At 40.9% G+C, this 72,089-nt stretch overlaps 1 protein-coding gene and 1 long non-coding RNA gene across 2 annotated transcripts; both read left to right on the top strand.

Annotated features, from left to right (window-relative positions):
* The first annotated feature begins 45,193 nt into the window (after nt 1-45,193).
* LOC131251585 (alpha,alpha-trehalose-phosphate synthase [UDP-forming] 6-like) lies at nt 45,194-49,065 on the top strand. The gene is made up of 3 exons (XM_058252360.1): nt 45,194-48,075; nt 48,153-48,426; nt 48,518-49,065. Exons 1-3 carry the CDS (start codon nt 46,082-46,084, stop codon nt 48,818-48,820), a joined length of 2,571 nt encoding a protein of 856 aa, XP_058108343.1. The 5' UTR covers nt 45,194-46,081; the 3' UTR covers nt 48,821-49,065.
* Nucleotides 49,066-49,662: 597 nt separating this feature from the next.
* Nucleotides 49,663-53,183, top strand: LOC131251586 (uncharacterized). The gene is made up of 2 exons (XR_009173974.1): nt 49,663-50,455; nt 52,881-53,183. It is a non-coding gene; the product is annotated as an uncharacterized LOC131251586 (long non-coding RNA).
* The last annotated feature ends 18,906 nt before the right edge of the window (nt 53,184-72,089 follow it).

Genomic DNA, 72,089 nt, shown 5'->3' with positions numbered 1-72,089 from the left:
AACCTATTGATAAGGTCCCACAGACCTGGATGAAGGGAAAACACAAATATCAACTTGATCCGGAACTTTTGTGGTCCACAAAAAGTTTTTAAAGGCAGGCGTTCATTCATCACTATTTCATTTGGTGCGGTTCCCTTGAGCTTAGATCTGTTTTATTTTAGAGTTCATGCCCTAAAATGAGCCAGCAAAATAGACAAATGATGTAAATATAAAACACATACATCAAACTGACCACAATGCCCAACACATCACCACACCATGAGATCCGCATCTTCTGATTTCTACTGTATTATCCCATTAAATACCAAAAAAATCATACTTCTAAAAAATCATGATCCAATTTGGAGTTTTTGAAAATCTAAAAGCTAAAACGGAGATGGCGCACATATAAACTTGAACATGACCATTAATTGCACATTATGCATGTGGGTTGTCCAAACCTGATATGTGGGCCCCTAAATCTGATTGTATGACCACTGGAGAGTGTGGGGCCTACCCAAGACTTGACGTGGATGGAGTCTCCCAATGTACGGACCAATGGATCAGCATGGGGGGCCCATAAATTTTGAGAAATCGGGTTCGTATGTATGAATATGTTGCATCATCAACTTACAGATCGATTTGGGTCTAGTTGGAGCTTCCCTTTGGGAGATTTGATCCAATACAGCGGGATGGTGGATGATTTCAGTCTTAACATGGTCACATGATCCAAACCGTCCAATGGTGACCATCGTGGCATTTGATTTAGATAGTCTAATGGTGCATTAAAACTATCTAAATGTAGTAGATAACTTTTTCATATATGTAAATATGTAAAAAGAAAATTTCTCTCATCCATGCAAAGTTCATGATAAAAGCATTATTTCATATGGTCTATAGTCAATTCTCACAATCGATTCTAAAGACTTATTTGAGTACCACTAAAAAAATTAGTTTTTCCACTTACAATGATAATAAGTAACTTATTTGAGATAAGTAAGTTTGGTTAAAGATAAATTATAAGTAACAATTTTTACTTAAAGTTACTTAATCACTTCTACTTAATACGTAAAAATCAAGATAAGTTACTTGAGGCATAAGTAGCTTATTTTAAGTAACTTACTATCCACACGTGGAGGTGTACACGAGTCGAACCAAGTTGAGCTTGGCACAGCTCGACTCGGCTCAGTCCTCGAGCTTGATTGGCCAGCTCGACTCTTTTCGGTCAGCAACTCGGGCCAATTTGAGTCGAGTTCGAGCTGAGTTTGCCCGTGCAGCATTTTGTTGAGACTTAAATATTGCATAATTTTCCCCATTTTCATCTTGGTTTTATGAACATGAATTAACTTAATGTTTTATTTTGCTCATGTATGTGTTGCAAGGTGAATTTAAGAGTTTAGATTGAAAAAGAGTGCTAAAAAGCATGAATTTGATGCTAAATAATCACCAAGGCAAGGGATGGATCTTAGAAGACCAAGATTGAAGAATTCACATGTCAAAGATCCAAGAAAACCAAGTGATGAATGAAAAGAATTGAAGATTTGAAGTGAAGAATCCTGAAATCGTCCTGAAAAGTGTATGCTGAAGCTCTGAATTCTATTTTAAAAAACTGTACAACGAAAAATTTATTTTAAACAAACTGTACAGCGAGAAGTCTATTTTGAAAAACAACATAAATATGATGCAGTTTTTAGAGTTTTCCAACTTTGTAAGAAAATTAGAGTTCCCCATTTATAAATAGGGCTTCCTAGGGCATTCCTAAACATCATTCAAGGCATCCCAAAGAAAAATTTAGGATTTTTAAAGAGTTTTTAATTTTATTAAAGTTTTATAAGTTATTTTTTTATTTTAGACTTTTTCTATTTGCATTTTTTTCTTTCTTGTTACTTTTTATTTATGAAATTTAATTATGAAATTTAATTATGTTTTTCAAAGTTCCTTCTAACCCAAGCTAGAAGGGAAGCACATGGGTTTAATAATTCTTTAAGTTACGATGATTGATTGTTTTAATGATGAGAATAACGGTGTGTGCATGTTATCTATTGTTTAGGTTTTGTTTTTTATCCTCTTGTGAGATCCATATGTTTCCATTATATGAGATCCACATTGATGGATATGCTTACCCTAGATCAATCAGATTTCCTAGATATGAGAGTTTCTCAACATATTATATTTCTTTGATTTTCATTATCTCATTAATATTGAATTCTTAAAATCATTGATGCTTGAGAATATATATCAATGGTGAAAATCCATGATTTTCTAATATTCTATATCACTTATTAAAATATTTAATCTGTTTTATTTTCTGATTAGGCTGACCATAGTGCTCAGATCCTAGTTGTGTTATCCAAGTCATCATGATTTTGGAACATTAACCTATGTGTGAAACTTTGAAGCTTAGGTGTTATTTTATTCAATTGAATTACATCCATTCAAAAATCTCAAAATCAAAACATCAGTTTAGTTTTTATTACTTAGTTTGTTTTACATTTGACTTTTTTCTTCTCACAATTCATCTCCCTATGGGATGGACCCTGTATTCACGGGATACTACTTACGAACCTCCATACATGGAGGCAAGCAATCACATTTTCACAAACATATGGACCGCACCTTGAAATTCTTACTGTGTGTAAAACACTAGCAATGGTTTTACAAATATTTCATTAAACACATTGTAAGCAACATCAAAATTAAGAAAAAAGAATATTTGTTTGATAAAACATACCTTCCTTACCACCAGCCGACACTTCATTGAGTCATTTCATCAAACACTTAGTGAGCAACATCAATATCAAAGTAACAGAGTCACCGAACTAGTTTGATCCGAGTTCAATTCGAGTTGGATTCGATCCAAATTGAGTCGAGTCGAGCTTAGGTAGAGCTAGGCAAGCCTGATCCGATCTAATGGATCCGACCCGATCTAATGGATCTGACCCGATCCGAACCGAACCGGCGACCTGAATCAGTGTAGATCGAGTTGGGTAATTCGGATCTGAATGATTTTCAGATCGAGTTCGGATCGTGGTGGATCTGGACCGATCCGATCCGAAACCCAATCCGAATGGATCCGATCAGACCCGATCCGGAGTCGGGTAGTATATATATATTTTTTAGTTTTTTACCCTAAAAAATTACCTACCCGATCGTTTTTACACCTTTCTTACCCTACCCTCTCCCGCCCAAACAAACCAGCGAGCACTGCTGCCTGCCCGGAATCCTATACGCTTCTTCAAAGGTCAATTCGAAGCCCACCAGCTACTGCCTACCTGGCGGTATTCCTCTCATCAGGCCATCCCTGCATGCACAACTCGAATCGAGTAAGTAATGTTAAACTCTAAACCCTAACCCTCTTCTCTAACAGCCCGGTCGCGCCCAATCCGAACTCCGAAACCACTCACCTACTCATCTGGCCCTTCAAGCTCGATACAGTAAGTTTATAGTTTTTTTAATTTATTTATGGATGTCTGGTGGACCGCACTGGCTCGATGGACGTCGGGCAGTCGTCGGGTGGTGCGACCCTAGCTCGACGCTAGTCCAGCAATGGTCGGGTGATGCGGTCTTGCCTGCCTGACCGTATTTCGCTCGTCCAAGCCCAACCCTAGCTTGCTGGGCTGCCTGCTGGTTGGGTGAACCCTGCAACTGGAAGTTATTTAATTGCAACTGCCCGCTCGGGTGGTGTGGCCATGCCTGCCCAATTGTATTCCGCTCGTTCAGGTCTAACCCTGGCTCACTGGGCTGCCCGCTGGTCAGGTGGACCCTACAACTGCAATGTATTTAATTGCAACTGCCCGCTAGCTGGTAGTGTTATTTAATCATCTGTAAAATCATTTGTGTTGCAACTACCCCTAGCTCGCTGGTGGTGTTATTTAATTGTAATCTATGTCATTGTTCCTGTTGGCCCCACCATAGGATGGGCCATGTGATATTAGCCATATGATATTAGTCATCTGATATTCTATTTAATTTGGACAGTTTATTTTTTTACCCATATGATATTAGCCATATGATATTTCTCATATGATATTAAAGTTGTAAATTCTGAAATAGATTTATTTTTTTAATTGAATTTCTAATGAAATCCATATCCTATGGGCTGGATTTTAAATTTCATAGATTTCTTGATACTGTCCCAATGCTAAGAGTGTGCCCTTGGTCCACTATATTCACTGTTCATCTGATTTTTCGGTTTCAAATTATTTTAGGGTATGAGATAAAAATTGAAAGAGATCCAAATCTCAAGTAGACCACCCAATATGAAACATTGGTTATTGAACATTAAAAGCTTTTTGTGAGCCATAAAAGTTTTTAATTAATGGGGTATTTTTTATTTTTATTTTTTTCTTATTAGCTTCATTTAGATCTACTTAACTTTATAAGCGTCGGCATGGCAAATAAACATTACTGTGAGTTGGGCCCTTGGTCCACTTGAGAATTGGATATGCTTAATTTTTTAGGATCATGTCCTTAAATGAGCCTGAGATACAGATGGACAAAGTAGATATACTATTCATACATAAAGTGGGCCCCATGTTGGGTAAGGCTGTGGCCAACGTTACTAGTACCAAGTGGCTACTGGTTAGTGCTATGTGTGCGCACCATGATGTATGTGTTTCATTTATGCCGATTATTCATTTTTTTGTTTTTCATATCATTTTTTGCGTCTTCGATTTTTTCATTATTGTGCATTGTATATAGTTAGCTTAATATGTATTACATTTTTTTCTTAAATTATTATTGTAACTTGTTAGTTTCTAGTTGTGACTTGTGATTGTGATTTGTACTAAGTTAGATAATTAGTTACCCGTTTGAGGATTTCTATGTGGTCATACATATATATGGTGTGTTTTTGGTGGCATAAAAATCACTCAAATTGTCCCATTTTGGACAGTTCAGGGTTAGATGGATAGTATACTTTTATATAATCTATTTAAATGTTCATGCCTGATCCACAGTCCATCTCCTCATTTTTCTCTAGATATGCTTCTTCCATTTCATATCCAATACCAAATAACTTTACATTGATTTAGATATTTGGCATTGGAATGTAATGAAAGATCAACTTATCTAGAGAGGCACAGGGAGATGTTGTCGGATTTTCGGCGTGGATGTTTAAATGGGAATATGAAAGTATTACAATCTATCCAACCTTAGATGGGTAACTAATTTAGGATTTAGTATAACTCTGTTAGCATTTGATTACTAATGCTAATATGATTTAGTATATTTCAACTATCAGATGGAAAGTGAGGGTCTTTCCAAAACCCTGGGTGGTCGGTCAATTACATCATCGATAATCCTTGAAGATGAAGGATTAGGTCTTGAACATGAAGATGAGGTGCCTGTTGTTGATACTAGTACTACATAGTCACATGTTGCGGGAAAAACAAAAAAGAGGTTGGCAGTGTGGGACGATTTTAAAGAAGTAACCCTAAAGAACGGTTCTATGAAGGTACAATGCAAGTACCACAAGACTCAGTACGCTAAACAATCAGATGGTTCGACCACAACGTTAAAGAAACATATTTCATAATGTTATAAAAAAATGAGAATTGTGGTAGGACAACAAACACTTTCATTTTTGTAATCTGCAGTGGGTCCGTCGGTGTCCATCTACAAGTATGACAAAGAGCTGGTGAATGAGTTGACGGTCAAGTTAATTATTACAAATGAAAGACCATTCTAAATGGTAGAAAGTCCTACTTTTGTTGGACTAGTCAGATACCTTAACCCCAAATACGACAAGGTCTCTCGTACAACAATAAAGAGGGTGTGTATGAACATGTATGAAAGCGAGAAGGTCAAGTTGAAAAGAGAGTTGGAAACAATTTCCCGAGTTAGCCTGAAATCAGATTTATGGACGACATCCAATCAACAAAAGAGGTATATGTTCCTAACTGCTCACTTCGTTGATGTCGAATAGAGGCTTTGCAAGAGAATAATAAACTTTCGTTATCTTGTGCCTCCTCATAATGGTTTGATGATTTCAAACTACATACACAGATATCTTATGGAGTGGGGAATTGAGAAAAAGATCTTCACAATTACTCTAGACAATGCCTCTGCAAATGATAGGGTGTAACGAATTTGCGCAACTAGTTTAGGGCCACCGATGACCTGTATTTTGGTGGAAAGATATTTCATGTTAGATGTTGTGCCCACATCCTAAACTTGATTGTACAAGATGACCTTAAAACAATCGATCTCACAATCGAGAACATAAGATGGAGTGCGAAGTATATGCGGGGGTCACCTTCACGATTATGTGCATGGAATGAGATCGCAAAGCGGTTGAATTTGTCAACTCAGAGAACGATGAAGTTGGATGTCATGACACGTTGGAATTCAACTTTTGAAATGTTGGATTCAGCGCTAAATTTGAGACCTGCATTCTCTTACTATACAGAGTGTGATAATGCATATGTTTGGTTGCCTTTTGAAGATGATTGGTCAAGAGTTGAATCAGTTCGTAAGTTCTTTGCTGTTTTTTACAATAGTACGAAGAAATTTTCGGACAGCAAATATCCAACAACAAATATATTTCTGCCTAAACTTTGGAAGGTAAAAGATGCCTTGCACAAAAGCAGTAGTGGACAAGACTTTTTACACTTAATAACTATGGGTATGCAGGTAAAGTTTGATAAGCATTGGTCTGAGTGTAGTCTGATAATGGTTGTTGCGGTCATTCTTGATCCCTGATATAAGATGATTATGGTTGACTTCATATGTAGAAAGTTGTATAGTATGATGGATGTTGCTAAAGCCGAAAAGATTTCTGATGCAGTCAGTGAATTGTACAATTTTTATGTGTGCGCTACAAAAGAACAATCTCCTCTTGTGGGTTCTGGTTCTGCAGTTGATGAATCGCAAGATAACATGGCAGATGATTTCATATCTTACTATGCACAATGGAAATGGACTTAAATACAGATGCTTAGATCAGAACTTGAAGACTATCTTAATGAGGATCTTTTAGTTGTAAAATTCAAAGGCGATGATTTTGATATTTTGAATTGATGGAGGACGAGATCTGGTAATTTACATTACTTTGTGCTCTCGTTAATGACACGAGACATATTATCAATTTTAATTTCAACTGTGGCTTCAAAATCTGCTTTTAGTACGGGGAGTAGGGTTGTAAGCAAATATAAAATCTCGCTTACACCTGAATCAGTTGAAGTGCTCATTTGTACTCGGGATTGGCTGCATCTGATGTAGGGGAATGAGAACTCTGTTGATGAGGAGTTTGATGAAGAGGAGAGTGACAAGATAGATGAGACAATACCTGCAGCTGTAATATGATTTTGATGCTTTCTATTTATGTTATATCATGTTATTTGTAATTTTGTTTTAACAGTTATATTGTAATATTATGGTTATGGGTGAATGAATATTTCAATTTTTTTATTTGTACTATTATATCATGTTATTAAAAGCTCAACTCCCGAGTTCCAACGCATCACTTATGCAACATAGATAATGATGTTTAAATGTTGTCCATATTAGTGCATTTAACATGAGTGGGATTATACTAAAACAGTATATCATACTCCAGATATAATGTAATTTAGCAAGCGGAAGATTGAAATATATGTATTGAGATAAGTAAGCGATTATCTGCCTCCAGAGTATGATAATGTAACAGGGTTGAATACATACATGTATGATTCCAAAATTTATAAAATATCAAAGTGTAACTGTCCAACTAATCCATGTAACCCTATAATCCCGTCAAATCAGAACAAGATCTATGAAGACCCACCTGATAGCTGGACATACGAGAATTCCTCTTTCTCATCCATGAGGTCCATTTCAGCTGCATAAACTCCGCCATTACCTGCATCTACAATAGAGTCTGGTTGGTGTTTTAAAACACCATCTCAGGTGGGAATGAGTAGCTAATTCAGTGAAACTATAAAGCAAAGGTTAACATGTTATCAATTCAGTCAAGTAGTAATGATAAAGCAATACATCAAACAATCCTAGATACTCTTATTAATGCAGGGATGATATGAGGAAATGATACATGCCCTCTCCTGTACTCCCTTACCGACACCATCTCACGGTCACGCATGGCAACTCCCACTGTACACTTCCTCGCTAAAGCACATGCAGTGCGGTGTATGATAATATTAACCAAGTACTTAGTTAGGCTTATTCATACAAAAGATTCGGGAAGCTAACCTCCCTTTCTATCATTAACCCAAAGGGGATCCATCTAGGGTCGTCAATCCTATTTAATCACATACGATATGAAAGTTGTAAGGCATCACCCCTAATGAAAGCAGTGGATAGACAAGTTCAATTGATTATACTCGAGGTCACTCCACCAACGCCCTACCAACTGGAGCGCTATTTTCGAAGGGGGTCCGGATTAGACGGTACACCCCAACCCACGCTGAGACCGTATCCAGGCTGCGCCGGTGTAGGCCGACAGCTCGAATATAATGTCTCATACCACCGTATTCGGCTCACGAGTTTGGTTTGCTCACTAGTCACTACGGGGAGGCTCGTCACCCTAGTGTAGGTTGACAGTTCGATCACGGTGTCTCATATCACCATGCCCGGCTCATGAGTCTTAGAAGATCATGGTACCATGGTTGAACGGGCTTTGCATTGGTAAGTGGTACCTTAGATTCAAGCAGTAGCATTCATACATGGTAAACACACAATAGGCCAATCGATTTATTAGACAAGTTCGACTCGTACGAGCGCACGCTAAATTAATCGATATAGATCGCATAAGTACTCCACATGGCCTAACCACTGTCGACAATCATCGCACGACTCGGATTCACCGAACGCATCAAATGTAGCGAGACTAATTCGGCCACTCAAACAGGAATTGTTACCGATTACCTGGACTACGTAGTAGTTCCAATCATACTCGAATGCGGCATGTGGAGACATGTGATAATCATATAGGCATTTAATAAATAATCCAAGTACAACACTCATTTGAGCATTTTATCAACATATTAAACATGCTACCGAATATTTCAATTCAACCACAAATTGCATAGTTGAAATTAAGATTATATGAAGAAAATTATACATATAAATAAGGCAATTGAGAATTCTATCTCAACACCCTAATTAAATACAATTTATCAAACAATATCTCATTCAAACATTTTATCAAACACATAAAATATGTTATTATATATATGCATTTTATACATAAATCATGTAGTTGAAATTAAGACTCTATGAAGGAATTTATATATCTAGATAAGGTAGTTGAGAATCCTATCTCAACGCCCCTTAATAAATATAATTCATCGGATAATTTCTCATTCCGACATTTTATCAAACACTTAAACTACACATTACCACATATATGAACTAAATTAGTTACAGCATATATTATGGTAAATTCTTTCACAAAGAAATTGTCATACATACAACAAAAATATATTCTAGGTTAATAGTCATGGCAAGCACAAATCATGATAGCAATTTCATTCAAATATTTCAACAAACACATGGAATGCGTTATATATTCACATAGTTCACACACATGTATTATTTATCGAATACATCATAACTAAGATCATATGGTGGCAAACAAGTAAAATAGAAATCATTAGCTGACATTGAAAGCCTTGAAAACCATAACTTAAACGTTTATAGTCCGCAACTTTCGTCGGATAACTCGTTTCGAACTTGGTTCGAATCCTACGTTCCTGTATACAGAATAACGACACCTAAATCACGAAATGGGTTAGCTATTTCGTCGATTCCTCTATTTGGATTCCTAAAACATGATTAAGGTTAGGATTTCTTACCCAAATTGAAGTTGGAAGTTGGAACAGCTTGTGTAGCGATGGTGGAGAGGCGATTTGATACGTGGAGTAGTGGGAGTCAATCCCAGCAACGATCTCCCAATCTCTCTCTCTCTTCTTCTCACTCTTTCCTCCTCTTTTCTCTCTTCTCTCACCTAGGGTCTGAGAAAATCGTATGGAATGAGAGATGAGTGGTTTAAGGGCATTATATAGGCCCAGAAGTGATGTCAATGGCCCCAGGGCCATGGTATACTTAGGTTATAGCCAAAGGGTGCCTGTTTTTTACAAACAGGGCCCTTAGAAAGGTCCATTTCTCAGCTAAATCATGGAGCACGTTCCCTGATAATGGATCTACGCTAAGACTGTGTTTATGGTGCGATTTGACAACCGGATCGGCCGTGAAAGACCTGTATCAGATCAACGGTCGTCGTTCCTTGATTAGGGCCATAAGTATACTGACATGTGTAGAAAAATTTTCTTGATCTAAGGGTATAGTTTGGTCAAAATCTGACGGTCCGAAGTCTTCAATTTCACCCGTAAGCGAATGATCCAATTCACTTAAGTTTGAGTTCATTTTCTAAGGATATTTGTGTTCCTCACCCTTATTGCTCAGGGCTCAAGTTGTGCGTTTCTGGATACTATTTGGGCTCGATTCCTACGATGCTTGTTAAGCCCAGTATGGCGGTCATAACCTTATAGTTTCGCTGTAATCAGACTTTCAACGGGCGGTCCAGGTCTGATACGGAGTTTCAATGTGCTCCCAAGAGCAACTGGGTTTTGGGATTTGTCCTAAGTTTTTAAGTAATTTTGAGTTAATAATTTTAATAGTTTTGGGTCTTGTAATTTGTATAGAAAGTGGTTTAAGCTAAATATATCGATTGTTTAGTTTAGCACTTAAGTAAATTTCGTCCTAATTACGACAGAATAAGGTTCTCGGGTAGTTCATGCCCCTTTTTGACACTTTTAATTAGTATAATATTTTAATTATTTTTTTAGTAGTTCATCATCAAGTTTAATTAATCTATACTAAATTTCATTAGATTTCGTATCGTAGAAAAATTCTAAGATTTCTAGAAGTAGCACTGTCCACACTAATAATTGTTGGATAGTTGTCACATCAACTTATATTCAACTATATTAAAATTTTTATTATATTTTTCACTTATTTTTATATGAAACTAGATTTATTAAGCTTCAATTTGGTTGTTGAATCACCTGAATCGGAGTTATATTGAGGGAGAGATGACTTTTTGAAATCAGTCGAAAAGTGCAGAAATTTGCGGCGACGATCCATCGAATTTCGGTGCACCGGCGATGCATCGCGGTGGGCGCATGGTGTTGCGGTCAACTGTGTTGTTCGGTGGTGGTTTTGCTACCCAATATTTGAAACGGGTGTATTTTGCAAACCGGAATAAGTTATGCAACATACCATATATGAATTTGGGGTAGGAGAAGTTGATCTATCCAAATAGCCTATTTATTTTGTGAGATTACATAAGGTTAATGGTAAAAAATCTATTTTATTTATATATTCACTATTTATAGTAAATTTTAGTTTAGTATTATTCTTTATTATTTAAACTTTAGGATTTGTGTCTAATATGAAAGTACTTAGAAAAATTTAAAAAATAAGGTGGTGAAGGTGAGATTTTTGAAGAAAATGGGTTGAAAAGGGGATTTAAGACTTTGGGATTGAGTTCTGAGAAGTCAATAAGAAGTTATGATAGACCCATTGTCCAAGGACGTCCATCTCCGAGTTAGAAAAAATTTGAGACGTTACAACTATTCAATTAGATAATGTTATTTAAATCTCTTATTATATTGTTGGTTGAGTAATTGCGTTCATTCATGACTTTAACTTCTGTTTTTTGTCCTAACCTAACCAGATATACACTAAATATATCATTGGAAGATGATGCATCAGCGAATATTTGAGATTATGGAGTCTAAGTCTACTCCCAAGATAAAAAGATAAAGTTAAAATGTAGGTTGTATGGAAAACAGTTTGTTAACAAAACAAATCGGCTCAAATTACATTTGGTTTGTCGGGGAGGAGACGCCGCACCATATAGCAAAGCTCCTCAGGAAGTCTAAGATTTATTTAGAGTCATTCTCGACTCAAATACGAAGACTTCCTACACCCCTCACCCTACAACTACAACCAATACAACTAACCAAAGATTATATAGAGGTAGGCCTATTATAAATGAAGAAGGGTTAAGTAGAGAAATTGCATCTGGCTCTGCCTCTGGTTCCAGGCCTTCTACAACCACAATTAGTATAGAAGAAGAACAAGAGAAAATTTTAAGGGAACAAGAAGAACGGGATTATAAAAAAGTCATCAAAGAAAACTTGCAAATGGCATCAAGATCAAGAAGTACCAAACAACAACATCCACCTCCAAGATAGCATGATGCTAAAGCAGGCACAAGTAAACCATCAAAGTTTCTTAAAAGTCTTACAGCATTTTATAGGCAGTTGGGAATTCTGTACAAATTAAATCATAAAAAGCGTCAGAAAAAACTTCTTGCATCCGTGAATGAGGATGATGGGAAGGGATCCCTACCATCCGATTCAGCAGAGGTGAACGGCCGTTTTTTGGACACATCCAGCTCGAAGTCGGCCAAGAGTTCTCTTGCAGTTGAATCAGTAAAAAGAGAACCGAATGATGAATTTGGTGACAAAGGTGGAGGTGGAGGAAGGGGTTACTATTATGGACAATGTTCATATAGTTACATGCCACAAAGGCATTCATCATATAGAGGGTATTGAATATACGAAAGTTTCACTTAATCTATGACTCAGTAATCAGTATGTGCATATTAATTGTTAGGTTCATTTGTACTTTTGATTTTGGACATGGTTTATTTTCTTTTTACATTTTATCTCATAATGTGCATGTTAGATTTTCATGAAACTATGTCTAACCATTGGAGGAATAAAGAGATGTGATCACCCCACTAATTCTTAACTTAAAATGCCTTGAATAAACAATGACAATTTTCGTATAGTACCACATTGGGTTGTATTCCAACAAAGCTCTCCTCATAAAGGGAAAATATAATATGGTAGAGAGGGTTCATTGATACCCATGCACTTAAAATTACTGAAAAATTGCATACGTGCATGCAATTAAATCAAGTTGTCCACATGTATCTTTCTTGTATCTAAGGAACGAGTTGTGGTTTTGCCTTCCTGGCAATACAGTATTCAAGGGGTGTTGTCGCCCATTGAGGCCAACATGCCTAGCCAACATGCCGAGTAGTTTGATGATCCGAACTGTCCATTCAGATGACTGTGACCATCTTTTTTTGTGGATGAATTTAGAAGAATGAAAAAAAAAAAAATCATCCAATGGCTTGCATTCAACTCTAAAAATCAAAGGTTAGGATGATTAATGAAGGTCGATAATGAGAAAATAGCTTATTTATAGTTGTAACTGTGATATGGATGGTTGAAATCATTGATCTATCTCAGTTTATGGGCCCAAGCAGTTGGCGACAAACACAGAAACCTGAGTTGCAACAGAGGCAAAACGTACTCTAAATGGAAGGAGGCGGATTCCCTCCTACGAGAAGTTAAGTGGGGCCTACCGTAATGTTCGTGGGAAATCCACCCTGTTCATTTGTACTTTTTTGTTTGTTTTTTTTATTTTTTCAAAAAAATAAATAAATTTAGACCGATCCGAACCATGCCCAATCCGATCGGACTCGGTTTTCCTGACCGAGTCGGACTCAGATCGGATCAGGCGATGTAGATTTCGGATCGGTTCAAGTTAGGTGACCCGGACGTGGTCCCAAATCGGATCGAGTTCGAGTCAGGCCATGCAGAATTCGAATCGGTTCGAGTTGGACCCAATCCAATCTGACTCGGCCCGATGTAGAGCTGGGCATTTTTTATCCGATCCGGTAGATTTGACCCGATCCGAACCAAATTAAAGGCCTGGATCGGTGCGGTTCGAGTTAGATCAGTCAAATCCGACCGTTCATCGAATCGAGTTTGGATGATGGTCAATTCGGACTAATTCGAACCGAAATCCAAACCGAATGGATCCGATCCAGAGTGATTCAATGGTGGAAATCAATACTTCTACTTTTTCCTATGGTATGGTCCACTTGAGCTTTGGATATGCATCAATTTTGGGTTCAACCACTAAAATGATATGGAAAAATGAATAAACGGCATGGATAAACCACATGCATTCATGATGGCCCCACCAGAGTTTACTAAGAGACGTGCATGATACGTCAACTACTTGCTTGCACAACACGTTAGTGATAGGTTGAGTAACGAGACTAGCTACTGAAGTGACGTCAACAAGTTCCATGGGCCCCACCATGATGTATGTTTTGTATCCACACCTTCCATCCATTTGGGGAGATCATTTTAGGGCAATATCCAAAGAACGAGTTAAATCCAAAGCTCCAGTGGACCCAGCGCCGAAAACAGTGGGACAGTGACGCCCACCATTGAAAATTTATAAAGGCCACAAAAGTTTTAGATCAAGCTGATATTTGTGTTTTCTCTTATTTCATGTCTTTTTTTTGTTTTTAAACTTTCTAATAGGTTTGATTTCAAATAAACATTATGATGGACCTTAGGATAGTTTCCACGGTGGAAATCACTCTCCCCACTCTTTTCTTTAGTGTGGTCCACTACAGATTTTATTTACCTCATTCTTTGGTTCATACCCTAAAATGATAACTAAAAATGGATGAACAGTGTGGATATAACACATACATCATAGTGGGGCCCACAGAACTTGGAAACGCCAACTCAACCTGTCATATCTAGTCTGCGTCCACAGGCTGTAACCTGTAACCATTTCGTGCCCAACACGTCAAGACGCTGGTTTAGATACATGTCGTGCAAAGACGAGCAGATATGCGCCTCGAGCTCCGAGTTGTACGAACGGCTCAAATGAGATCAAAGTTACATGGGCCCCACAATTATGTATTTATTATATCTACAAAGTTCGTCCATATTTCGAGATCATTTCGGAGCATTATTAAAAAAAAAAAGAATCATATCCAAAGATCAACTGGACCACACCACAAAGAGCAGCGAGGATAATGATTTTTCACCATTAAAAAATTTGTAGGGCCCACCATAACGTTTATTTTCCATCTAATTTGTTATTAAGGTTAAAAATACATGGATGAAGAGGAAAAACAAATTTCATATTAATCTGAAACTTCCATGATCTCCTAAAGGATTTCAATGGTAAACGTTCAATCCCCTACTGTTTTTTGCAGTGTGGGCCAACTGATGTTTAGATCTGTCTTATTTTTCAGCTCAAGCCTTAAGACGAACTCTACAAATGAATGGACGGTTTGGATATAACACATACCTCATAGTTTAACCCACAGACCCAACCTGATCTAAATCATACTCAACCCGATCCGACTCGATTTCCGTGACCGAGTCGGATTCGGTTCGGGTCAGGCCAACCGTGCATCAGATCGGTTCAAGTCAGATGTCTCGGGCTCGGTCCTAAATCAGATCGATTTCGGATCAGCTCATGTAGATTTCGGATTGAATCGAGTTGGACCCAATCCGATCCGACTCGGTCCGATGCCCAGCTCTAAGCTTAGGCAAGCTTGAACTTGGTTCAAAATTTTTTCGAGCTCAAAAAATCAGCTTGACTCGGCTCGAACTCAGTTTCAAACCGAGTCGAATCAAGCTTTTTCGAGTGGAGTCAAGCGAGCTCACCGAGCTAACTCGGTTCATGTACAACCCTATCCACACACGTAAATGAAGTTAAGCACAAAATATTTTATGACCATATATAAAAATTAGGAGGATTTATTTGACAATATATATATATATATATATATATATAAGGCCTTGGATGTAAAAAACTCTCTCATATGTTACATTGTCTCTGTGCTTTAGATTCCAACCAAACCCGACCGAGTTACTTAACTCACCTGAGTCCACAAACACAAACACACGAGGTTCTTCAAGGTATAAATTTTAAAAATAAAATAAAATAAAATTCTTGGTGGATCACCAAAGTGCAATACCTAGGACTAGGCATCAACCCAAAGTTCAAATCCTGGAGCCTTGACTTTATCTGATATTTCTGAAGTGGTTAGATTCCAGCTCACCAAAGGAGAGAATAAATATAAATAATAAATAAATAAATAAGAACTGATCACCTACTGGTAAGGTACCATAACTTATCGTCCACACCATTTTCCTGTAAACATGCTAGTTTGTGTGAGAAATCAGTACCATAGGAACGGTAGCTCCACCATTGTAGAACATCTGGTACAAAAATCAAGTCATTCCAATCATCAAGTGGGCCACACTATTGGAATAAATCTACAGTCGTTGATCTGACTCAACGTACAAATATGACCGATCGGACCGATTTCTTAGAAGTATGATCTTCTTGGTGGAGTCTACCGTTTTCATGGTACTGATCTCCACCGTAAGTGGCTTGTTGACAGGACAGATGGTCCAGTACCATAAATTGTGGTACGGTTGCCTGCAGGCGATCACTTGCCAGGAATAAATAGAAATGAATGGATGGGGTTTGAAGACAGAGGCATTGGCTGATAATAAATTAGAAAAATGCCAGCGTTATAAAAGCACTTATTCTTTTTTCTTATAATACATCGTACGCATCCCTTACCTGTACACGTGGCATTACATTATTAGAACTGCACCATTCGTTTGGTGGGCCCTACCATGGATGGGCTGTACACGGAAAGGACAATAGTTAGACAGCTGTAAACGAACAGATAGAGAATTCTTTTACCATTGGATTTTTTATGACTGGTCTCCGTTTCTTTTGACCGTCAATCCTCTAAAGTACCAGAATCTAAGGTTGAGATCGTTTGGATAGCGTGATTTCCAGGCTACAGCCCATCCATGTTTAGGGATTCCGAATAAATGGTCCAGATCTCACACACGTGGACTGAATACATTGAGGTTGCGTTTGACTAAGGAATGTCCACATCCATGTCCATGGACCACTAAGCTACTATCAACTCATCAAATGCATCCAACTTGGCAAGTGTATATCACATCCAGGCCATTTAAAAGACAGGCCCCACCTTGAAGATCACTGTACTCAAATATCAAGTTGATCTATTCATCCGGTGGGACACACGTGTAGATAGAAGTATACATCAGCTGTCCATTATTTTCAACAGTGAGGCTTACCTGACAAATGGATACTTTCAGTATTTTAGGTAAACAATCTTCAAGGTGGGGCCTACCATCTCAACGGTTCGGATGTCGTGTACACATGACACGTTGGCCCATTTGAGCCCAATGGGTTGTAAAGCTATGGTGCATTGAGATGGATGTGAGCTTTCCTCTTTTGAAAATCATACATAGCATCTCTGATGGTGGGCCACTTGCATTTTTACTGAGTATTTTCTATCGACGGTAGATAAAATGACATGTGCGTTGGAGATTCCCTCATGGGAAGGGACAAAGAAAAAGGTGGTTGGCCAGGATTCACCCCATTATATTGTAATGGAGTAAGCTTTACCCTCGAGATGTGTGGCGTTCTTTCATTGATCCAGACCGTTGATTTGATGGGCCTCACAAGGGATAACAAATAGATAAAAACTCTTAAATTTTAAATATTTTTACCCATTCATCATTGGACTCTGGAAAATGGGGAAGTTTTGAGTAATCAAAGGGTTGAAATATTTCAATCTAAGATTTTTTATTTTTTATTATTATTATATTTTTATCATTCATTTACTAAGGCCAATCATCAGAACGGTTTGGATCATTGAAAAAACTCCTGATGCAACGCTAAAGTACATTGGGATGTATTCTAGCAAAGCTCTAAAACTAGAAGCTTGCTACTTACGCTTGTACGAGCTTCACCATCACATGCATGCACACGTGTCACTACACAATTCGTGTGCTCAAGACGATTTTCCAACCTAAAGATCAGGCCATTGCAGACCTCAGGTGGGCCACACATGCATAACAAATGGACGGCCAGATTTTATTTTTATTTTTAAAGCTGGTTTCCTTGGTGATCTTTGATAGGATTCACGCGTGTGTAATAAAGCTCATGTACAAGCCATACGTGCCAGCGTGGCACATGGGTGAGAGATCCAATCCATCCATCAGGTTGCTCCGTCCTTCCACATCATTTCTCAATAACAAATCTAGTCCATTCAGTGTGTAGATCTTGATATTAGAAACAAGTGGATGGTTAGAAAACTTCAACCAAGCTTTCCAGAGCCGTACATTTCTTTTGATAAATATGGCCCACCTAACTAGTGGATCAACCTGATTCTTGGACTAGGGCATCAATATTAATGGATGGATTTGATCCCGGACCTTTCATGCCATGCTGGCACACGTGTGGTGTGTCCATGAGCTTAAGATGGAAGATCTGACCATTGTTTAACTAGATGGATCAGATCTCCCACACACGTATTCAACATTGGCACGTGTGGATGGGTGAGGCTCAAAGATTCCCACACGCGTGAATTAGCAAGCCTCCAATGATACTGTTTGGAAGTTGATAACAACGAATCTAGTCTTCATATCATGATTTGGTGTTATCCTTTTTCTCATCGCATCCAATGCTGCTGGGAAGATTATATACATATGCCCTTTTCATATTTTTTTTCAATTCCAAGAAAGGCCAACCTCCTAAAACCCACATTCTCAATGTTTTTCTAACATTCTCCTAAAAATGGAGGGGCAAAATGGTAATTTCAACCCTATGCGAAAAATGATTTTTAATCCTTATCCTTATCTCCTTATCCAAGGGCATGTGCTAGACACACTCTCTAATAATAAATAGAAGGGCTCTACGGTTTGCGTTTGCCACCATTTATTTAAATGGGTGGCCCACCCATCACCCACATGTGAAATGTGTGAGTCGAGCATGGCCACAAGAAATCGTCTAGCATTGTGCAAGATATCTCACGAATCGTTGAGGGAGGTAAAAAATTTCAACCATTGATACTTGAACTCGCGCTCTAGCAACTATGAAATTTCAACCGTTGATGAAGTCACAAAATTGATTTTTTGAGAATGAATGAGTGGAAGACTTTCTTTTATAGATGATGGTACCTACTTACCATATTGAGATGTTTTGATTTATTAGTTAGAATCAAATGTGATATACAAGTTTGCTTCTTTATTATAAATGCATTATTTTATTTCAATAATCAAAGATAAATTTTTTTGATGTGATTCATTCTTGAACCGATGATTTAGGGTTTTGTTTGAAATTGTTCTCCATTTATAATTTAGAGCATTTGGTTCGAAATGTAAGTCAAGCTTATATTCTTGAATTGGGTGTTTGGTTTGATATATAAGTCAAACTTATATCACATGGGCAATTGATGCAATTCCTAACCATGTTAGGGCAAAACTAGAGATTGTATCGAAGATAACAATGGGTCTCTCAAAGAAAAAAATTATTAATGAAGATGAGTAATGATTTTTAATAGTCTTTGTCTTAAGCTAGTGGAACCAAACAATTGATTAGGGTTTTATCCATTCAGAAACAAAAACACTAGCATAGCTCTCATTAGATGGGGTTCATTTGTGTTGACCAGGCCAATTTTTTGTCCATAATGTTCATCTTTTCTGTTAGGTGCATCACCCCATGTTTGGCCATGAACCCAAAAAATCAACATATGATCCAAAATTTTGGTGGGCCACCTCGAGAGGAATTGTTGGAATGGTCATTTCCTCCAATTACAACCTTCCACATTGTTTGTTGGGCACATCACATGGTATATAATTCATTCAATTCATTCATCTAATGCACCAAATTACTAGGACAAAGGTTTGGCCCAAAAGTTAGGCTATTTTGGACCTTGGCGGGTTGCACCATGTGATTTTATATCATTTCATATGGTGTGACCTAACCGAGCCCTGGACTATATGATTTGTGGGCTATGGGGCATGTTTGGTTTATTGTAAATGTGCAATCACTCTTATAAACTAGGTAATTTGATCAACTATTCTTACTTGGATAGGTGTGATAAAATCATAATGATAATATTTTTACATTACTTGAATGCCAAATCAACTAAGATATTATATTGTTTTTCGAGTTTGGATAGTATATTTTCATTACAATATTGTAAACGAACACTCAAAATGAGATCAAATTACTCTTCAACTTCAATAGGATTTCGACAAAAGCATCTCCGTGCAAACGTGATAACGGTCAAATGACCATATGAGTTGGGTAGAACGGGTTTCAAGCAATTCCTACAAATAACTAATGAACTAGATTGACAAATTAGGGGTTTAATTAATCTGAACTTAACAAAACCGCCTAAATCTTTGAAGACCCGAAAATGGACACATGGAAAAAGTCATCTCCGAATGATCTAAAAGACCTTAAAAATCCATATGAATAGGAAGAAAAAGGTTGGCAAAACCTGGAAATGATTAACTAGTGAGAATGGAGTCAAAGAAATAAAGGAGGAATATATTTTAAGCTGAAGAAGTTATTGTGGTCAAAGAGTAAGATTGGAATTAAGGATGATTAAGGAAATCTGACCTTATCTTTTATTTTATTTTATTTTTTAAAAAAAAAAGTGTCTAATTTTCACTTTTTCCTGTAACATCTCAAATCAACCTATATTTTAATCCACACATGTCAAGAACATCTGCAACATTTGCATATACTATTTTTGTATTCCTTTCTTTTCTACATTCTTCTTTTTTATTTTTTATTTTACCTACCCACAGTTGTGAAACCCCAGGAAATATGGCATAATGTAGTAACATTGAAGTCTCACTAAATCCCCTAAAAATTGTAAAATCATGCAAAAATAGAGGTGGGCATCGAGTCGAGTTAGACCGGATTGGGTCCAACTCGACTCAGTTCGAAACTTTCAATGCTCTAACCGAACTTGATCCAATCCAGGACTGAGTCTGAGTCCCCTCTCACTATATCCCCTAAAAATTGTAAAATCATGCAAAAATAGAAGTGGGCATCGAGTCGAGTTAGACCGGATTGGGTCCAACTCGACTCGGTTCGAAACTTTCAATGCTCTAACTGAACTTGATCCAATCCAGGACTGAGTCTGAGTCCCCTCTCACTAAATCCCCTAAAAATTGTAAAATCATGCAAAAATAGAGGTGGACATCGAGTCGAGTTAGACCGGATTGGGTCCAACTCGACTCGGTTTGAAACTTTCAATGCTCTAACCGAACTTGATCCAATCCAGGACTAAGTCTGAGTCCCCTCTCACTAAATCCCCTAAAAATTGTAAAATCATGCAAAAATAGAGGTGGGCATCGAGTCGAGTTAGACCGGATTGGGTCCAACTCGACTCGGTTCGAAACTTTCAATGCTCTAACCGAACTTGATCCAATCCAGGACTGAGTCTGAGTCCTCTGACTTGATCCAATCCGTCACATTGCTGGCCTGACCCGAACTGAGTTCGACTCGATTAAGGAAACCGAGTTGGATCGGGTTGGATACTGTTCGAATCGAAACCTCTGTTTCAATGGTAGACGTTCAACTCCACTGCTTTTTGCATTGTTGTCCACTTGATCTTTAGATTTGTCTTATTTTTCGACTCAAGCCTTAAGACGAGCCCGCCAAATGGATGGACGGTTTGGATATAACACATACCTCGTGATGGGACCCACATAACTTGCTATCTTTTGCAGCTGGCCGCTTCCTGACCGCTTTTCTAGACGGTTTTTGCAAAAGCTTTTTGACGGGAAGTTCTTGTGCAAGTATGCTATGTGGGTCCAATTCAATGTATATGAGAAATCCATTCCGTACATGCCGTCAACCTGAGTCGACTCAACCCGAGACTTGTACCCTAGCGACAGCGCCGTCGCCGCGGTTCCGATGCCACAATTTGCGCGTCGATCCGATACCCTGGTCAGGAGATGTGGGTCCACGTTCGGTGCGAAAAAAACGCCGCACGTGCGAATTCTGAGAGAATCTCTACGACTTGTCACATCAATCAATCAATCAATCAATCCCATCATGTCAAGTACACATCACCTCTCACCCTTTCCCAAGCAACCCCAAAGTCAAAAGTTTTTTCCAAGCCCATAACCTTTCTTACACAATCTACCCCAAAGTCAAAAAGGCTCTTACACACCCATCCCTCTCTCTCCCATCCATCACTTTATCACATCTCTCTCTCTCTTTACAACACACACTCTCTCTCATTCTCAAACCACACTCCAAGCAGAGTCCAAGTATTTTCCCAAAACTCCAAGAGAGCTTTGTGTGTGGCCCACTTCCTACCCTCTCATCTCTCACTCAACCATCCAAACTCCATCTCCTCCGTTGGAATCGAAGCTAAGGAGCAAAAGAAGCCTAGGGAGCAAGAAGGAATGGTGGGTGAACTTAGATCTCCACTCCTTTATTTTCTTTGTGATGTAAGGGCCCACTTATGGTGGGACCCACCTTGATGTAGGCTTTGTATCAAAGAGGGGCCCATAGTGGCGGGGCCCCTCCATTTTCGCCGATGTCTCTCTCTCTCTCTCTCTCTCTCTCTCTCTCTCTCTCTCTCTCTTTCTCTTTTTCTATGATTATGGCCCACCTATAATGTGTGTATATCATCCATATCATCTACCGGTGGACCCCATCCATGTGGGACACGCCATGATGTTTATATGCCATCCTAACTGTCCATAGGGGGCCCACCTTGATGTGGCTAGCAGTGGAGTGTGGCTGCCAGTGATGCGTGATCTGACGTGGGCCCCAACTCCATAACTCATGTGGTAGGCTGAGTGAAAGATACCTCGTTTCAACACTGGGACCCACCCAGCTCCATAGCTCACGTGGTAGGCCGAGTGAAAGATGCCTTGTTTCAACACTAGATGCCTTGGTATCGATCCCTGTGGAGGTAGCTAACATGGAGTATGTGTACTGACGTGGAGTGTGGACTGACAGTGGGTGTACACTAACAGTGAAGTGGTGCTGGCCGTGGGGTCCATGGACCCATCCACGCCGTCCATCCATCGGGGTGGGCCACACCACGAAGTATGCATTGTGTCCACTGTCCAAGGACGATGGGACCCACCCCACGTGTGGGGCAACACCGTGATGTATGTTACTGTCCAGGCCTTGGATGGCCTGGACGTTAGATATATAATATATGTTATATTATATTATATATTTTATATATTATATTATATTATATATATGATATATTATATTATATAATATATGTATATATATCATATTTTATATATGCTGTTGTGGTGGGCCCTACGTGGGACCCACCTCTGTTTTGTTGCAGAAAAGAAAAAGAAAAAGAAAAAGGTGAGAAGCAGCTATGCTGCTCGTACAAGCAGCCACGTAGCTGCTCTCTCTCTCTCTCTCTCTCTCTCTCTCTCTCACAGCGTCAGCAGCTAGTTCCATGGGTCCCATCTGTTTCACCCACACCGTCTATCTATGGGACCCACCATGGTGCATGTGTTGTATCCAAACCGTCCAACCATCTGTGAGATCATTTTAGGACATGGGGTAAATGAGTAAGATCCAAAGTTCAAGTGGACCCCACCATTTGTAATAGTAATGGGGTACAATGGCATCCATCATTTAAAACTTCTTAGGAGCCACTGTGGTTCCCACTCAAGTTGATATTTGTTTTCATTTCACCTATCTCTATGTTAACTTATGAATAGTTCGGATCTCTCAAATATACATAAGGGTGGGCTCAATTTGATATACATGAGGCCCATCGGTGTGACCTATTTGATGTACGTGAAGCCTGTTGGTGTGGCCCATATAGTGTGGCCTATGTGATGTGGTCCGCTTGACATAAGAGGCCCATTGTGATATGTTTGAGGCCCAGGTGCGAGGCTCACCTGTTGTGTATCCGAGGCCCGATGAGATGTATGTTGGCTCATATGAGGAGGCCTATGTGACGTAAATGATGCCCATCATGATTGTACGTGAGGCCATGGGCCCACTATATGTTTAGTCGTATATAGGTCACCCCTTGGGAGCAATGTTGGTTTGACATCCACATTAATGGGCAATGATGGTTAGATGTCTCATTATGACCTTCCCTTAAGCCTTGTTAGGCCGATTCTCTTCATGGGTTAACCCAAATAAGTGGGCCCCATTCGGCGTAAACGGATGACTCCGTGCTATTAGATTTGATATAACCACGATCAGGTGTCGATCCTTATACTAGGGTTGATCGGCTGATCATCTCTGGACCCCGCTTTGTTTATCTGCTGATTATCGGTGCCGATTGTAGAGACCGATGCCGACTATTGACCTTGATTATCGGTGCCGATTACCGATGCTAATTATCGGTGCCGATTGTCGAGGCTGACGCCGATTATCGACCCTGATTATCGATGTTAATTATCGATATCGATTATGAGTATGTGACAACATAATATCATAATACATGCCCATACGCATCATCTGCATGCTTGTGATGAGATGAGTGATTGATCATAGCATATGCCATTGGGCATATTGTTATGGGACTCCCTAGAAAAAGGGAGATGCCCATATGAGCGCGCGGTACGTGCATGGTTGCTGTATGGCTGGATTGCATGATTCATGCATCTTGCATTGTGTGACATGTATATTGTACACCCTAGCGACATCAGGGCCATGGCCGCCACAGGCATATCATGGTTGGCAGGATTGGATACCGAAAATCTTGTTCTACATATGGTGATAGAAAGTCCCTAAACCCTTATGGTACCATGAGGTTGCTCCAACGTCTAGACCGAGTGGGTGCATGAGTGCGAGTGTCGAATACCGTGAGGCTACGCTTTCCACTGTGTCGTGGTCGGTTGGAATGGGGTGCGGCCTTACCCACCCGAGAGGAGGGGGCAAAGCTAGGCTGAGTTTGACCAACTCGAGGAATGGGTTCACTATCGACGAGCCGAGTTCGATATTGGCAGGCGGATAACGAGGTCTTTTTCACTCACCTTATTGCGCGTGATGGGGTGACAATCTGATTTGGAGTGTACTAGACCCCGGTGATATTTCATATTTGAGCTGTATTGATATGTGGACTTAGATGAGGATTCGTATGCTTGACTTGCACCTCGCATCGCATGGCCTTGGTACAGCCGACATCATTCATGCCTTGCATCGCATAGCCTTGGTACGGCTAATGGTATTCATGGATTCATCAGCATGTTCCGCATTGCTCTGATACTGCATAACTGTATGACTACCTTGCGCACACACTCTCATCACCCTCTAAGCTTTCTATAAGCTTATGCACGACCGTTGCGTGCAGGTGACGTTGGACCGCAGCAGCGCTGAGGTAAGAGCGCATAGCAAATCATCTTGGGGCTTTTATCCATTATCATTGTATTTCCCTTTATGCTCATTGTACTTGTAAAGTTTTTTATCATAGTGGAAATGTGATTGAGTTTTTGGTTGTTGTTTGTGGGTTATGCATTTGGCTATGCTTATTACGAATCAAACTGATGTTGAAAATCCTCCTCGTAGCATCCCAGGATCGGAACCTACCGAATGGGCGCTCGAAGCTGAGAATGGGGTTCTACAGAGGCTGCCGGCGTCGGATTCGACGATCGAAAATTTCGTGAGCCTGGTTTCCGAGTTTGGGGCGTGACAGAGTGACAGTCCCTGAAACTTTTACAGTTACAGGTTACCCTCTCATTACAATATTCATAATCATTTTTTGACCCACCGAGGTATGGTTCACAAATCCATACCATTCATTATGTGTGTCCCACTTGGATGAGGGGTCAGACCAAGTTTCAAATGCATCCAAATTTTAGGTGGGCCCCACCAAGTTCTTTATATGTTTTAGGAATGTCTTCACATAATTTTAGATAGTATGGCCCACCTGAGTTCCATATACGGCTGATTTTTGGGATTTCCCATAATTTAAAGGGGACCCATCAAATGCACAGTGTTGGTGTTCAACACACATCACGTTGGGGCCCACACAACTCGACCTCACGGGAAGTTCCCATGAGCTGGATAGCATGAACCTTTTCTCCTTCTGTGCAGCTCGGTGCTCGATGCGCCTCGAGCAACATAGCAGAGGGATTGGCTACTCCTTCCACCAGCCAATGGTGGATAGTTGGTGCTTTGTGGACCTCAGCGTGATGTGTTTATTTCATTCATGTCGTCCATCTAGTTTTCTAAATCACTTTATGATATTAAAGTAAAAATGAGGTATATCCCAATCTCAAGTGGACAATATTACAGTAAATGGTGTTGAATGAACATTGTGCGGATCAGGTCGGATCGGATCGAATCGGATCCATTCGGATCGGATCGGTCCAAATTGACAACGATCCGAACTCGATCCGAAAAACTATCGGATCTGAATGGCCCTACTCGATCCGCACCGATCAAGGCCGTCGGTTTAGTTTGGAACGAGTTGAATCGCGTCTGATCGAGTCGAATCCACTGGATTGGGTCGGACATACCCAACTCTACATAAAATATATATTATAGTACTCTGCAAGCAGAAAATGGTGTCCAACCCCTTTTTTTTTCTATCACTAAGGCCCTTATATAAAAATAAATAAATTTAAAAAAAAAAACTAACAACACAGGTTATAATTTGGATTGAGAAATCTAATAATTTCCCTACTTCTAAGTAATTTTATAGTTTCTAACCATCTATGGATTTTTAAAACTTTCATTTGGCCTGTGCCGATTTTAGTCTAGACATATTTTTAATCCCAGCCAATTCTTTAGTGAACAAAAACAAGACAAAATAAAAATAAAAATTAATAATAATAATAATAGCACCCATTGAGCAGGAGTTTCACAAATATAATATAAAATTACAATGGTTATAAATTTTTTTACCTTTATTTTATTATATATGCATTTAACTACCAAATTACATATTGAAATAAACAGTGTAAAATTGTGATGATGTCACTTGCATATGGAATTTCCAATGTAATTCATTTGCAGACAGCCATCCCAACCAAATATCATCTAATAGATGTAGTTTAGAAGTTGAGAGACTACACGATTCCAACCCTGATCAACATATTTTTGGCCATTGAAAGTGGGCCCACTGAAATTGATTGGACCCACCCAAGTTTTACAGTGGAACATGCTTTCTCATCATTGCATGCTACAGCCTCGACTCCTCGTGGACTTTGTGGTAATTCATTTTTGACACATCGTGGCACACGTGAATGTAAATCTAGACCGTGTAAATCATTGTCCTGATCGTGGATGGAGCATTGACTGAAAATGACATTGATATGGCAATCCTAACCATCCGAATAGTTGCCGGAAAATGGATGGACTAGAACAATGTCCACGGTTTAAATTCAACGGGTAAAATCAGATGTTACGATTTCACGATCAAGATGATTTGCAGCCATGATTTCGATGGTCTAGATTGGTGTGCACCCCGTCTATGTATACTATGGTTCACTGGAGTATGGCCCACCAATTACATGCCATGTGTGCTATTTCACGCACGCAGGTACAAGGAATCTTATGTACACGCTACACGTGCACTCAGGGCAGATGAGTGTAGGGATGTACACGAACCGAGTTAGCTTGGTTAGCTCGCTCGACTCGATTTAAAAACAGCTCGATTCGACTCAGTGTTCAAGCCAAGTCAAGATGGTTCTTTAAGCTTGAAAAAATTTTGAAACGAGTTCAAGCTTGCTTGAGGCCGACTTGACTTGGATCGAACCTCAATGCAAATCATCCTCAGATCGATCTAGTTTGGTGACTTGGTTACTTTAATATTGACATTGCTCACGAAGTGTTTGATGAAATAATTCAATGAATTGTCTAGTAGTGGCAAGGAAGGTATGTATATAAAATAAATACCATTTTTTCTTGATTTTAATGGTGCCTATAAAATGTTTAATGAAATGCTTGTAAAGAGTTGCTACTGTTTTACATACAATAAGAAATTGAAAGTGCACTTCTTGTGTTTGTGAAAATGCCGTATCAGCTTGATTTTGGCTTGAGCTAGTGCAGGCTGCTGACTGAATTGAGCCGAGCTGGCCACTCAAGCTCGAGGACTGAGCCGAGTTCAAGTGTACACCCTTACATCAGTGTGAGTCCAATCCATCCAGCAAAGGGGCGCGACGATGTAGATTACTCATCCAAAAAATCAGATCAGTCCACTAGTCAGATGGTCATAAATTTCTAAACGAAGTTTTCTAACCGTTCCACCTATTTCTAATATCATGGCCCACCTGCTGATTAGATCACCGTTGTTTTCAGGCAATAACATCTAAACGACGAGACCCACCTAATGGATGGCTTGGATTTTGCATATCTGCCACGCTGGCACATATGAAGGGCTCTACTATGTCTTGCACCGAAAGCAATTTTGTGATTGGATGGAATGGACTTTCTCAGCCAAACTGGCCCTAAACGCCCAACAAAGGCCATGTGAGCCAAAAGTCGCACTTCAGACAAAGAAAAGAATATCTTTAATAGTCTCTGGATAACACCATACGTTTACTTTTGGAGAGATGGCCCACCTTGTTTTGCATGTCATTTTCGTCCGTACATTCGTCGGCCAGGAGCCAAAAGTTACTTTAAGAAAATCATCTTAGCCATCCAATGCATGAACTTTTTTCAATGGACGTGGTTGCAGCTGATGCTTGTCTTTTAGTACTTTTGGGACGCGGTTTGGTTATTCACCTTAACACCAGCCAGTTAACTGGTGTTAAAGAGATGTGTGGCCCATCATGATTTATGTATTTTATCCATTCCGTCCATCCATTTTTTCATCCTATTTTGGGGCATGATACAAAAAATGAGATAAATCCAAATTACAGGTGGACCACACCATAGGAAAATATTATCATTGAATGAACATCATGAAAAACTTCCTAGGGCCCTCTGTAATGTTTATTTACCATCCAACCTGTTGATAAGGTCACAAATACCTGGATGAAGGGAAAACAAAAATATCAGTTTGATCCAAAACTTTTGTGGCCATTCAAAAATTTTCAACGAGATGCGTTCAATCTCCATGTGGTCCACCTGAGATTTGAATCTACCTCATTTTTTGGATCATGATATAAGATGAGCTGGAAATATGGATGAATGGTGTGGATAAAGTAAATAAATCATGGTGGTCCCACAAAGCTTTCACACTAGCTAGCTAGCTGGCTAGTGGTGGGGTGATCACTGGCCAAACCGCGTTTCCTTTTTTCTGTGGCCAGTAATGCTAAAGGTGAATTTACTTGGGCCATTGGGTAAGTGATTCTCCGTGTTACAGCAATAAGTACCCTTTCCTCTCACCATCAGTAACATAAATCTCTGTGGGACCCACCATGATTGCATGTGGCATTTAATGCGTTAATCAACGGAGCTGCCTATTTTAGGAGGTAAGCTTGAAAATCAAGCTTATCTAATACTTAAGTGAGCAACACTAAAGCAAACATGAGAATTGAAATGTGGAGCGTTGAAATCTTTCTGGGCCCACTGTGATATATCTCACCTGTTTATAACTAGGGATGAAGGGAATAACTAAATCCGTCTTATCCATGGAGCTGGGCACAGGACGACTCTGACTTGCTTAACTCGGCAATCCTTAGTACTCTATTCGAGCCAAACCAAATAAGTGAGTCGGTTCGGACCGAATATGCTTCGCCCAATCCAAACTCAAACTAAGTGGAGTCCGAGTTACTCCAAATCCGATCTGGGTATATATATATATATATATATATATATATATATATATATATATATATATATATATATATGAACTATAATTTCTAAGTATTTCTAACCCTAACTGCGGCACCCGATCCCAATCCATCCCAAACTCTCTCTCTCCCTCCCTCATCCTCTTCCTCTTCTAAGCCCGACAGCCACCCACCACCATCACCCTCTCTCTCTCTCTCTCTCTCTCTCTCTCTCTCTCTCTCTCTCTCCCCTCTTCCAAGCCTAGCAGCTACCCACCACCATCACCCTCCTCCTCCTCCCCTTCCTCTCCAATCCCTCACTTCCTTCATCTCTTGATTTGATTCGATGCTAACTTGACCCGACTAGGTACTTTTGACTGGGTCGAACTCAGTTCGAATTAGTCCAGGCCAGACTAGGACTCGAATCAGGTCAGGTATGTTGGACTCGATACGAAGTCGGGTCATGTTTGGGTCAGGCCTATCTTAAAACTGGATCAAGTCAGGTCAGCCCTAACTCAATCCGATTGAACTGGATACCCAACTCTACTTATCCAAGACTTCCGTGGATAGATTTAAGAAAGATTTCAATAGTGTTTATCTATCCATGGTGTGTAGGCCTGATTCCTAGGATATTCTTAAAATGATCTATATCGCAGATGAGGAGTGTCATTCGAGTGAATTTCACGCAAACCTCACATGAGTATTTATTTCAAGTGCAGATCACGCACGGAATAAACTATAGGGCCCACCATGTTGTATGTGGCTGATCCACACTAGCCATCCATTTTATCAGTTCATTTTAGGCCATGAGACTAAAAATGAAGCATATCCAAAGCTCTAGTGGACCACACCACATGAAAAAGTGGAGATAATGATGTCCCTAAATCCTTCTTAGGGCTAGCGGTGTACATCAAGTCGAACCGAGTCGAGCCAGCCTCAACTCAACTCGGCTCGGCCACTAGCTGGCCTCAGCTGGCCACTCGGCTTGGTTCAATTAGCAGCTCGGGCCAGTTCGAGCTGAGTTCGCCATTGCAGCATTTTCACAAACACCTAGATTGCACCTTCAAAATCTCATTGTTTTTAAGACAGCCGCAATGGTTTTACAAGTATTTTATCAAACACCTTCTAAGCAACGAAAAAAAAAAGGGTGTTGGTTTCATATACATACCTTCCTTGCCACCAACCACACTTCTTTGTGTCATTTCATCAAACACTTGGTGAGCAACGTTAATATCAAAGTAATCGAGTCATCGAACTGGATCGATCTAAGTTCGATTTCGATCTGAGTCGAGTCAAGTTGGGACCAGCCCAAACTCATTTTTGAGCTCAAAAAATCAGCTTGACTCGCTCCAGCGGAGTCAAATCGAGCTTTTTCGAGTTGAGTCGAGCGAGCTAACTGAGTTAGCTCGGTTCGTGTACACCTTTACCTAGGGCCTGTAGTGATGTTATTATTATTATTATTATTTGTAATCCAACCTGTTCATAAGGTCACACAGGCATGGATCAAGGGAAAATACAGATATCAGCTTGATCCAAAGTTCTATGGCCACCAAGAAGTTTTCAACTGTAGATGTTCAATTCTTACTGTTTCTTGTGATGTGGTCCCCTCGTTCTTTGGATATACTTAAATTTTGGACTCATTCCCTAAAATCATTGGAAAAAAATATATGGATGGCGTGGATAAGACATATGCATCATGGTGGGCCCAGTTGAGTTTACACGATAAGCAACATACAGGTAGAGAAATGATCCAGTGCTTTAGAGCATTATAAGTTACAGTACTCCCAGCTGTATTTGGATTCTTGAACAGTTTCGATTGGTCGGCCTTGAAAATCCATTAAGTTGAAGATACATTTCATGGGCCACCAAGAAAAAATCATGCTATTATATTATCTTATCCTTTATAAGATGAGCTTATTTTTTATAGCCATTCATTTCCCATCCTTTAACAAGGTTTTTTGTATTGTGGACGGTTTATTTTTTTGACCCATCAGATGAACAACTCCGATCTAGTGGTCTCTTTTTTCATGTGAGCTTTGCTGAGCTCACACGCGTGTATATGGCAGCTCATGTACACGCCACTACATGTACCATCATATCACATGTGTGTAAGATCTAATCCAGACATCATAGCGGCCCCTCAACGCTGATATCCCAGCCACAGAATCAACTCGGTCCACTCATCAAATAGACCACAGTTTATAAAACCAAACTTACGTCTGAAAACAAAATTATGACTGATGTTTTCCAATCCAAGCAACTATTTCTAACATAGTGGTTTACCTGATGCATGGACTAGTCTGATTTCCCTGTGAAAACATCTATAAGATTAGACCCATCAGATAGACGTATTGGATGTTGCACGTGTGTAGATGATATGTTATATACACACGCGTGGGCTTAGTAAACACATTTTATTTTTGTTCATACACTTTAAAAAAAAAAAAAAAAAAAAAAAAAAGAGAGACAGCAGCTCTAGATGGGAGTTGCTGGACGGGAATTGCGTCCAGCGGACCTGCTGGCCCGCCGGCATAAAACTCCTTGAGGCCTACCACGATGTCTATATGAAATCCAACCCGTACATCAGTTTCTCCATCTCATGTCATTATATAATTCCAAATAAAGTTGCAGATACAAAACTCACGTGGGCCACACCATAAGAAAAAGAGGATATTCAACACTTGGGGTCTCAGAAACCTTGGATCAGACTAATATGTTTGTTTTCCCTTCATCTCAGTGGAAATTACCTTATGAACGGTTTGGATTGCATATAAACATCATAATGTATCTCAATTACTTTTTAATCATGGGCGTTCAATCCCAACCGTTTCCCATAATGGGCCTAACCTGAATCTTGGATCTGCGTCATTTTTCAGATCATACCCTAAAATGATCCCGGAGAAACTGATGTACGGTGTGGATGTCAGACGTACATTGTGGTGGGCCCACAGAGATTTATGCTGGACGGGAGTTCCCTCCGTCCAGCAGGTTGCTGGACGCAATTCGCGTCCGGAGTTGCTTTCCACGTTAGAGACAGAGCAGCAGAAAAAATTCCGTTTTACTACTCCCAACAAACATCATTAGACAGATAAACAATAACTAATGTTGATTTATTAAAAGATCCGGTGCACTTAGGTGGATGAAATTTTGTACTCTTAGTTTCTCTACATGTCGTAATGCAAATTGATCTGGACCGTTCATTAGTTGGGGACACCCATGATCGGGTCATAGACCAAAATACACAATGATTACTTGTTATGACCGTCTTATCATTGTAAATTTGGCATATGGTCCGGTTGTGGAGTCATAGGGATGAATTAACGGTTCTCATCATCGTCCCCCATAGATGGCCCACTTCATAGAACGGTGTACATGGTTTTTCAGTTCTCGCAAGCGTCGGTAGGTTTTGGAGTCCTATTGATGGCAGATTGGGTGATGATAGCGATCACTATTAGGATATTTCTAATCGTTTATTTGCAGATCATATAATAAAAGGTCAAGATTATCCCGATGAGAATGTTTATCAAGAGATGGTCCATCTATTGTGCGGTACAACGGATCAGTGGGTTGGATTACCGAATCATGGGCCCACTTATCAGAATCGAGAGCCTGCGTGTATTGTGCAAAGATGTACGATCGTGATGGAACAATGCTAACCTTCAATTAGTGGTTTGCAATGGTTCATATTCAACAGGAGGAAGGCTAAGGATTGGATGGCTAGGATCATTCATAATTGGAGACCTGTTGCATTTTCCAATTACAATTACATTCCTCTATCAGATCAACGGTCTAGATTACTCACCAATTTTCTTATACTGTGCATGGCGTTCAAACCGGACAAATGTATGTCATCCAGAAATCTGGACCATTCATGGGTCCCACCACAATTTTCCCAATGGTTCTGGTCCGGTCCACCCATCTCATGATTAAGATATAAAATCAACGAGAAAAAATCTACCTTGGTCCATAAAAAATGAAATCTAGGGATGAACGGCTCTCACCGAACCGGACGAGTGGACCGGGTCGGACTTCCACTTCTGCGCGGCGCACTGACGTGGTGGGAAACTTTTAATACAGGGACACATGGTACTCGACCCGATGATAGGTAAGTTATACTCGAGTTCTCAATTTGAACGGTTGGGGTCCATTTTTCCATGATCTATACCGTTGAAATGATGTGAGATCCGATGGATGTGCATATATTGAAAATATCCAACAATAGGAGCTTCTAGATATCCAATCTTTGGTCTTCTTCTCATTTAAATGTAGACAGTTGTTGCATTTCTTATATTGAACGGTCTATTTTCATGGCACCGATCAAAGGTTAGGATTATCCCGTCACATATTGTCTAGAGCATGCTGTTTTTGACGGTGTGAAAAATAGTAACAACGGTCTAGATCACTCAATCAAAGGCCCCAGTTGCACTAATCCAAAACTCGAGGATACTGTCCATATCCTTGGGCCCCAGATTCTATTGATCCAGACCTTTGATCTTTTGGGATCTTACCTGGACCATTAACGAACGTTTCCTGGACAGGATCATCATTCAACTAGCCACCGACCAGTACATACTCTAGAAAGGGAAACACAGCAGCGGTTCAGATTAGCGGTTGAGATCATCCATTAAAGTAAATTTACGGGAAGGGGGCCATCCACGGTGGTTATCATCATATCAATGGTCTAGATCACTGTCCCACGGTCTCCACTTTTGAGAACTGCAAACGCTCGAGTACAATGTCTATTTCCTCGAGCGAGTATGATGTAATTCCTCATGCGTAAGAGAGCAGCGATTTCCGGTGACTGGGAGTGCCCTTTGACTGCTCCCCACTTCCTAACTTTTGCTGCTTTAATTGTGGGCTAGTTTTGTCTTTTATGAAAGACACGTGTCAAACAGCCATCCAGCCCATGTAGCATCGTGCCGTCTCATCAGGAGTCTATCTCGATCGTCGATACTAATTATTTGAGGTTTGGTCGATCTACATCGGATAAGCTTTGGCTGGTGGGGCCCAACAACGTACGTGGCAGGACACATCTTGATACGTCTTCGGAAACGGATTGGCTACTCCCCTCCAGCCCGGTGGCTGATGGTCGGTGCTCTGTGGGACCCTATATGATGTATGTGTTTCATCCATTCCGTTCATCTATTTTTAGAGATCATTTTAGTGCTTCATCCTAAAAATTAGAGGGATATAAATCTTAGGTTGACCACACCATAGGAAATAAAAAATGATTGGATATCCACCATTAAAATCCTCCTAATGCCCACTGTACTGTTTATTTGACATCCAGGCCCAGATGAAGGGAAAAAACAAAGATCAGCTTGATCCAAAACTTTTATGGCCCCGAAAGGTTTTTAATGGTCGACGCTCATTCAACACTTTTTCCTATAATGTGGTCCACTTGAGATTTTTATATACCTGATTGTTTTTTTTTCATACCATAAAATGATCTGCAAAAATAGATGGACGGCATGGATGAAACGCATACATCATGATAGGGCCCAGAGAGCACTGACCACCAGCCATTGGCTGGTGGCAGGGGGAGTAGCCAATCCGTTCCCCACGTTTCCATGTCTTTCATGGGTGCGGCTTCGGTGGATGTCCGGATCTACCGAGGTGGGTGAACCCCAGACTGTGGGGCCCACCTTGATGTATGTATCTTAAATACGGGCTGTCCATCCATTTTTTTCATCTTTTTTTAGGGTATGATATAAAAAATGAAGAAGATCCAAGTCTCAGGTGGACCATACCGCAGGAAAAAAGCCATGATTGAATATTCACCATTAAAAACTTCTAGGAGTCCATCGTAATGTTGATTCCCCATCCAACCTTTTGATAAGGTCAAAAAGACTGGATGAAGGGACCATACAAATATCATCTTGATCTAATACTTTTATTGCCCACAAGAATTTCTAAATGGTTAATCACCATTGTTTACTGTGATCTGGTTCACCTGAGATTTTTATCTATTTAATTTAATTATAATCCAAAATTATATTTAAAAACGGATAGACGGATTGAATTTAAGGTATATACATCAAAGTGGGCCCCACAGTCTGGGATCCACCCACCTCTGTGGGTTCATGGATACACCGAAGCCGCGCCCTTATCTGAGACAGCTGTCTGCACCTCAACTCGGATGAGTCCACTCCATTCGCTGGCAGCACTCACGACAGAAAGTTCCTGCTCTGTGTGGGGCCCACCGAGATGTCCCCGATAAATCCACTCCGTCTATCAGTTTTGGAAGGTGACATTGGAACATTATCCCTAAAAGTAGATCCAAAATCAAGTAGGACAAACTACATCCAACCGTTGTGATTGAACGCCCAATGTTGAATCTTCATGAAGATATTCGCGGGAATATATTGATCCGGTGAAGGCCGACACGTGGCAATGGACCGTATGTGTAAGAGATCCGACCCGTCTATCAGGTAGGGCTCGGATATCCAAAGATCCAAGTTGGTCCACTTATCAAGTCGGCTACACGTGATGTTGAAGATAGGCCGTTGTTATTTTCTTTGTAATTATCGGTTCTTCTCGTCTGATTGTGGGATCTGATGAGTAGAGTCGATCAGCTTCATACATCAGGTTTTGTTCATGGTGGGCCCTGAGAAAGGTTGACCCACTCTTTCCATCTTCTCCCACGTGGCATTTTGGCAATACGTGCGTGCGTTGCGCATGTGTGGGAGATGAGAAACGTTTATTTTCCGAGTAGGTGGCCTGTCTTGCTACGCGTGCCACTGAATGGAAGGTAACTCTACACGTGCCAGTGTGGTACGTGTGAACATCCGGGACATTCGTTTCTACTGCGGCCATTGTTGCTGTTATTTGAAGCTAGGCAAGGTGATTAGCGTAGCGTGCGAATTGAATTTGCAGCTCAATTCAAGTCGAACAGCTATGACCCATGAAGTTTTTAACGGTGGGATACAATCAAGACTGTTTCTTGTGGTGTGGTCCACCTAAGATTTGGGTATTCTTCATTTTTGGAATCATCTCCTAAAATGAGATTTGAAAATGGTTGGACGGTGTGGATGTATGGCAGATACGTCACCGTGAGCCCCACAGTCAGGAGTCCCACCCACCCGGTGGATCCGGGGTCTCACCTAATCCGCTCCCTGTTCAGTTGCCGATGACGCGACCCATCTGAAATCTGTATCAGTTGATCTTACATCTGTCATCGCAAATTACAGATTTTATAATTTTAATATAAAATAATTGAAAATTTGAAAATATAAAGACAGACCGAAGCGTTCAGCGTTCGTTGTTGAGTGCTGGTGTTGGTCTAATTAACCAATCATACACTGTTTATACATGCCATGGTTGATTACCATTTTGATACAGGGTTTTAACTCAATATAATTGTTATATAATTGTTGGTGAGAAGTTACTTCTTATTAACAGTTTCTGGCTGTTAGTTATGTGGGACAATCCGTTATTGCATGCTAGCTGTTTAGGCTTATTAGCCATATGCAACATTTTCTGCATAGTCTGCTTTAACGTTGTATGTACAGTTAAACTTTTTTCCAACAGCTTACCATATTTTCTGTCGCAAAGTGTAAAGTGTACCATTAGCACCCTACAACCATACTACCTTACATGCCCATGCCCTCACACGCAAGTCTCGGTACTCTACAAATTAACTAAACAAATAATAAAATACAACACACCTCCCGTACAAACAATGTTTTTAATTCTCTCCTTTGCGATATAGTGTTATTATAAAAAACGTTTAAACCAGAAGTTTTTCAAATAAAACTTTTTTTTCACAGCACGATCTATCGGGCTAACATTGTGGGGCACACCTGATGGATGGGTTGGATGTCAAAGTCATGTCAAGGTGAGATCCCACATGGGGGTGGCCAACAGTGAAGTGTGAATTGACAGTGGCTGTGTATAGGGGTGTAAACGAACCGAGCTAGCTCGGTTAGCTTTGACTCGGTTCGAAGCTGAGTTATTGAGCTCGAAAATGAGTTCAAGTCGAGTTCGAGTAGGCCCTAGCTCTACTCGACTTGGATCGAATCCAGCTCGAATCGAACTCGGATCGAACCAGTTTGGTGACTCGATTACTTTGCCATTGATGTTGCTCACCAACTATTTGATAAAATGACTCAACGAAATGTGCCTGGTGGCAAGGAAGGTTTGGTTGGTGGCAAGAAAGGTTTGTATATTAAATAAATACCTTCTCTCTCTCTCTCTCTTTCTCTTTTTGGGGGGGTTTTTATGTAACTTAGAAGGTGTTTGATAAAACACCTGTAAAGCCATTACCTCTGTTTGTAAAACAGTGGGTTTTTGAAGTAGCAGCTCAAGTGTTTGTGGAAATGCCTCAATGGCGAACTCGGCTCAATCTTGGCTCGAACTCGGCCCAAGCTGGCCAGTCAGGCTCGAGGACCGAGCTGAGCCGAGTTGGAGCTGTAGTAACAAGCTAACCGAAAAAAAAAAGAAGCCCCCACATGTCTCGATTGAATGGAACTCACATACGTAGGATCGTATGCAACAAGTCTCCTTTCCGCCTGATGTATTGTCCCATAAAGAATCGATCACAGACGTTGGATCATCATTTGCATTTGCTTCCATTCCATGGCAACTAATCCACCGTACACCTAGCATGGATGTTCATCCATCACCGATCAAGATCATTGACGCGCTGATGATGTATGAAACCCTGAAGTGTCTCCGTCATGGAATTACTAGAGTTGCTGTATTGGCCTATCATGCACTCACATGATGTATGAAACCATGAAGTGTCTCCGTCATGGAATTACTAGAGCTGCTGTATTGGCCCATCATGCACTCACATTGGCCATCGTTAGATTAAGGAAGTTAATCCAGACCATCAAACATTGTCTGAAATGGGGATGGAGTATGATCCAACCGTTCCCTCAACATCTACAATTCGATTGGACTGTAACATGTGTACTTTTTACCCATCCATCTCAGGATTACAACTGGACGGTCAAGATCTCTACGTGAGCATAATATTTGGGCCACATTCCATCTTTTACAAAGACAGGTACCTAGACGATTTGGATTGGCTGAAACTACGCAAGGTTTGATGTCAATGAGCTGTCACCATCTAATAAATGGTTACAAACGCACACTTGTTTATGTCGCTTGGATAATATCTTTTCGCGGGCCGCGAGAACCAGACGCCGAGACTACAATGCACGCATCACCAACACATCAACAACCCCTAGAGCTGGGCAATCCTGACCTAATCTTATGAATCCGACCCGATCCGACGACCTGGATCAGTGTGGGTCGAGTAGGGCAGGCTAGATCCGAAAGCTTTTTGGGTCGAGTTCGGATTCATGCCTACCCGGACCGATCCGGAATCCGATCCAATTGGATCCAATCCGACCCGACCCGACCCGATCAGGAGTGAATAAACCACATGCATTTGTTGGCACCGTTTGTGGGACATAGCTTCTATATGAGTTGTGTGGGAAAAGAAGATAAGGATTTGCTGAACATGATGATTATTCCATTACCGCTGGTGTGGAGGTGGCTTCACGACCAGACATGAATTAGTTTGGCTCGCTTCCAAACGGCCAGGAGCAAACAGAACAGGAGTATTGAATTTTATCACGTGAACAGAGAAAGCAACTGGTTAGTTCTCTCTCTTATGAGACCAGAATTCTTTCCAACACCTGCTCCCTGCAGGATCCGGAATCCGATCCGTTTGGATCTGATTCGGTCCGATCCAACCTGATCCGAATGTGTGTGTTTTATTCATTCCGTTCATCCATTTTTAAAGTTCATGTTATGGCTTGGTACCAAAAATGAGAGGAATATAAATCTCAGGTGGACCACACCACGTGAAAACAATAGCGGTTGGATATCCACCATTAAAATCCTCCTAAGGCCTACTATACTGTTTATTTGACATCCAATCTGTTGATTAGGTCATACAGTCCCAGATGAAGAGAAAAAACAAAGATCAGCTTGATCCAAAACTTTTATAGCCCTTAAAATGTTTTTAATGGTCGACTCTCATTCAACACTGTTTCCTGTAATGTGGTCCACTTGAGATTTGGATATACCTCATTTTTAGACTATACTGTAAAATGATCTATAAAAATAGATGGATGGCATGGATGAAAAAAATACATCATGGTGGGGTCCACATAGCACCGACCATGTCAGGGGGAGTAGCCAATCCGTTTCCTTCTATGTGCGCCCACCATGATGTCTATCTGACATGGGTAATTTTTTAGTATAGACCCGACGGACTACCCACATTATTTCATTCGACCCGAAAAAAAACCTTAATTACCAAAGTAGACTACTATTCGTACGGATGAACCCAGAAAGACGAAAATACCTTTGCCTTTTCCAGCTGCTTACCCTAATAGGCAGGGGTATTTTTGTAAAAAAACTAATGTCCGTACCTTAAAAATCGTCTTTGGTAAGATAAGTTTCTGGACGGTAAAAAAAGAAGAGAAAAAGGCCTTGTATGGACTCGTCTACAGTGCTAATTTTTTCATCTGACATCCACTCTAATTGCTATATGTACGTGTCGTGCGAAGACAAGCACTGATGCTCCTCGAGCTCCGAGTTGTACGAACAATTCCAAGGATATCAAAGTTACATGGCCCCACAGTGATGTATTTATTATATCTACACTGTTCATATATTTTTATATATCATTATAAAGCATTATCCAAAAAATAAATAATATCCAAAGATCATCTGGACCACACCACAAATAGTAGCAGAGAATGATTTTCACCGTTAAACAATTCGTGTGGTCCACACGATAGTTAGATCTGTCTTATTTTTCGTCTCAAGCCTTAAGACGAGCTCGCAAAATGGATGGACGGTTTGGATATAACACATACCCCATTATCAGACCCACAGAACTTACATACAGCAAGTCACAGACTTGCGTGAAAAAGGCAGCACTATAATACGTCCGGTGAAAGCACGGATATAGTTCTTTCAGAGTCATGTGGGACCCACCTTGATGTATATGTTTTATCTAAGCCGTTCATCCATTTTGACATATCATTTTAGGCCTTGAGCACAAAAATGCAGTATATTGAAGGCTGAAGTGGACCACATCACATGAAACAGTTGAATTAAATTCAAATGATCCAAATTGTACCCAACCCGATCCGATTCGATTTCCTTGACCGAGTCGGACTCGGTTCGGGTTAGGCCAACCATGCATTGGATTGATCCGAGTCAGGTGACCCGGACTTAGTCCCGGATCGAATCAGGCCATAGAGATTTCGGATCGGATCGAGTTATACCCAATCCGATTCGATCCGGACCAATGCCTAACTCTAACAGCCCCCGGGCCCTGACGCTCTGTCGGGGGAAGTAGATTGTCCGGTGCTCAAATCACCATGGATATTCCGATATTCTGACGTGGCCAAATTTGATTCAGCCACGTGCCGTTGTGAGATGGACATGAGATCAGATTGAGATAACACCTATTTTAGTTAGGCTACGATGACACCGATTTTGTATGTCTAAGCCGTTCATTTGCTTCTGGCCATTCATTTTTGGGCATGGCCCCAAAATAAAGGAGATCTAAACATTAGGTGGACCACTCCTTAGGAAATGGTGGTGATTAACTATTAAAAACTTCATGAGGGTCACTCAAGTTTTCCCTTCATACAAGTTTATCTGACCTTATCAATAAGTTGGATGGCATATAAATATTATGTTTGGCCATGTGAATTCAATCACCACTGTGGTCCACTAGAGAATTGGATCTGCTTCAATTTTTAGCACTTGCTTTAAATAAGTCATCAAAATGGATTGATGGTGTGGATATACAACACATTCATTAAAGTCAGCGTGTGGTCATAGTTCGTATTAATCCATTTCCAAACATGATTTGTATCCATATATTCTAACAGCAGTATATTGTCGAATTAAATTTTACCACTAGAGCTAATGCGGTCAGATTTATTTGAACTGATCAATCAAAAAACTTTCAAATATATTTCCACCTTGTGTCAACCAGGTTAGGTCTTTTAATATATCTCAGATACTTTGGTACCGAAGCCATTCACTTGGAACGAGTTCAGTGAGTATGAGAATGGAAAGTCCAATGAGACATTGATATGGTAAGATTGAATGGAAGAGGAGCAAGTGCTATCCGGACGTTCTAAACTAAACACAAGCCAGGGCTATAAAAGGCCCGCTATAATGTATGGGTTTTATCTGCATCTTACATTCATTTTACCATATCATTTTAGGTTATAAGTAAAAATATAAAATAATAATTAATAATTAATAATAATAAAGCAGATCCAAAGCTCAAAGCTCAAATAGACTACAACACAAGCAGTAGTGATGAAAATGTCAAGCATCATTGAAACTTTGACGTGGCAGGCATTTAATTCCTAGTATGTAGTCCACCAAAAACCTTGGATTTGTTTCATTTTTGGGCTTATGATATACATGAAACAGAAAATTTGATGAATGGTGTGGATTAAAACCATAAATTTAGGTGGCCTCTAAAGCATCTGCCTATGCCAAGCTTAGATAGTGAAAATAGTAACCAATCTACATCGCATTTGATCGGGCCACGTGTCATAAAATATGTTTGGCAGTGATTCACACGTGTAAACTGGACCAATAAAATCTTACCAAGTCAGCACCTCTACCACATCACCTCACTCACCTCACTCACAGATACAACGGCTTCGATGGATCTAGGTGTGTAGATCCCTGACTGTGGGGCCCACCGTGATATATACACTTTATTTCCACAATGTAGATAATTTTAGGGCTTTATTTCAAAAATGAAGCACATGTATATCTCAGGTGGGCCACACCACAATAAATAGAGTAATTGTTGCCACCACAAAATTTCTTAAGGACAATTGCGATATTTATTTTCCATCCAACCCGTTGATTTGGTCACACGGACCTGGATGAAGGGACCATAAAACTTTAATGGCTCTTAATTAATTTTTAATGGTGGGCATTAAATAACCACGGTTTCCTACGGTGTGGTCCACTTGATATTTTAATATCCTTCGTTTTTAGCCTCTTATTCTAGAATGAGCCGGAAAAATAGACCAACAGCGTGAATATAAGACACATACATCAGAGTGGGCCCCACATTGAAAATCCGCGTCCCAAACGGACTCGATGCGGCTCCTATCTACTTTCTCTGTCGCGGCGTGCATGATCCACAATGTAAGCACCGGCCGCCTCTACTCACTGTAAGAAGCGAATAATCCGCTGCCACGTGTCACGTGGCACGAGGGTGACAGCTATACTGCGACAGGCTGTTGGGTCTCACCACTTTTTCAATCGGCTTTTATCCATATGGCGGATTTTTCAAGGAGAATGGATAGCTGCCAATTGAGAAAGCAAGGTGAAACTGAGGAACAACGATTCAGTGTCTCTCACACCAACCTGAAATTACATACCGCAGGTTGTCAGGACTAATGGGTCGTTTGGCACCGTGGATGAGGGAGTTTAAAGTCCCTTTAATTGTTTGCAAGCATAAAGTAAGTGGGGATTATCAATACGAGGGATTTACGATCCTTTCTCCGAGGGGTTTGTAATCTACAGTGAGAGCTTGAAATTATACTTAAAATCATTTCAATAGTTATCGGTATAACATATATGTGACGGTACGCTATCATTTTATTGGGCACATGGCCTACTAATGATGATCAGTACCGTCCAAACATTATCCATGTAAATTAGTACCATCCAAACATTATTCAATATCATCCAAACATTGTTCATATTGATCAATTATTAAAAATTGTTGGTTAGTCACTCAAGCATAATCTTATGCTTGCAGTCCATCTGTGATTTAGAATTTTATCATTTTTAGGCAAAATATATATTTCAGCAGGATTATCACAACTATATTATCAAAAATTATATATCTAATTAATTAAAAATATTAAAATTGATTTAGTAATTAAATTCATACCTGCATAAATATCCCATGCATAGGTATTTTTGAATTAAAGTTGATTTACACCCCAGAGTACCAAACACACTAGAGGATTGCCAGTCCAAGGGATCCAAATCCACGCTCCCATACAGGCCCTAAGTAACTCTGTGGGATCACACCGTAATGTGTCTTTATTCTAGCCGTTCATCTGTTTTAGGAGCTCATTTTAGGGTATGTGGCCAAATTGAAGTATATGCCAACCTCAAGTATGCAACACCACAAGAAACAATATGAATTAAATGCCTACCGTTAAAAACTTTATGAGGCAAGTGATCTCACGAAAGTTTCAACGGTGGATGTTTTATCCCTAATGTTTCATCTTGTGTGGTCCACTTAAGCTTTGGATATGCTTCGATTTTGGGCTAATGGCCTAATATAATTTGAAAAAATAGGTGGACAGCGTGGATAAGACATATACATCTAGGTGGGCCACACGGAGTTTACTTGGTACGATATGAGTGATGGAGTAGGCAATCCACTTCCCTCTCTCGTAAAGCAAACAGCCTATGTTAGCCGTTCGTTTATGTGAAATGATCTTACTTACGTGGTTGAAATCCATTCCGTCCATCAGCTGCATCATGGATTTTTAACTCTAATACAAAAGATCAGGGCCGTTTAACACGCAAGCGGGGCCTCAGAATTCACGTGTTATGGTCCACCTTAAGTTGTGGGATGGTGCGAATTCTGGGTATTTTTTACTTTAATTTTATTTTGCTGGACACATCAGATGAACGGATTGGATGGCATATAAACACCTGGATAAGCCCTGCAGAAAACTAATGGTAGGTATTTATTCTTACTTCGTCCTACACCATGCCAACCTGAGCCATGGATGATCTTGATTTTTGTGTTCCAGGGTGAATATTAGCCGTACATCTAAGCACAGCTGTGGCTAAGATCACATGACACAAAAATCTGATGTATCCAGTCACAGGTTGGCCTGCATGCCACTTCGGATAAGGTTGTCCGTTGATTTCAATATTGTCGCTGACCTGATAAATGGATTTACCTGAATTCTGCGGTAGGTAATCTTCGCAATGAGGCCCACCTCTTTGACGGCTCAGATGTCCCACACGTTTAACATGTAGTGCGAAAAATGGTGCAGGTGGAGCTCTGTGTGGTGGGGCCCACTTCAGTCACCTAATCCAAACAGTTAATGTGGTGGGCCCAGATGTGCTTAAAAAGAACCATAATCAAGCAAATCTTATCCATTCTACTAATTTTGATGTAAATGGATGTTGCGTGAGAAAAAAAATAAAATCTAGTCAGTTGTTATTGAGCTTGATGAAAAGGCCCACCCATCTCATGGTAGTGACTCCTCTATTTGGTGATCTGTGGACCCCACCATGATGTATATGTTTTATCCACACCGTCTGTTCGTTTTCCCAGCTCATTTAAGTGTAGGAGCCCAAATATGAGTCAGATCTAAATCTCAGGTGGACCACACCACAGGAAATAAAGTTGATTGAACACCCACCGTTAAAAATTCATAGCGGGCAATAAAAGTTTTGGATTAAGAGGATATTTGTGTTTTTCCTTAATCCGTGTATATGTGACCTTATCAACAGGTTAGATGTTAAATAAAAATTACAGTGGACCTTAGGAAGTTTTAATGGTGGGCGTTAATTACCATTGTTTTATATGGTGTGGTCGACCTGATATTTGGATCTGTATCATTTTTGTTATTTTTATTTAAAATGATCTGAAAAAATGGATGGACGGATTGGATAAATCAAATAAATTATGATGGAGCCCATAGAACAGGAGGGGTAACTACCAAATCCGAGGCCGAGTATTGAAGGTAGTCTCGCGGACTACCTTTCGTTATCTCTTCTCTTTTTCTTCCGTTTTTCCAAAATTTTCAACTCACGGACACTATATAAAGCTTCAAACCTGCCAAATGCTCAGAGAAAATTAGGGTTGTTTTCCTTTTTTGGGTTTGTCGTTCTCTATACATCCATTCGATTTTTTAGGGTTCTTGAATCCATTTCAAAGGTGAGTGATATACCTCTCTCAATCTTTTCAAGATCTACTCGAATTTCAATCTTCTGTTCTTCTTCCTCAGCTCTTTTTCTCCCATTTCCCTTTTCTTTTTTTTTTTTTTTTTTTTTTGAGATTTTAGCTGTAAGAATTGAATTCCAGCTCGACTTTCGGGTTTTGGTGGGTTCTAGGGCTTTTTAGGGGTTCGAATCTGTGGCGAAAGCTTCAAGGAAGAAATTCGAGGTTTTTTGTTGGGATTTTCGGTTAGTCCAGCTGAAACTCGAACGAAATGGAGGAAGTTTTCGTGGAATGAGAAATTTATCTTATTATTATTTATTTTTAATTTGGCTTCCGTTGTGGTGATATTTAGAATTTTAGGTATCTTAACCTCTTTTAATTCCGGAAATCGTTAGAAAGATTTTTCATCGAGTTTTATCTGATTTTAGAAAAAAAATTAGGGTTTTTACAATGGTTCAAACTGGTCTCTGCTGCAACTGATTAGCGATTTTTTGGTTTGGTTTTGTTTCTTCACTTCTAATTTGAAGGACATTGAGCGAATCCGCCTAAGTTTTGTTGTGTCTTAATTTTAACATCGTATATCAGAGAATTTTTTATGATAAAAATTGCTGAAAATTTTGAAAAAGGGCCCTTTGTAGAGAAACCATGGACGAAAAAAAAGGTTTTTGATCTTATTTGAAGTATCATGGGTTGGAAATCTGGAAATTGGGAGCTTCTTTTTTCTGCCAAGAATCACTGAAAATAGTGGAAAGGTCCATCCCTTGATGATCTAGTGTTTGTAAGGAAAAAAAATAAATCCGGAAACATGGTATCAAGATCGTATTCTAATCTCTTAGACCTTGCTGGCGAGTCATCTCCATCCTTTGGCCGTATAGCACGTCGAATACCCCGCGTAATGACGGTTGCAGGCATCATCTCTGATCTAGAAGATGATGATGGCAGCACCACTTCTGAACCTTCTTCGTCCCACCCTCGTGATCGCACCATCATCGTCGCGAACCAGCTCCCCATCTGTGCCCAACGGAAGGCTGATAACAAAGGGTGGACTTTCAGCTGGGATGAGGACTCCCTCCTCCTCCAGCTGAAAGACCGGCTTGCGGATGACGATGTTGATGTTGTCTATGTCGGCTGCCTTCGCCAAGAAATACACCCTAATGACCAAGACGAGGTCTCCCAGATCCTCCTTGAGACCTTCCGTTGTGTCCCTGCCTTCATTCCTCCTGACCTTTTCGGTCGGTTTTACCATGGGTTCTGTAAACAGCAGCTGTGGCCACTGTTTCATTACATGCTTCCTCTATCACCTGACCTTGGTGGGCGCTTCGACCGGTTGCTATGGCAGGCCTATGTCTCGGTTAACAAGATCTTCGCCGACAAGATTTTGGAAGTGATAAATCCAGAAGATGATTTTGTGTGGGTGCACGATTACCATCTGATGGTGCTCCCAACATTCCTGCGGAAGAGGTTCAATCGGGTGAAGCTTGGGTTCTTCCTCCATAGCCCGTTCCCATCGTCAGAAATATACAAGACTCTCCCTGTCAGGGAAGAGCTCTTGCGGGCGCTGTTGAATTCTGATCTGATCGGATTCCACACATTTGATTACGCCCGACATTTCCTCTCCTGCTGCAGTCGTATGCTTGGGCTCACCTATGAATCAAAGCGGGGGTACATCGGTCTCGAGTATTATGGCCGAACTGTTAGCATTAAGATTCTTCCTGTTGGTATCCACATGGGTCAGCTTCAGTCAGTCCTAAGCCTTCCGGAAACTGAAGCTAAGGTAGCTGAGCTTATTAAGCAGTTTGGTGATCAGGATCGGATAATGTTACTCGGCGTCGATGACATGGATATATTTAAGGGAATTACATTGAAGCTCTTGGCAATGGAGCAGTTGCTTGTGCAGCATCCAGAGTGGCGGGAAAAGGTGGTGTTAGTGCAGATTGCCAATCCAGCTAGGGGCAGAGGAAGAGACGTGAAGGAAGTGCAGGCGGAGACATATTCGACAGTGAAACGGATTAATGAAACCTTTGGAAAGCCCGGTTATGAACCGGTAGTTTTGATTGATAGGCCACTTCAATTTTACGAGCGTGTTGCTTATTATGTAGTTGCTGATTGTTGTCTGGTGACGGCGGTTAGGGATGGAATGAATCTCATCCCCTATGAATACATCATTTCCCGGCAAGGGAATGAAAAATTGGATATGGTCTTGGGTTTGAGCCCGTCTACTCCTAAAAAGAGCATGTTGGTGGTCTCAGAATTTATCGGCTGTTCACCATCACTAAGTGGAGCCATACGAGTGAATCCATGGAATATTGATGCGGTGGCAGATGCCATGGATTATGCCCTTGAAATGCCTGAGCCGGAGAAGCAGCTACGGCATGAGAAGCATTATAGGTATGTCAGTACACATGATGTGGGTTATTGGGCACACAGCTTTCTGCAAGATTTGGAAAGGACTTGCAAGGATCATGTGAGGCGGAGATGTTGGGGTATCGGATTCGGGTTGGGGTTCAGGGTTGTGGCGCTTGATCCTAATTTCAGGAAGCTTTCAATGGAGCATATAGTTTCTGCATACAAGAGAACAAAAATCCGAGCCATTCTTCTAGACTATGATGGTACCTTGATGCCGCAGGCATCGATTGATAAAAGCCCATGCTCTAAATCGATTGAAATCTTAAACAGCTTGTGCAGGGACAAAAATAATGTTGTCTTTCTTGTTAGTGCAAGAAGCAGAAATACTCTTAGTGAATGGTTTTCTTCTTGTGAGAAGCTAGGAATTGCAGCGGAGCATGGCTACTTTCTAAGGTAAACTTCTTGCTTCTGAGTTTAAATAGGAAATAAGTATCTGTTATTGTTTATGATGAAATGTTTGTATGTTTCAGGCTCAAGCGAGATGCAGAATGGGAAACATGTGTGCCTGTGGCAGATTGTAGCTGGAAACAGATTGCGGAGCCTGTCATGAAGTTGTATACTGAAACTACAGATGGTTCAACAATTGAAGACAGGGAGACGTCGTTGGTCTGGTCATATGAAGATTCCGATCCAGACTTTGGATCTTGCCAAGCTAAAGAGCTTCTTGATCATCTTGAGAGTGTTCTCGCCAATGAGCCGGTTTCTGTTAAGAGTGGTCAGCACCTCGTCGAAGTTAAGCCACAGGTCTGAATTTGTATAAGACTCTATCAAGTATATTTCTTCAGTTTGAAACCCAGAATTGTGTACTCACATAATTTTCTAATGACGTATGCAGGGTGTGAGCAAGGGGCTTGTGGCTGAACGCCTTCTTTCAACTATGCAAGAGAGGCATATGTTGCCGGATTTTGTTCTCTGTATTGGGGATGACAGATCTGATGAAGATATGTTTGAAGTGATTAGCAGTGCTGTCTCCGGTCCTTCCCTGGCTCCCATAGCGGAAGTTTTTGCATGCACAGTCGGTCGCAAACCTAGCAAGGCCAAGTATTATTTGGATGATACTGTGGAGATAGTTAGATTGATGCAGGGCCTGGCTTCTGTTTCGGAACAAGCAGCTGGAAATTCGCTCCACATCTCATAGAACTTGCAGTTGATCACATATGGCAAGATGTGAGGTGCATTCTTTACTGCTTCATCTGCTCTCTGTTGTACTCCTGTAAGCTGAGCAGCTGAATGATCCTTGTTTGCTTCTTGTTTATCTTTTTGTAAATTAAGCTAGTAGCGTGGGAGAGTTGTGTCATTAGATACTTTTGTTGTGCTTGATCTCTACCTGATACACTTGTATATATCCCACTTACACCATCAATCTTAAACTTCTTGTTCTCAGTGGCCGATCTGATAGCAAACATGAGACAAGTAAAAATTGCTTTGAGAAAAAGAAGAAGAACAGGCATTTTTAGGTCCATCAATATCCTCAGGTTTTGAGTTTGTACAACTGTTGCAGTGACCCTTACAATTTGGTCTATTTGGGCCCATCATGGATGGGCCATTTGCCAATATTTTCGTCAATAAAATGACCCTAACTATTCAATTGGTGGAACTCTAGAGACTATAATGCTCCTTATTCAACTGTTAGAATGCCAAACATTGAATGGGTAGGACCTTTCAATCAAGAATATATTTTGGGCATGGTCTGTCTACCGCCGGTCCATTAGATCAGCTTTCTGGATCAGTGAACCATGGGCACTAAGTGTAAACCTCAAAACTCCAGGATTTCCATAAGAAGAAGAAGAAGAAGAAGAGAAGAAAGACGAAGAAGAAGAACTCAACCATGTATAACGTAGGATTGTATGATTCCTCTGTTAGATAGATGATCTACAGTTATCTTGTCTTCAGATGCTCCCGGTAGGATGCTTCCAGTTGCTCATGATTTTTTCCCCTTCCCTGAATGGGTCCCACAGTTCCACTTGCTTATGATTGCTTCAGCTTTAACAGCCAAGGCAGTTTTATAGGTTTGCCGCAGTATATCTCAGTCACTCACTTTTTAACCTTAGTTTTCTGCAAGGAATTTCCTGGCAGGTTTTCTCTGTATTAGGCATTCTTGATTTTCTTACCTGCGATAAGTGTCATCTGTATGCTATTAGATGATGATTCTTCTTCTTCTTACCCACAAAAACTGTCAACTATATTAGCAGTTGCTGATTCTTTGTATTCTCAGACCTTCAACTAACAACTTCACAGCTACTGGCCTGTTTGGTAACTGAATTTTCACAGTTTATAAACAAAAGAAAGCCAGTGACAACTTCAGTTGTTAAAGAATGTGTTGCTATCAGTAGTTGTTAATGGCATAATCACTGTGCTCTCAAATCTAGATTCTCGAAAGCTTCAATTCTATCTATTAGCTGGTTGTGTGTATGGTACGGCTCCACCAACAAGAGATTTTTTTCACTGGAGGCAAGTTCGATGATGACTTGTCTGATGTCTTCAGAGTTATTGAAGCTTTGTGACGACTTTTGCCACACTAGATGTGGAATATAGCTCTTTCACTTGTTGCTAGTAGGGCGTTACCAATTACTTTTCTTTTCATCTTGGCTTGATATAGCCGACTAACTCACCCATTCAATTGATAGCTAACTACAACTTTTATTAGATCAAGAATAGAAAGAGCACATCAAGAGATGGAATGCTTCCTCTTGACAGAGAGATCTCGCAATGCCCTATGCCTCATGATTGCGACATGTTCAATTCCAGGCCAGATCTAGGCGACATGATAATGGTAAATTGGTAGCATAAAATTTCATGTCTTGATTGATGGCAAGTTGTTGGTATGTTCTCATTCCATTTTCTATCTAAAATGTTTCATTTCTTTTGTTCTCGACCTTTGCAAGTTTTTATCGACGTCTTGAGTCTGTCATCCCTTGCTCATATGATTCTTTTTTTGAGTTGGTAAGTATTGATTTAGGGAGTGTTTGGATGCTCATAGAATGAATTGTGAATCCGAACAAAGTCTAGATATCCAAGTCATATTTCCCTTAGGATTCTTATAACCATCTGAGCTCCAAATTGCAATCATTTTACTTTCAATCTGGGCTTGAAAGAAATAGAACTTCAGTTTGGGGGCTGCTTCCTCATGAACGCTAGGAAACATCGTTAGTTCTTTCAGCTATGCTAAATTTAACTGGATGTTTCCAAACGAATTCGTTTGGAAATCCAAATGCTGCCTTGTTACAAGGTTTTGGAATTTCCCATTTTATGATTTGACATGGTCATATCATGGCAAGGTTTTTAAGACAATACTTTTAGTTACCATTCCAACAATAGGAGACATCCCTTTCAAGACCTTGTTTCCTCCTAAGCCAATCTATCAACATAGCTGGTAATTACTTGTTCTTGACATTGATAAGCCGCTTCTCCAACCGGTCTATTTCTCTAGGTTTTGTGGCCAAAACCGACAAGCCTTTCTCCTGCAACTGGTCTATATTTTCTACGTTTTATGAGGCTGCCGACCTATTGCTTTATCTGCAACCTTTTTTGATGTGATGGCCGGCTTTATCCTCTTATTTCTTACTTGACCTGGAATCTGAGGAGCTACTATGCTTCTGCCTCTTCATGGTACATGTGGGAAGCATGTGCTCTGATCAGGACAGTTGAAATGGTGGACCACTGTTGGAACAGCCGCTAAGCCCCAGTCCACATGTGAGAGAGCATGGGCGTTGGAACAGCCTCAAATCTGACAATGAGTTGTTGGAATGCAATGGAGATGGACAATGCTGGTCATGCCATGAACCCAAACTGAGTTGGTGTCAGTGTTTGTCAGTTGATCCCATGGGTTTGCAATAGCCCATGGGATATACAGCAGCGTGTTTGGACCGTCACAAATGGATGGGTTTGCATCTCCACTGCTTCTTGTGGTGTGCCCCACTCACTGTTTTATATCTGCCTCAAAACAGGTTCATGGCTGAATGTAGGCTGGTGAAAATGATGGAGGGAGTGGATATCTCATTGATATCTCGGTGGGCCCCACATAACGGTGAAAACTCGCATCCCGGGATTGGCGGAATCTGTCTCAGACTTGGGCGGTGTTTATGAGGGTGCGGCGGATGAAATACATCCCGCCATCCCAAACAGCAGACGGGATGGGATGGCGCGTAATAACCCTCCTAATCCCATCTAATACCATATCCAGCGCCCGGCCAAACACGCCCTTAGGCTCCATAAGTGCATGGCATGTAGGAGTCCCAGGAGGCTTTGGGAGGTTTTCTTTATTTGCAAGCAGGGCCAGTTAGGATTGACTGCCTTCACACCCTAGACCCAGGAACTGTGGGAAAGTGGACATTACTGAAGATTGGATTAGTCAACTTATTATTATTATTTTTACTGAGGATAGATATCTCATCTCCTATTGCAATTTTAAGCCATGGCTTGGATATGAAACGGGATGGAGATATTGACCATTGAGCTGAAGGGAGATATGGTTTGAAAGAGGTATGGGTAGGATGTACAATGCTATGGAGTTGACCAATACAGTAACTTAGCCATCTGGCTCAAGATATTTGAAAATGGTAATGGGGGTCTATGGCCATTACACATTATTGGGGTGTAAAAAATTTGGACGGAAATGATCCCGTAACAGTCTATTATAATGACGCGTAACACGGGTCCTTACTCATGCCTCATTGGTAGAATCACAAGAGTTTCAACACGAGGTCGTGGGTTCAAGTACCCATTGTTGTGAAAAACCACTGTGGTGTGAGTGCATGTGTGAAAAAAAAATGATGCCTAACAGGTGAGAGCCAGTGCACGTATATGAGCCTCCTTTTGGGGGCTGTTTTGCAAATTTCCCATTTTTCTGAAGGATACAAGTCCTGCCACCCCCACCCCGAAAACACCACACACACACACACACACACACACACACACACACACACACACGTACGTGTATAAACCTCCTTTTGGGGGCTGTTTTGCAAATTTCCCATTTTTCTGAAGGATACAAGTCCTCCTGCCACCCCCACCCCGAAAACACCACACACACACACACACACACACACACACACACACACTCATTTGCTCTGTCTCTCTTTTTTATGGCAATTTTCCCATTTCTCTCCTATTTATTGATATTTTTTCTTCTTGGGATTATCTTAATCTATTTTCGATTACATTTGTGCAATTCTTGAAGACTAACGCATGAGATTTAGCCCATTTTTGAAGAATTGAAGATCTGGCACCGAACTTTGGGGAAAATCGGAAAATAGGTAAAGTTCTTTTTTTCCCCCAACAATATAACCACCAACCAAATTAACCAAATCTTGCTACATTTGTGTTTGATTTAGCCATGTTTGTATAATTGTTAATTTTTTCTTCATATTTTTCTAGTTTTTTATATAACTTTCAGCAATTTTTTAATTATTTGTAAAATATTTGGAGTATATATTGTTCAAAAACATGTATGGATTATAGATCTACACATGCATGCACTAAATCAATATTTTCATCTCTTTTTCTTCTTCTTCTTTTTTTTTTCTTCTTCATTTTTTTTTTTTTTTGGTAATTTTACGTCATTTTTTGGAATGAATAGTGCAAATTTAAATTTTCCCCTCAAATTTCTTGAAGGGAATGATGTCAAATGCTTGGTGTGTGTGTGTGTGTGTATATATATATATATATTCGTGGGATGAATTCCACCTACTCATTTTAGGGGCATTCCAGTAGTGGCCAACTGGCCTGACCCTATTTATTTGAATTTATATTCCAATTTTTGGTTTGTACTTACATTGGATTGTTGATATTGGATATTTGGAAATTAAATCGCAGAATTTTGAAGTCAATCTAAGCCTCTCAGGTTAATAAAATCATTAAGCAGCTCAAAATGGTATTCGTACCAAAGAATGACCCGTTACACCACTATAAACATGTTCTAACCATGAAAGGACGCATTTTTGGAAGCCTCTTTAGTTTTTTGGAAATTTTCTAATATATATATATTCCAGATTTTTTCTTTAAAAAAATCTTCCATTAGCCCATAACGTAACAGAGCCATAACATAACTGTTGAATGGCTGGCCGTTATATGGACAGTTACCATTATTTAGAAAATTAGATATAGGAGTTTCGAAATTAGTCAAGCCTCTTAAGTTAATAAAATTATCAGGCAACTTAATACAGCGTTCCTAAAAATGATCTGTTACACCAACATAAACATTTCAAAACCCAAAAAGAACATATTTTTGTATTCCTGTCATATTTCGGAAATTTTTTAAATATTTTTTGGATTTTTTCTTCAAAAAAAAAAAGACCATAACATCCTGTCATGTAATGGGGCCGTAACATAACTGTTGAATGATGGCTGTTACGCCAGCCATTACCATTATTGAATACCTTGATTTAGCTAATGAACTGGGGAAGAAAAAATGTTGTATTTTTTGGCTCTGTACCAAAGTTTGGGAATATAGGGATGAGGTGCGGGTGATTGAAGAGAGTCCTTGCTTGCTTCTCTCATAGGATTCCTCTATTTTCCTACCACTATCAACCTATTCGGCGGCGGTTCAGTAAAGAAAAATGTGGGATAGAATGTGTGTGCCGGAGCTGCCTCAAGACTATCTGAATGAGCCGTGGCATCACATGTTTAATAGAGTGTGGGTGTTAGAGCAGTCTCAGAAACACGAGCTGTTGGAATGTAATGTGATGATCAAGATGGTTGATCACACATGGGTTGTTGGAACTTGGTCGATCAGTTAATCTGATGAGCGTTTTTAGGGTTATTTTTTTTCAATAACTTAATAGTTAAAAAAAAAAAATGATTCGATGGTCCAATGATGCTCTTGGAAATATTGGGACTTTGGTCTTATGTAATTTATATTATATGACTTGTCTTATGTAAACACATTTTCTTTGCAAAATCTAGTCCTACTTCGGATAGCTGTGAGAACATTTCTTGCTTGTTTTTTATTCTAGCCTTTCGTTCGCATGTGTGGAAAAGGCTAGGCATGTGTGTAGGGTGCTTCCACTCCGCGAGTGTACACACCCGTCTCCGATGGCATACACACATTGGTGTTTGAGTCGTGGTATGGGCAGGAGCAAATGTGCTTTGATGGCCATTTTTTGCCGAGTGTCTAGTTGGTCACAACTTTTAGTTGGGTTAAACTCAGTGACTGACATCCAAAAAATTCGAGTTCAAATCCAAAGTCATGACCTAACGCAGAAATCTATTAGCGATCCAGTAAATTGTATCTACTTGTTGGGTATTTGACCCTAGCGTTTGGGCTTGATAGTTGTCAACCACTGGTTAGGTTTTAACCATTAAGATTTTGAAATGACCAAAATGACCCTAGTTTAAATGAAGAGACAAACATGGTTTGGAGAGCTAGCACCAACATTCTTTTTTGTAGTTCTCATAATTTTGGGTTATTTTCTTTTAGATTTCAGGGTTGTTCTTCAGTGCTGCAAATTGCTGCATAGCAACAGTCTTCTTCAACTAGGTCTAAATCATCTTTGAATCAATTAGACTGGTGTGGTGTAGTCAAGCTTTTTTGTCTTTTTGATCCTTTATCTACTAACAATCTTAAGATAGTTAAATTTCTTTGTATACTCTTTTTAACTACAATGGCTCAGTTCATGACGATGATGAATTAGGAGTTTGTCCACCTTGGTTGATCAGATGGAAGAAATTTAAAGCAGTGGAAAAATGAAGTCCTATTTTTTTCTCTTCTTTTGACAACAGTAAAAGAGGTATATATGATCACTGAAACACTCACCCAAACCAAGCACAGATGACACTCTGGTAAAGGTTCGACCAGGGAAGAAATGAGAAAAAATAATCATTATTTCCGTCGTAATTGCATATTTAATGCCTTCTCCGACTGCCTATATGTTGACTCCGAGCACATTGACGTAGGTTTAAAGAAAAATGTTATAATAGAGTTTCTTAATCTTAGATGGTTTATAGTTAAAACCATACTTGACCAAGTGCATGAAATGTGAATTACCATTCGTCATTGTTGACCAATGGAGATGTTTCAAGTTTTCAATGAACTTATCAATTTTCGACCATATGACTGTGGAATGCTGTCATTTTGGAAGGAAATGGAAACCATGGAAGACATTTTGTAAGATTTTTGAATAGAAATGGATTCTAGACTCTGAGATTAAAGAGAGGAGGAACAGTTTGAAATGGTTTCTAAGGCAAACAAGTCATAAAGTAAGTTTTGAATGTAATGATTTTGATCATTTTACTCCCTCAACCATTAAAACTGGGCTTTTGACAACGAGGGGCGGAAGATAGACACCTGATATACCGTTGACGCATATAGCTCTGAGAAGTCGATCCCTTCTTTCTGAGCATAACCCTTCACTACCAGCCTTGCTCTGTATTTATTCTGTATCCTTTTGAAGATCCACTTGCATCAAATCGCTTTCCGGCTCACTGGAAGCTCCACCAGCTCCCATGTGTCGATCTGTACAACGAGTCCATTACATCGTCCATTGTCACCTTCTAATTCTCAGCACCAGGCTTGCTTATAGCCATCTGAATAGTAGACGGATCCCTCTCGTCTATAATGAGAGCATATGCGAGATTAGAGTCGTCCATCTACCTTGCCGATATCCTGCGATTATGCTGTGTGATTATTTTCACAGGTGGCTGCTCTACCTGCTTTGTATCTCTGTCTGTGCGTTTCAACCTTCATGCCCCACACACTCATGTGGCCATGCCCAACATGCCACACACGTACAGAGGTGAAATCTGTTACAGCCACTGCGGCTCTAGTTATTGAAGTGCTCCCGATCAACCTGTAAATGTTATCGAGACGTTGCGCTTTCATGATTACACGTGCCCCCTTAGATACTTTAGGGGCACCATTAATACCCATGAATTTGCGCCTTATAGCCTCGAGTGCATTGAGAGAAATCAGACTCTTCTTCATGTCGGGAACGTGCCTCACCTCAGTCAGGTACGCTGTCCTATCAAATATCTTAATGCACACCGAATCAACAGCCACAACATTATAGGTAATGTCATTGCCCACAAACATCTGTCCACCATCGCGCTCTCTGTAGCTGGTGAACCAACTTCGATGATGAGTCATGTGAAAAGATGCCCCTGTGTGTAGAACCTACTCGTTCCTATGATCATCGTATAAGTGTCTGATTGTAGACACAAATAAGACATCACCTTCGCATCCACTTATTCTTTCATCAGACGTGGTAGCGTTGACTTCCTTGTACGAAGCCTCAGAAGCCTCAGATTCTTCTCTTTTAGATTTATGATTTGTACAACTCTTCTTCATGTGTCCTTCCATCCCACAATTCCAATACTTTAACTTACTTTTGCCTTTGCCCATGGACTTAGATCTTAACCTTGAAGATGTTGTACCTTGCTCAGAATTTCTGCCTCTTGTAAACAACTCATCGGAATATGTCCCTACGCCACTGTTTATCTTTCACATGGCCTTCCCTTGAAGGGCTGAGATAACGATGTCCACACTTAGGGATTTATTTGCTGTGCACAATGAGTCCCTGAATGACTCATACGACGCCAGAAGAGAATTCAACAACATACATGCTTGTTCCTCATCTTTGATCACTTCCTCCATATCCTGCAGTTTGCAAACCAATTTATTAAAGTTGTTAATGTGGGCCTCTAGGTCTTCACCCTTTGCCATCTTGAAGTCATACCACTGAAGCTTCAAGTGTAGGCGATTTTCAGAAGATTTTTTTGCATAGATATCCTCTAACTTCGCCCATAAACTAGTCGTAGTTTTCTCCCTCAAGACATTGTAGAGAGCTTCATCCGTGAGCACAAATGGATCGAGGATAATGCCTTCTTGTCAAGAGTATTTCATTTATCATCTTTCATAGTTGGCTTTCGCTCCTCAAGAGTACCATCTTTACCTTGCTTGGTTAATAAACTAATCATCATAATCTTCCGTAACTCAAAATTATTTTTCCTTGAGTACTTCTCAATATCATACTTAGTGATTCCCATTGATGCTAATCTTGCAGATCTAGATCTGTGTCCCAATTATTGCTTTGATACCACTTATTGCGATTTGTTTTGCGGAATCACACAGAGATGGATTTAGGATAACAATTCAAGAGCACTAAACACACACAAGAGAACACACAGATTTAACGTAGAAAACCTTTTCGAAAAAAATCACGGCACAAAGCGACAAAAATCCACTATGAAAGCATAAATTACAAAGAGAGGACTTACCTAATTCGAACAACATCGAATCTCACCCTTGCTACACCTTTTATAACCCCAGAACCCATTTTAGAAACCCTTAGAATACCTTTAGAAAGCCTTAGCATACCTTAGAAAGGCCTTAGAGACTTCTATTTATAGTCTAGGAAACCCCACTTACACACCTCTTTGAAAACAACCTCGAACTTGCGTAGTCTGCGCAAAATCCGCACACAATTTGCATTACCCTCGACTAGTTGAGCTTGGGCTTCGACTAGTCAAAGGACCCATTCGACTGGTCGAGCCTGTCCCTCGACTGATCGAAGAACTTGAAAATTCTAAATTCATTGTTGCTGGACTTCGAGTCGAACTTCCTCAGGGCTAGTCGAGAAAATCCCGATTTAAGACTTCTTTTGACTATATATATATATATTTTGCCCAATCACAGTGACTTTTGACCTATGGCGTATTAATACGGTGGTGGGTGGGGCCCACCGTAACATGTGTTGTATGTCCATGCCGTCCATCTGTGTTCATTTTAAGGCATGAGACAAAAAATGAAGCAGATCCAAATCTCAGGTGGACCACATCATGATTGCTATTAAAAACTTCTCGTGGGCAACAAAAGTTTTTGATGAAGCTGATATCTGTGTGGTCCCTTCATCCAGATCTTTTTGACCTCATCGACAGGTTAGATGGTAAATTAACATTCCAGTGGCCATCAGGTAGTTTTTAATGGTGGGAATTCAATAACCGCTGTTTCCTGTGGCGTGGTCCACCTGAGATGTGGATCTGCTGCATTTTTGGGCTCATTCACTGAAATCGGCTGAAGAAACAGATGGACGGCGTGGATGTAAGACACATACATCAGGACGACCCCCACAGTGACTACTTTGGTGATTCTGTGTCCAATCCAACATTATTTTATCTTTTAGTTATAATGCTTGTCTAATTCTCATCTCATTACAGGGAAATATCTAATGATTCTCATTACTCAATCCCCATCTTAGATCACCGTCCATTTCTGTAGCCAACCACATAACCGCTCATCCAATCCATTCAGGTGGGCCATCCAATATCCCTGATTGGGTTCTTCATTTTTTCAAATTCCCATCCATCATTATATTAGACAGTTGTGAATTCACTTTCGGTGGGCCCTTCAATATTGTGAAATCTCATACGGATCTCAGATGGCCCACCGACCATTTTATTCCAGAGCAACTTGGTAGAAGGTCCTGTAGAAGGTCGATCGACAACAGATAGGGGATCGATTCTTGATTGGACTGTCTACAAGTGGGAGCTTTTTGGAAGCTTCTGAGGGTCGAAGATTGCGGGAGTATATCCGACTGCCTTTTGGACGGATATGAGAAATGATGGTGTGTTGAATACTTGAAAGAGAACATGCAGCCCACTTGGGATTTTGTGATACCAATGATGAAGTTGGTGGAATGAGGGCCCCACATTCGATGCTCTTATCTTCTTTCTGGGCCGCCCATGTTGCGCACCCTCTGTGGAGTTCCGTGATCTACGGCCCAGATTGTGTGCTGTGGTGGGCCAGTGGACAGGGCCTTGTTCAAGATTCTAGGGTGTTGTGATAAATGTGGGAATTGGATGGTTTTGATGGACGTGAATTTGCTCCTGCTTATGGGAAGTTTGGGTAGGCGGAAGCTAATGGGAGGCCACGGTAATGTCCCGTGACCTTTGTTGGGAACCGCATAAACATGTGTAAATGAATCAAGTGAAGTAATCCAAGCGCACTACGCAAGGACAATGCAAACACTCCAAATTTAATATGAAAAAACTCTCGTGGATTATAAAATTATATCACAAAGCGACAAATAATCACTATGAAAGTAGAAAATTACAAGAAAGAGATATTACCTGATCCGAACAACCTCGAATCAATCCCAAGGTATACCCTTGAAATATTAGAACAAATTTAAAAGCCTTAGATACCTCCCAATCCCAATTACACCTAAATATATAACATTTGGAAGAATCACAATCGAAATCGGAAACAAATCTTGCAAATTTGCAGATTGTTTGATGGCATCTTTGATGGGTCTTCGATGTCATCGAACTTAACCTTCGATGGCATCGAACCCACTTCAATGTCATCAAAAGAACAAAATTGTCCGGAGACAAAATATGAAAAATCAAATTATCTCAATGGCATCGAACTTAAACTTCAATGTCATCGAACACTCTTCGGTGTCATCAAAATAACACCCAATATGTCCAGCAACCAACTGGAGAAAATCTGAAAATTCTCAATGGGATCGAGTAGCTGTTCAATGGCATCGAACAATGCTCGACGGCTTCGAATGATCTGTTGATGCCATCAACAGACCATGTTTCTGAATAAATTTAAGACATAAAAAAACAACAATATCAGACTCCGTTGATAAGTTTGGCCAGATTAGTTTGACCAGACCCAATACTCAACAACCAGAGGAAGCAAGTGGGGATTTAATTCTTACAATTGAAACCTTAGTGGGCCATAAAAGTTTTGGATTAGGATAATATTATTTTTTTGAGGTAGATTAGGTAGTCTGGCTGCCCCCACCTTCAGCGGTGGTACGGTGATGTGGTAATATATATTGGTGGGGTTAGAGATGGGAGAGTGGATTAGGTGAGACCATGGGGCTAACCTTGATGTATGTATTACGTATCCATTTTTATAGGTCATTTTATGGCATCATTCTAAAAATGAAGCAGATCCAATTATCAGGTGGACCATACCATATTGCTATCAATATATTTTTCCTCGTATTTTGGATTGAAGGTGCGACCATTCCATTTTATGGTCAGAGATTGGCAGACCACGACTTCGCCACATCCAACTCAAAGTTGGAGTATTGATAGTAAGTTCCCAATGAGGAATTCTTTTGTCGGCTTTCCTCTTTAAGAAGTCATTCATACGACTTATTTGGGCAGATAGATTAGATTAGTCTTCAAATTCCATGACCTTGAAGTTCTTTCTGAGTTCAGTATCTAATCCATCCTGGGCTAGTTTTATGAATTTGGCCTCAGGTATAGTGACTAAGCACCTGTTGCTCGCTTTCTTGAAGTGAACAATGTACTTGTCGGTCATCTCTTCCAACAATTGTCATAGAAGAGATAACTCGGTCATAGATACTTCTGGCTAAGTTGGGAAAAATTGTGCATGGAATTTTTCTTCCATATCCGACCATGTGTTGATAGAATTAGTTGGTAGTTTAACGTACCACGTGAAGGCTGTATTTTTTTTTTTGAAAAGCTCGAGTTTCAGAAATTAACGATTTGAAACTTCACCACATTGAATGGTGGATTAACCGATGTGTTCAATGGTTGATTGACCACACTCCCTTGAGAATAAAGAAAAATCAGGGGATCTATATCCCCTTGGTAGCTCATGGTGTTGATCTATCTATTTTGGACATGATTTTCTGTAACTCTGTTGATTTATGCGTTGGCCTTGCTGATGGGTCATGCCTTATTTGATCAAGTTGATTAAATATTTATGGCCCATCTGAAGGACATTCCTGAGCAACCGGGTTAACCATCAAGGTAGCCAGGTTAACCATCAAAGGAACCAGAGCCACAAGAGGTTGCCCCCGAGGTTGTTTAGTCGATGGGAAAATTGCATCCCAAAGGCTCGTAATTTAGTGCCTCTTGGTAATATTGACCGCAGGGTCGAAGTTTTAGCAAAATTGGTATTGATCCAACTGATGAATCCTTGGTTGTGAATGTATTGGTTGATCTCGCAGATGATTTGATTGAGGATAAGGAAACATGCGACCAGGCTAACCTTTTAGAAGCCTCTCAACCAAAAAGTCCGTAAGCCTATTAAGATTCTCGGCCATTATCCTTATTTGCTCGGCCTAAGTTTAAATCCTTCTTTATTTAGAAATCTTTTGTCGGCTAACTTTTACGTTATACAAGGTGCTTGTAACACTCTCGAAAGTATTACTCGAGGAAGGTGATCATGCTTTGAGGAAAGCGGACTTTGAGGGACTAGGAAGTTAAGGTTCGACCTTTGTAAGAATTTCTTCATGTAGATGTGATATCTTTCGGTCATTTGGATTAACGAAAATTCTAGTTAACTTACTCATTGTATTATTGAATCAGACCAAATGCTGTACACGGGTGTCTTCCCACGTACCAAATAAGATGTTTTGTTTGAAATTCGATTGTTAGTATGTGTATGTAATGTCAAGTGTGCCAAAGCCTAATATGATTCAATTCGAATGGAATGCCTTTGACCCCAAGTGCCGAGCTATATAGAGAGATTGTGGATAGTCGTCTATGATAGAGACGTAAACAGTTTACCTGTGTATTCAGCCCATTGTAAAAGTGACTAGATGATTTGTGAAAGGAAACTGTTTGTCTTTTTAATGAGTGCTTTTTTTTTTTCCTAGTTGAAATGACTTTTTCTTACCTTGACATCAGAGATTAATCTGATGAGAACAACATGGGAGTAGAAGGAATGAAATTGCGTTAATAAAGATAAAACTTGTAAAAGAGAGTTAATTCTTGGCGACTACGGCGTAGATGATGAGGTTGTAGACTTAAAGTCTTCATTGGTCTAACAACAAGGGCATAGACGAATGGAATTACACTACTCTTAAGCGAAGTTGGTCCAACATAACAATGTAAATGGACAAGATTACATTACTCCTAAGCTAAGTCAGTTTACCGTAGAATGATGAGCCACCGAGATTTTCAAAATGGTGGTCAAATCATCTAAGTAAACTCAAACTAGGTTGTACTCCACACATGTGAATAATGTGAGTTAAAACTCTAGGTGGACTTGTTGATTGTGATTGACTTTGTTGAATTTTACAAAAAACAAAATCAAATAAGTAAAGAGTAAAATAATAAACAAATATAAGAAGCACAAAGATTTATGTGATTCAACAATTTGCATATGTTTACTGAGAGCAATAATATAGAACATTTTTATCTATTAAAATAAAAAACCACAAAAAGTACAAAACTTACTTCTCTTCCACTTTCTCATTGCAAATAACGAGCTATCATAAAGAAAGCAGCCTTTCTCTTTATGTTTTTATAGATAATATAGCACCCAAGAGATTACATATAAAAACATTCTAAGCTAGATAGATTGCTAACGTTTATTAGGATGGAGAGAGATTTTTATTATCAAGACACTATTCAAATATACATTCTCTATATCAATTTTTTTATTTTATTTTATTAACACTCACATTTACTCATGCACTTGATCCCATGATCTCAGTGTTGAAATAAAATCCATCTATCACTGAGCTATAGAGCCAGACTTGGTATGACTCCAATTTAAGATTGAACAAGTCCGTAAAAACCGTAGAGTTTTAAATTAAAACCATGTGAGCAAACAATAGAAATGCTTGTAAATATAGTGCATTGGAAGGTAAATCCAACTTCATCGTGACAACCAGGCTAGACTCCTATAGGTCTGCAACTTGGGTTTGGGTCAACCCAAACCGACCCAAACCCAAACCCAAACCCAATTGACCCTCACCTAACCCAAGTTGGGTCTGGTTAGTTGAGTTGTCAAGGTCCTCAGTTTGGAAAATACTCAATTTGAATTTGGGTTAGGTTAGTCGGGTTAGATATGGTTAGGAATGATCACATGTATTTGAGTTAGGTGGTTGGGGCTGCACCTTAGGTTGGGTTAGGCTCGGATTGATAGTCTATCCAACCCAACCTGATGGAGTTACAACCTAAACTTTTATGTTAGTTTTCCACCATTCTGAAACCCTATCCATCAGGCTGGGGTGGGCCCAAAAACTTACCTTTTGGATTGATCCGTAACACTCAATCTCATGGTTTCATGGGTGCATCGCAGCCGTCCAATTGTGTGGTTCAAAATCGATGTGGACCTTCCTCCAAAATCCTTCTCGTCTTGTTTAGGTACGATGACCGGTGGGATCCATCATCCTGCCATGGGCCATTCTCCACCTGATCATCCATCATGTAACCCAATAGTAACTTATCTGGCTCAAGTCGATTGACGGACCAGATCATCTGAATTATCACCTCTAAGCATTATAAAGGATCAACTGTGAGTAGGGTTTTGAATGGGTAACGTTCGGACCCGGGTCTGCCCGAGCCCGACCCATTATCTAAATGGGCCAAAATTCAGGCCCGAGCCCAACCATTTACATATGTAATGTTGGAATTCGATCCAACTTAGTTAAATGGTAATTACCTTCAAGCTATGTGGGGCCCACCTTCTATGTGTTGTGGAATCCAAGCCATGAATTTGGTGTGCCCAAGTCAGCATGTCTTCCGTGAGATGGCCCACATGCAGAGAGGTGCGTACGGATTTTTTTCTTTTAAAGCCTAGTCTGCATGGGAGCAGCCCCAGCCTCACCCAAGATGGTGCAGCCCACCTTGATTTATGTTATATATCTACACCGTCCATCTGTTTCTACATATCATTTTAGGGCATGGGCCCAAAATTGAGACAGATCCAATTATCAGGCGGACCATACCACAGGAAATAGTGGTACCATTAATGGGACACAAATGTTTTAGATCAAGCTGATATATATATCATCCAGATTTATGTCACCTTATCAACAGTTAGGATGGAAAATAAACATTAGGGTGGGCCCTAGGAAGTTTTTAATGGTAAGGCATTTAATCACCTCTGTTTCCAATGATATGGTCCACCTGAGATTTAGATCTTCTTCATTTTTCTTCTCATGCCCTAAAATGATCTGAAAAAAATGGATGGATGGCATGGATATAGAATATATACATCAAGGTGGGTCCCACGGTAAGGGTTGCACCGTCTTGGGTGAGTTGGGTGTCCGTTCACCCTGGTGTGGATCACCTGATGAATAGGTTGGATGGCATATATATGAAATTCCCACATTCCATCTGGACATTGCTACGGCTGACGTTCTCCTTGCCTACATCCTCATTTGTTCCTTTGGTGTGGTCCTAATGAGCAATGGATCAGTATGAATTTTGAAATCTAAGTCTTAAAATGGGGTGGCTATGTTGTGGACGGTTTGGATGGCACTTATCCATCAATGCACGCGTACCCACCTGGCAAAATGTATTACCGGGATAGGGCACTCATGCCATTGTGGCACACGTGTATAAGATCTAAGCCACTCATTTCTCTCTAACATATCCTGACGCAAAAATCAGGTGGTCCACTGAACTTGGCTCGGCTCACTTGTCGAGCTTGATCAGTCAGTTCGGCTCGGTTCAATCAGCAACTCGGGCCAGTTCGAGCCGAGTTCACCTGTGCAGCATTTTCACAAACGCATAGACCACAGCTTCAAAATCTCACAGTATGTAAAAAAGCATCAACAGTTTTATAGGTATTTCATCAAACACCTTCTAAGCAACATAAAAATCAAGAAAAAAAAAGGATATTTGTTTCATATACATACCTTCCTTGCCACCAGCCACGCTTCATTGAGTCATTTCATCGAACACTTGGTGAGCAACATCAATATCAAAGTAACTGAGTCACAAAACTAGTTCGATCTGAGTTCAATCGAGTTGGGTTCGATCCGAATTGAGTCCACCTTGGGCAAGCTTGAATTTGATTCGAAATTTTTTCGAGCTCAAAGCATCAGCTCGACTCAGCTCGAACTCAGTTTCGAATCGTGTCGGATCAAACTTTTTCGAGCCGAGTCAATCGGGCTAATCGAGCCAACTCGGTTCGTGTACAGCCCTACGGCTTGGAAACCCTAAACAGGCTTGGATCCACCTGATTAATAAATGGGCTTATATTTTAGGCCTGGTCCAGGCTCGGGCCTGAATTCCATCCTTAGCGGGCCCACCCGGCCCATCAACAGCCCTGGAAGGCCATGGATCATAGATTGCTGAGATCTCACATGCAACTAGTGGGACGTCTAATTTACAGCGGATAAGTGCCACGTGTCATGTGTGTATGACATCCAACCCCTCCAAAAGGTCAGGCCCACAGCAAAGAATACCAAGTACGAAAAAAATCCCATAATCAGGTGGGCCATGCATGTACTTTGATCAAACGTGGCTGTCCACCGTTTAAATGGTGTGGCCCACGTGATGAGTGGATCAAATTCTCCAGTACACTATATGTAGAAAGAACGTCTGCATACAACGGTTGTCGATTGTTTTCCAAAATGGTGAGCAGATCAGCTTGATTTTTTATTATGAGTTCTTGATGGTGGGACCGACCTTTTGGATGGTGTGGATGCCTCTGTCATTTAAAAGTTACGAATTATGTAGTACGGTAACTTTTTATCTTACGACTAGTTGCGTGTGAGAGCTCTCCAGTGGAATTTGGCCGTTTTGGGTCCAATGTGCTGTGTAGATGCAATCCAACCCGTTCAAGTGAAATTCCACATGGAGGCCCACCTGATGATTGGATTGGCCTAACTTTTTTCCACGTCCAAGTTTCACAGTGAGATGCATCTCTTGGATGGGTTGGATGTCATCCATAGAGAACAGTGGGCCCACCACAAATCGAAGGCTTCCAGGTGATTCTCCATCTTTATTAAGAAGTTCATGCCTGGAAGTTCCATCTTCATGACTTATGTTAGAGTTATTATTTCGTATGAATGAGGAAAATGAGTCCACCGTGTTCTTAAAATATAAGAATTTAATAAGGGATATTCTAGATGCAGATTGCTCAATACGCTAGGGCGCATTGAGTAAACTCTGTGGGCCCACCGTGATGTATGTCTTATACCCTACTTATCTTAGGGCATGGGCCTAAAATTGAAGCATATCCAAAGCTCGAGTGGACCACATAATAGTAAATAATAAGGATAATTATATCTGTTGTGGGGAAATCCAACTCGACGAGTTAAGCCAGCCACCTACCTTAGAGCTCGGAGGGAAGACCTTGAGAGTGTGTGACGGATAAGCGGGGCCGAGTCCTCTCTCGCCCCATCTCCGCTCATAACCGCTATCCTCGTTTAATAACTTGACAAAAGGGTCAATCTGCGCACTAGTTTTGGTCTGAGGCTTGGAGCCAAGGCCACCTTAGTTCGAGGTTCAGAGTCGAGATAGGAAATTCTACCAATCTCGAATACTAGTACTCGGCCTCGGGCCTGGTGAGGGTGAGGCTGAGGCTAGATGCGGATATTCCGAGTGCCAAATTAAGAAAGTGCCCTATGTGGATGTGACCGAATATCTCGTCTGCAAATATGCTCCTCTAAGACACGACGCGCCACACAATCCCTGGATTACGGACGAAATCTCAACGATCACAGTATCCCACTGATTGAGTGAATCGTGCCAAGGTTAACGAACACAGATCATCCAACATGCAAGTATAAATACAAGGGGACCCTATTGCTACAGGTACGCAATATCTCACACCCTCTCTCTACATTCAACTTAGACCCAGATTCCCTAGCCTAACTTAGGCATCGGAGGGTCCCCTGGCTTAACCAGGTTCTCCTTTGCTTACCCTTTGTGCAGGGTCAGGGTTCGTCGAAGGTTCACTGCATTAAGCGGAGGGTAGTCCAGATTTTGACATCAATATTTTTTGGGGCCATCAGTGGGAATCTGATACGAAAAGTCAGTTTCTTATTCTTAAGTACAATGGTAAGAGGAAAAAAAAGGCGATAGTGGTGGAACCTGAACGTAGCGGGCAACACCAATCTTCTTTGTTGTTACACACCGAGTCGGCTCTGATGGGACCATCTCAATAACTCGAAGCCGAAGAGGAAAATACAAGGCGCTGCAGAACGAAGTCTAGATACTAAAGGATGAGATTAGCCGAATGAAGGCGCAACAGAAACAACAACCATCGCTAAACCAAGTGGAAGCCACGTCAGTGCCCGAAGAGCGACTGCGGCCAATTAGTTCCCGGGCCAGAGGTTCCCAGGCACAGTCCGCACGTGCTCCCGACCCTGCGCACAATGCAGTGCCTCAGGAGTGATCCGCCCGAATTCCAGAACTCGCTCGGGACGCCAAACAATCTTATGTATCTGCCACCTCGGCTCTAGCCCCCACTAACCTCCATCATCGGCTGAAGAGAAGTAGGCGGGGCAGAACATCCGAAGTGGCGAATGCCCTCTAAGAGACAGTGGCTGAGAATCAAAACCCACTGGAAGTACAGTTCAAGGAACTCCGAGACTAATTTAAGGCGTTCCAGAAGAAACAACAATTTACGTTCGTCCCAACTGCAGTCTAGACAATGATGGAAGAGACCGAGCCCCCCTTCACCTTAGAAATCATGGATGAGGTGATGCCATCGAGGTTCAGGATGCCTCCTGTCATCCAATTTTCTGGATTCGGAGACCCCTCAGAACATATCGAGTCATACCGTTCGTGGATGCAAATCTAGTTAGCCATGGATGCCGTGATGTGCCGAGCATTCTCAATAACTCTCTCCGAGTCGGCTCGGAACTGGTACTGACAACTTAAACCAAAATCGATCAGCTCATTCTCAGAGCTCAGCAGAATGTTCCTTACCCAGTTCGTCTCTGGTAAGAAGAGTTGGAAGCCGACTATGCATCTGTTCACCCTTAAGTAGGGGAACAAAGAGCCTCTGAAGGATTACATTACCCGCTTCAATGAGGCGGCTTTATTAGTGGAAGATTACGATGAAAAAATGACGCTCTCAGCCATGTTCAACAGACTCAAAGAAGGAAGGTTTACTTCCTCAATCGGGAAGAATCCACCGACTACTTTAGCGGAGCTCATCAACAGGGCTCAGAAGTACACCAATGCAGAGGAATTTCTAACTCCTATGGGAACATTCAAGCAACTGAAGTATCGTCAAAGAAAAAAAGATTAAGGAACGAAGAGCCTCAATCATCCAACAAAAAACTTGATGATCGAGCCCCTCGTGATCGTCGGCCGAGCCGGAGGCCCGATGGAAAATTTCATTCTTACACTCCTCTCAACACTTCTACGGAGCAGATTCTGTTAGATATTAGAGGCCAGAGACTCCTAAATTGACCTGTCTACATGAAGACCGATGCGAAAAATCGAGGCAAGCGCAAGTACTGCAGATTCCATCGCGACCACGACGACAACACTAGCGACTATGTGGATCTTGAGGACGAGATCGAGACCATTATTCGCAAGGGTCATCTGTGCCGGTACACCAAGGAGGAGAGGTCAACTCAGAAAGAAGAACCGCCGAGCAAAATAGTGGAAGAGCCAGCAAAAATTCGAACCATTTATGGTGGCTCATCTGGGGGAGGCGATTCGAACAGGGCTCGTAAAGCCCACTCTCGGAGTTCAGACCCCGAGCACTATGTCAATTTGGCCGAAAGGTCGAAGAAAGAGCTTCGTGTCAACCCCTACAACTTGACTTTCACAGAGGATGATGCGTGCGGAATCCAGCATCCACACGGTGGTGCCCTCGTGGTGGCTATGACTATAGCTAACCGCAAAGTCTTCCGCATCCTGGTTGACACATGGAGTTCAGTTGACATCATTTACTCCGATGCGTTTGAGAGAATGGGTATCGATAGGTCGCGCCTCCAACCCGTGAAGACTCCTCTACACGATTTTGCCGGGGATAAGGTAAATCTCCAAGGGAGCCATCTCCCTCCCAGTGACAGAGGGAGAAGGACAGCACCAGGTCAAGCTTCTAGCGGACTTTCTGGTCGTCAATATGCCTTCGGTGCATAATGTCGTACTGGGATGACCCTCCCTTAATGTAATGAGGGTAGTTGTGTCTACATACCACTTAATGATGAAATTCTTCGCCAAAGGTGGGGTCGGATACCTCCGAGGAGACCAGCGTGAAGCTCTGAGATGCTATGCAATAACCGTGAGGAAAGGATTAGTGAAACAGGCCCTCACCGTCAATATCCTCGAAATCATGGAAGATCCCCCTCGAGGACTTAGAGATTGTCTCGCTCGAAGAAGCCGACCCGAGCAAAATTGTTCAACTCGGGACATCGTTGAATTCTGAGCAAAGATCTCAGATGCTAACTTTCCTACGATAGCACAGAGACGTATTCGCGTGGTCACACGAAGATATGCCGGGAATTTCTCCCGATGTTATGGTCCACAGGCTGAATGTGGATCCGGATCATAAACCAATGAAGCAGAAAAGAAGAGCATTTGATGCTGAGAGGTATGAAACAATAGCCGATGAAGTTTCTAAGCTCCTTAGCATCGGTTTCATTGAAGAAATCCTTTATCCAAACTAGATCGTCAACGTGGTCCTAGTGAAGAAAGCAAGTGGGAAATGGCGAGTCTGTGTCGACTACTCAGATTTGAACAAAGCATGTCTGAAGGATAGTTTCCCATTACCTTGAATCGACCAACTGGTCGACAACATGGATGGTCACGAACATATCTCCTTCTTTGATGCCTACTCTAGGTACAATCAGATCCTGATTTATCCCCCAAACAGGCAGAAGACTACCTTTGTCACCGACAAGGGGTTCTACTGTTACCGGGTCATGCCTTTTGGCATGAAGAACGCTGAGGCAACATACCAGAGGTTGGTAAATCAAATGTTTGCTAAGCAGACCGGACAAACAATGGAAGTTTATGTCGATAACATGCTCGTCAAGAGTGTTAGAGCATCCGACCACCTCGCAGATCTCGGAGTGACGTTTTCAATTCTTCGGGAGTATTGAATGAAGCTGAACCTGGCCAAATGTATCTTTGGAGTCGGTTCAGGCAAGTTCCTTGGCTTTCAAGTCAGCCAGAGAGGCATTGAGGCGAATCCTGTGAAGATAAAAGTGCTGCTCGACATGAGCTCCCCGAGGACAACAAAGGAAATCCAATGCCTGATTGGCCGAGTGGCGGCGCTCGGACGGTTTATCTCCAGAGCTACCGATAGGTGCCTCCCCTTCTTTCAGCAACTGAAACACAAGAAGGCCGAGTAGACCTCTGAGTGTGAGCCTCCCTTACTATCGAAACCAGAAGAAGGTGAGCCTCTACTATTGTACCTGGCTGGCTCGGCTTCGGCCATCAACTCGGCGCTCATCAGGGAGGGAGGAACTAAACAGTATCTTGTCTACTACATGAGCAAAGAAATGGTGCTCGCAGAGACCAGATATCGGAGCATGGAAAAATTAGCTATCAGCTTAGTTTTTTCGGCTCGAAGGCTTCGTCCGTACTTCCAAGCACACACCATCATCGTCCTAACCGACTCCCCCCTCAGGCAGGTCCTTCAGAAACCTAATGTCTCCGGACGGCCGACTAAATGGGCAATAGAACTCGGGGATATTGACATCAATACCATCCGAAGATTGCAATTAAGGGCCAGGCGGTGGCTGACTTCATAGTCGAATTCACTATCTTGAACGACGATAACAAAGCAGAAGTAGCCCCTGCTACGCCATTAGTCCCATCGCTTGCCAAGGATCTAGAGTCGGAGCGGAGGTGGGTCCTTTATGTCAACGGGTCTTCGCTAAGCGAGCTGGGGCAGGAATCATCTTGGTCGTACCCGACTCTACAACTATTCAATATGCCATCAGGCTCGGTTTCAGAGCTTCCAATAACGAAGCCGAATATGAAGCCTTGTTGGCGGGACTAAGATTAGCGGTGAGTGTAGGTGTTCAGTCCCTTGAAGTACGATATGATTCCCAACTTGTGGAGAACCATATTTCCATAGGGTACGAAGCCAAGGAAACCAGGATGGTAGCTTCTCTGGCCGAAACCTGAAAATTGATTAAGAGGTTCTGGAGTTGCACCATCAACTAGATTCCGAGAGCAGAGAACTCTTGGGTTGATGCCCTTGCAAGGTTAGCCTCGGCCATCGAGGGAAAGACCAATTGAGACGAGAAATGGTTAACCCGGTCGAGACTACACCAAGTTGGATGGACCCAATCTACGACTACCTAGGACAGGCTGGAGGCTTGACGCTTGAAGATCAGAGCAGCCCGATACGTTATCCTGGATGGGATCTTATATAAGAAGGGGTACTCACAACCATACCTCAGATGCCTTCGACCTGAAGAAGCGGATTGTGTGATACGAGAAATCTACGAGGGTATCTGTGGTAATCACTACGGTGGCCGAGCCCTAGCTTTGAAGATACTCCGCCAGGGGCCATCCGAGAGGACTTGAAAGATCATGTCCAAAGGTGCGACAAATGTCAGAGGTTTGCAGCAATACCGAGGCAGCTCGCGGAAGAAATGACGCCCTATGAGTGGGCCGTGGCCGTTCGCTCAGTGGGGGAATCCACATCATTGGACCTTTGCCCATGGGAAAATGACAGGTGAAGTTTGCTATTGTCGCAGTCGATTACTTCACTAAATGGGCCGAGCCCAAGCCAGTGGCTAAGATAATCAAACAGAAGG

This window comes from Magnolia sinica, chromosome 7 (genome assembly GCF_029962835.1).
Source record: "Magnolia sinica isolate HGM2019 chromosome 7, MsV1, whole genome shotgun sequence".
Taxonomy (NCBI): domain Eukaryota; kingdom Viridiplantae; phylum Streptophyta; class Magnoliopsida; order Magnoliales; family Magnoliaceae; genus Magnolia; species Magnolia sinica.
The sequence above is the reverse complement of the archived record's forward strand: the minus strand, read 5'-3'. Positions and strand labels throughout refer to the sequence as shown.

Bases quoted from the DNA above. Each gene is read 5' to 3' on its own strand.
- LOC131251585 (XM_058252360.1), top strand. From the start codon at position 46,082: ATGGTATCAAGATCGTATTCTAATCTCTTAGACCTTGCTGGCGAGTCA. The intron at 48,076-48,152 runs GTAAACTTCTTG...TGTATGTTTCAG, and splicing joins GAGCATGGCTACTTTCTAAG to GCTCAAGCGAGATGCAGAAT. The intron at 48,427-48,517 runs GTCTGAATTTGT...TGACGTATGCAG, and splicing joins TCGTCGAAGTTAAGCCACAG to GGTGTGAGCAAGGGGCTTGT.